Genomic DNA, 65,818 nt, shown 5'->3' with positions numbered 1-65,818 from the left:
TAATGCGAGAACTTGGCACATTGAATAAGCAATGTCTTAAATTGACTGAAAGGGGCAAAAATCGACAGGAGCAATTGGAAGCCACGCTGGGTAGAATTGAGGACTTCAACATGAAACAGAGAGAATTGAAGCACCAAATTTTGACCGCAGAGGGCAGCAATGCGTTGCAGGAGGTTGTTAGTACTGAAGTTGAAGCTATTAAGCAGCAGTTGGGAGATTTTAAGGTACAGATTACTTTTCTGATTTTTGCCTTAAATGTATACTTTTTATTGCGTTCCTTTAGCTCACACAGTGAATGCTTAGGGCTAGTTCACACGTGGGCAAAGGGGAGGTTTTTGACAGCGGAATTCGCTTCAAAAACCTCTCCTTTAACATGGTGGTCTATGTAGACCACTAGCTTTTTTTTTCCTCCTAGCGTTTTCCGCCTGAAGAAGGGACATGACCTTTCTTCAGGCGGAAAACGCCTGAAGAATTGCATAGAAGTGAATGGGAGGCGAAAACCGCGTGGTAAAAAACCGCGCGGTTTTTTGCACACAAAACCGCGCGGTTTTTTGCAAAAAACCGCGCGGTTTTCGCCTGCAGTTTCTATAGCACATATAGGAAAAAAAAACCCTAGCGAAAACCGCTAGCGAAAACCGCGTCAAAAACCTCGTCAAAAACCGCGTGGAATGCAAAAAACAGCGTCAAAAAAACTCCTCGAGGTTTTTTACCTCGCACAAATAAGCTAGGCGGTTTTCACGTGTGAACTGACCCTTATTTTTGTCATATTGTGATCATCTCCATTCTGACCTCTGAAGCATCAGTTATTCATGTAATTTATTCCCTTATGTTTTCTATTGCCTGCGGGTTGTGACTAGCTCAGATAGATGGCAGTATTCTAATGAATAAAGAGCTTGCCTTAAGGGAAGTATTGCACATTCATGTAAGCAGAAATGTTTTCTCCGCTGCAAATTTTAAAGAATTTTACTTAAAAAAACATATCAGAAAGTTACAAAGAGCAGATGGTTTACTGTTAGGTAAAATTGTTGTATATATACGTACTAGTTTATTCAAGATAATACGTTTTAACACAAAATCAACTAAGGGTTATATTCCTTTATCTTTAGGAGGTATCCACACTGCCCTCTGTGGATCAATTATATGTGACTGATCATAGTCCTGAGAGGTTACATTGAGGTTATTTATTTGAGACTGGGATACTTGACTTAGTAACATTAAGGCTAAGAAAATCCTCCACAGAAAATTAGCGGAGAGAAAAGTCCTGCACAGAGGAGTTGTGTCTCCACCGGTTTCAGTATAAAAATGCTGGACACCCAGCGGACCCCTTTAGGGTCTGGTCCGGCTCTACCTGAGAGCACAGATGTTAACCAGCTTTATGGGGTTATACAGAGAACAACGTTTTTTAAATAGAAAACAAATTGCTCTCTCCTGTTTATGCTGGCACGTTAGCAAGCATGTCACTGCAGTGGGCTGGTACGCCTCTCGTCCACAGGGGAGGTTAAGGGGATAGACAGAATCTTAGTTTATTAGCATAGTCCTGCCTCAAGTTAAAGATCAGACCAGTGTTGATATCAGGGTTTTGTGAGTAACCCTAAAGAGCAGTATTGTCATGTACAGTTGCATGTAAGAAGGAAGAGAAGGGCTTAAAGTACTTATTATATTTTTTTAGCATATCCTATAATGCAGCATTGTTTCAGTGCTTCTTTGAATCTAATAGTAGCTGTCATTCTTGGTAATTATTATAAATTAGCGAGAACATGATATATAATACCTGTGGGCCTCGCCACTTGAAGCTATTGAGGAGTTGATATTCTACACCATATCAAGCAGACAATGGGATAACCAAAGATACAAATACACTCCACAGGCTGAGTACAATAGTGATGCTTATAGATATGTGTGTGTGCACAGAGGACATAAATAAAGCGTTATCAGACTAGAAATTGAAAGACCTAAGCCCTGTTACTTTGCTGGGCCCTGGGAAAAATTGTACAAGAACTTGTTACAGGAAATTCTGTTGCTAATAGAGTCTGCGCACAACGTTTATAGCCTTTCAGCTTTCATGCACATTTCGTATACTGGTCAGTTGTGAGAGTGACCTGGACGGCGGGGAGTGATGCATTTCCAGTAACATGTCATTTAACCGTACTTGGCACTTAACAGTTTGCTGTCTGAGTTTGGATACTACAAAGGAAATGTCTGAGCTCATAGGAAGTGGAGACAATAGCAGGAAAAGAATGTGATTTTACATATATGGCACATAAGTCAAGTTGTACCAGAGAGGAGGCCAAGTTACCAATAGTTGTTTAGGTGGATCTCCATGGAAATAGGTGTTTACATGGTGCCAGGAAGTTGTGACCTCTCTGTCATTTGGAGGAAGTTATAGTGTCCCCTGACAGGCTGTCAAATATGTCATACATCTCACTTGTATTTCCAAACATCTTTCTGGCAAGTAGCCACCAATCTGAGGAGGGAAAGGATATAAAATCGAGAGCTGTCAGCCACTTATGGATGTTGTGTAGCTAAATACATAGGAGAGCATATAGATAGACACATTGCACCTAGCAAAGATAGTGTGTGTCACAGCCCAAGTGTTTTCTTACAGTTTGTATTAGACTGAATTCACATTTTGTGTTGTGGTGCAACATCCCTACCACTTGGGCTATAGCATACATGCACTGTGGAAACCTACAGGCAGTTCATCTAAATGACTGTCATATTCTAAGAAGGCAAGGCAAGGTGAACGGGAGACCTCATGATCGTCAGATGGGAGTTCCTTAGTATTTGTACTGGAAATGTATGGATAAATTGACAACTGGGTGTGTTAAATCATTGTTAGAGTAGTATGATGCTACTACAGCTCGCATAAGAAAATAAACTGTATCTCCTTTCAACGTGCAAAATATCACATTTGTCATTTTATCCATGAATTTCATAAAGAAATAACAGAGGAATGGCACAATGTACAAAGGATGCCCCAGAATACAATTATTTGCTCGCATAGGAAGGTGTCGGGTCCTCTCTGTCTGTCTGTCTCTCTCTATATATGTGTACCGGAGATAACATAGGCAAGTTCTGAGGTTTCCTGTTCTCTGTAAAAACACCTATGGCCAGATACGAGCATTGTTGGACTAGAATGAATGTCGTCACCGCTATTCAGAACAATGGAGTTCTTTGTGAGTGACATACTGTGAAATCTAACCCCTGGACACAGAGTGTATTCTCCTTTTAAGATGAAGTTTTACCTGTAGCTTAAACAAATAAATCCTTGGAAGCTGCTCCCAAGTAAGAAAGAACTTATTATAAATATAGCTATATATTAGAAATGCAGGTGATTGATATCATGTAAGCAGGCATACCTGTTTGTAGAAGGTGCTGAGGCGGCCACATGACTGCCATGCAGGTGTGCCCATTTTGGGGAGGTTATTTGCCACATAACTTATTCACTAACCTATTCAGATGGCACCATCTCTATGAATCCTACTGCATTGTACATCTCATTTACCATACAAGCAGTAACATTCACTCCCTCAAGGTCATAAGCTATAATCTCCAAGTGTGTGGGTGTACTCCAAGCGCTTTATTTCGGGTAAACACTGCCTGCTGATTCATCCCATGCCAGTAGGTCGCCTAGGTACCCAGGCAGTTTCACTGAAGAGCTGGGCTTTTTGCGGCTTTAGTTTCTCAGAGACACAGAGGAAGTTGTTCACTTTGTGAATGGGATTGAATTGTACCCAGGCTCTCTCTGGCTGCACGTGGTCATTAAATCTAGGTTGGATGATCTAATACAATTGTGCACTTCCCTGGGGATGCAGATAATGAGATTCTAATAAAACATGGCCTCGCTGGTAGCAAGTGTTATAGGGTTGGATTGTCACATAGTAATGTGTATGGTGGCTTGATTTTCCTCTCTTGTACTGGAGCAGAATCAGAACTTTTGTTAGGGACTAGATCTTGTGTTACTATGTAAAGTTGGATTCACGCGAACGTCCGTTTTGCACTCGAGATGAGAAAGTTTTTGTAGATTTCTCAAACATTTGAGTGTATTAAAGTATTCATGAAAACGGACAAAAATAGAACATGGCCTGTTTTGGTTTTTTGATGGTTCAATTAAATGGACCATCAAAAAATCGGTCATATGAATATCCCCTATTCACGTTATTGGATATTAATGCAGTCAGGTGACGAACATATAAAAAACAGCCATTTCTAACATTCATGTGAATGTGAGCTAAACCAAATCTATCTGTTGTATAGTGAATGATACAATGTTGCAGCGTTTTACCTGTTTTCTTCCCATGGTGGTGTTAAAGGGGCTCTATCATTGGGAACAGCCATTTTTAACTAATCACATCCTTGCATAGCCTTTAGAAATTTCTATTGCACATTTACCTTTAGTATGTAGATTGCCTCAGTGGTTTTTGAATAAGTCTGTTTTTATTCATATGCTAATTAGACTGGGTGCACAATGCATTGTGCACCCTCTATGCCTTTGTTTCCTATGGGTGTATACAGCACAGGCTGCTGCTGTTGATGACTCAGCTTCCTGTTTCACACACACATAGGAACTTCCTGGGAACTTCCTGTGTTGGCTGGAAGCTCATTGGCATATGAATATGGACTTATTCAGAAACCACTGAGGCAATTTACATACTAAAGGCTATGCAGGGATGTGTTTAGTTAAAAATGACTTTTCCCAATGATGGAGCCCCTTTAATATGTATTCTTAACAATGACTGGTCTATGCCTGGCATTCCCAGTCTTTTTGCTATGGAGGAGCCCCTAAAAAAAGTCTCTTAACTGGGAAACCACCTAAGCTTGTTTTAAGAGTGGGAAAAGAATGGCATTATTCTGAGACAGAGCTATTTTCTAGTTGTCTGCTTAGCCTAGCCTTTTCCAACCATCTCCCAGAATACTTAGAATGCCGTCCTAAATATTAAGAGGAATAGGGCAGGACGGCGCTCACAGGTCCAATAGATTTTATTAATAAGAAGAATTGCACTTCTTCTTATTAATAAAATCTATTGGACCTGTGAGCGCCGTCCTGCCCTATTCCTCTGCTGTTTCCCCGGTTGACACAACTGGTGCCTTAGAGACGTGCTGCTCCCCATACCTGGTATCATATACACCTTAGTACGGAGTTGTGAACGCTGTCACAACCAAACCAGGTGAGAGGCCACCAGGTCTGATACATTCATTACAATTATCTAAAAAGGTGAATAGACTATCTACACTATAAAGTGTGCTCTGTGTTTTTCTATCTTTTACAATTCTAGTCCTAAATATTAAGGCTAGGCTATACAGCAACTTACGTTTGTGTGTCACAAATTCGCACTATCCTGCTACTACAGCTCACTTAAGAGAATCTCCTTTCAACATGCAACGTACCACAACTTGATCCAACCCCTCCAAATTTCTACAAGACCAAATTCACTGTCAATATGTATGAATGGTAGAGCAACATTTTCAGTCGTAGGCAACTTCCAAACTACCATTGTTACGATCTGATGCCGTGATCCATCGTGGGATCAGAGCAATAGACTGAAATGGCCACAGAAAAACTGACACAGATGGAGCATCATCTGTCGGCGACCATGTCCTTTCACTGTAAGGTGAAAAAAAACTAGACGTATGCTTACTTTTGTCTTGTTTGTATACTTCTCTAATGGAAGAAAAAGTCCTGCAGACACCACTTTCTCTTCTGCATCAATCATACTGTCGGCCTTTCTGATCAGGGCAAACGACTCTAATGTCTCTAGTGGAAATGTACCCTTAATGTTTCCCTAGCCTGAAAGTGACTGTGTTAACTGCCACAATCTTTTGGGAATTCTCATCAGATTCCTAAGTTCACTAGGGTTATAATACCCCTGACTGGGGAAAAACTGGTTGTATTAGTCAGCATTGTACTTTGAGTCAGAAGGGGGGCCAGTTTTTTAAGAGTGCTCGATAAACCAAATGTCTTTTGGAAATTAATGATCTGCCTTTTCATTGTAATGAGATGTTTTTATTTGTTGCAAAGTAAACTAACGTAAAAGCGGCACTCCTGTTGAGATTTTTGTTAGATGTTGCTATAAAACTGAAGATAAAGGGATATGAAAAACGAAGACCTCTTTGACATTGCATGCATTTAGTGTCTTTATTTGAAGAGGACCTTTCACCACTTCCACCAATTCTAGTTTTTACCATCTGTTAATAGCCAATGCTCCACTAATTCCAACAAAATACCAACCGCGCCAGAATTACTGGAGCATTATCTACTGAAGGATGGAATTAGATGAAGCTGGTAGAGATGGTGAAAGGTACTCTTTATGCTAGGTTCACACTAGCTTTTGGGTCCGCTTGGGGACCCAAAAAAACAGAAATCCTATGGGCTTAAAAATTGGATACCTGCAGACTCATCTGTACTATACATTTATACAAAGTAAATAACTGGAGGTATGCTTTAAAGTAGACACATTGGCATGTAATGTTATCGCAAAATTGGTAGCCAGGTCCATCAGTGCACCTACACATTTAGGTAGATTTTCTCTTGATGCCTATGAATATTCCTGCGCTACCACCTAAAGCCTATGATTCATCCTTGCAGTATCCGCACTGCTGGCACCTGTGTATAGGAGTCCATGCTGTTGTATGGCAGTTGGGGTATATAAATATAGCTTGTTGTATCAGTGAGTCCAGGAAGCTTGTTGTGTATTGGGTGTGTTCATGCTTGTGTATCCTAATGTGGATTCCTGACGCACCCAGATCCGCACAGCTGTCAGTGTGGGGTTCGGCTGCATAGAGTAAAGCAGCTGAACTAAAGCTGTTTATAACTTGCCATGTGCGCCAGGGGTATGAATGACACTGTATAGACTCAAAAGTCCCTAAAGGCTTGAATTCAGTTATCCAAGGAATTTGGCGAGAGGGAAAGCATGCACTGACAAAATAGGAATCAATAGGACATTCGTGGCACCTGAGAATTCCCTCCATGTGCCCAGCACTGCACCATTATGTCTCTGGACTGGAACTGGTTACTTTATAAAATGGCTGTCACTTTACTCTCATATGAATGTCTGTTACAGCTAAGTCATCGTCAGAGGTGTTTTGTTTTTTTTTCTGACAATGTGCCTTATATCTGTATTAGGTTACCATATATTTGTTCTGTTTACAGAGAATTTTTTTTAAATTGCCATTTTTGTAAATCCCCCTCCCCCCCTTTCATAGTTTTCTCTGCACCATGTCACTCCTAGATCCTGACTGTGTAGGGGGTTGTAGCATTGAGAGAGCCCTTGTGCTGAGCTGTGCTTAAGTGTCCAGTGGGCGGGTCTGTTTAGTGATCTGTGGCTATCTCTGTGTAGTGTCATACAGGGGAGACTGTCAATCACTGAGCTGGACGCCCACATGACTAAGCCCAGAATGAGATGAATAAAATGAATCTTTCTCCCACAAACCTATATATGGATCTTAATTCCATCTGCGCTACACCATGCTGCCTGCAGAATTTGCTGCATTTTCATGGGCAAGGTTCTGTGCATGCTGTGCGATGTGACCCACGGTGGCGGTTTTCAGGCAGTCACACAATGTGGGGCCCAATCCATCTAGTCTCTATAGTGGCACCAGTTGCTTTCTAAAACATTGGAAGTGCTGGCACTCAGTAGGATGTGCCTGACTGGCACTAGGGGGTGCTTATGGTTTTACTAGAAATCTCATATGACGGGATGTCTGCTTGGAATAAGAAAATAAAGCCCTGTCAGACAGACACCCCTCCTATTCAGAGGAATGTAGGAAACACTCTGCCAAAACCTGTTGTGAGACAATGCTTTCCTATAATAGGAGTGGGTGTCTGTCACCACATTGGATCCTATTATGTCCATGTGTCTGTCACGGAAAAGCAATGCTCTGTGTGTGTTACTAGCGAGCTCTGATCTCTTTCTATGAGGCTGTTTTGGGGTGAGGTGGCAGTGCCCCCCATACCCTGGCATGTGTTGGTGTGTGGGCTCCTGCAGCATTCCAGGCATTCCGTGCCCTGCTCCTGGACTCTGTCATGTCTCCCCTCCCGCCCTTCCCACTGTTGATCCATTTTTGGAAAGTGTTCGCAGCAGCCTGAGGAACTTGTACTAGCTAGACTGTGTGCGACCACAAAGGAGCAGTGACGGGCAATGGCAGCCACCAGAGACACCTGCTGCTCCTGTGCCACCACGTCTGGCAGCCCGGGATGCGCTCACACAGGCGGAGGCGCCGCTGCCCGTTATTTGAGGCGGTGCCAGTCCGGTAGGCGGTACTCGGCGGTGGAGGCGGCGCCCTGGCGGGAGGCGCTTCTTCTCCAGTCCGTTTCCCCGCAGACTTTATTCTCACGGCTCGGTGTATGGATCCAGGGGAGAAGCACGGCGGGACCGGGAGTGACGGCAGGAACCGGCTGACCCTGAGCGGATCCCATCCTGCATGTGGAGCGCGGCTCTGAGCTCCGCCACCAGCAGCCCTTTGTTCGGGGAAGTTTTTTTTCCACTCTTATTGTGAGGCGGCTGTGACTACGAGGAGGCGGGAGCCCGGTCATCCTGATCCAGTGCACCGGGGAGCAGCACAGACAAAGCCCTGTCAGCGGGATGTAGGCGCAGGCTGGGACTGGCAGCGGGCACCGCACACAATGCCATGAAGATGTGCCTCTCACAGGAAGCCGCCGCACACTGTGCCCCTACTAAAGAACTTCCTGTGTGTGAACTTCCAGGAATATCCGCTCCCATTTCAAATCATAACAGCACATCTGTGATGTGGCCGGAGCCGAGCAGGATGCCACCCCGAAGATGCATCCTCCATCAGCTTCTGTGCCAGGGCTTACTATGTGAGGAGCACAGCATGCGGGCCTTCTAGTCCTCACCACCCACAGCCTGGTGTCCTGCCTGTACTTGGGATCATCGCTCATTGCCATGTCCAGTATGATGTGATCCCTCACAGGATTGTGAATGTACTTATGGATACAATTGTAAGACGGATCCTGTCATAAAGCCTGGCTGTATAAGATGGGGAAGCCACTTAGCCGTCCGGATTGTTTGCGCCAAAACCCAGCATGTCTGGGAAAGGGGGAAGAGGAGGATGGTTACATTGAGGATTGCTATGTTCCTCAAAGGTCCATTTATGATACCATGAGGATTAATGAACAGATTGACCAGGGATGCAAACTTAGTCAGCCCTCAAAGAGTACTATGGACCGAGCGGAAATAGCTACCTTATCGAGCAATGGTACCCTGGGGACATCTAATGTCAGTGATGCCAAGGCACAGGAAACCAAAAAGCTTGATGAACGTGTAATATTTGATGCCCTCAAGTTGAGTAATGATACTCTGAAATCTGCCCCTGTGCCACCTCGCCGCAGGCCAAATGCTGACCGCAAAGAAAATGTCAACCGGAGGTCATGGAAAGCGTTTATTCCTCCCAATTTCCCAGACTTTGCGGAGCGACTAGAGGCCTCGTTGAGTGAGGTATCGGAGGCTGGCACCTCTAGTCATTCCCTTCATGATAAGACAGAGTTCAGTCAGCTTTTGCCTGATAGCACCAAGCTCTCTTCTTGTGAGCAAACGGAGTCCATGTCATCCACATCAAGTCAGATAAGGACTCCTGCTCCCTCTTCTGCAGTATCCCGAAACCAGAGTCTTGAACACAGTGCAGACTCTCGATGTCACCATGTGCAGAGCTTTGACTACTACAATGACAGTGAGTATGAGCAGGATCCTTTGATAGCACAGGAAAATACAAGTTTAGTCACATGCTCTAAACCTGGGCACAACTTCCCTAGTGCCACATGGCCAAGGGCACTAAAGAACTTTATCAAGGGAAGTCTAAGTGATGGTAACCATAAGGCTGCTGAAATGGCTTATGAGGAATGTGTGATTGAGACTTTGCCCTTATCGCCATGTCTAAGTGATGAGGTGCTAGATGAATCTTCAAATGTTCTTATTGTGCCAAATTTGAGAGAGAAGACTGAGTCAGAGCTGAGGTTTGAGGAGGATGAACTGAAAATACTAATGGAAGCAGAAGAGGAGTGGGAAGACATTGGCTCTGGAGGTGCCTGTCACTCGGTGACAGTATGTGACAGAATTATGTTGCCTTGTAAAATGGAGGAAATCGGGGTCATTGCATCTAATGAAGGGTCACCAGATAAAATAGGCTCTGTTAGTAATCTAGACAGTCTTATTTCTCCTTCTGGTGATGCAGTTAAACCTGAGACTAGCCTCTGGCCGGAAACAAGTAAAGACTACATCTGCTCCTCAGCTGTTAGTGCAGGACAAGTCACAAGGAGAAGATACCAGAAATTGGGAAGCTATAGTGATTCAGAGTCAGACACAGATTCTGACCAGTTGTTCCTGGAACTGGAGCAGCAATGTCTATCGGGAGCAGGGGATGAGACCTCCAAGCTTCATGAGTCAGGCCCAGAGCCTGAAGACGAGAAAGTGAATGTAGAGACTATATCAGATGTAGAGCCGGGTAATAGTCACAGAACATCATCGGAGGTCAGTAAAGGTCCACAGCTAGACACGATGCAAGACCACACTTACTCTAAAGTTAACTGTATAGACCTGCTCACTCCTGAAACAATAAATCTGGAGCAGACAGATATAGCATGTCATAGTGACCAACCCTCCCCTGTGCCTGATGAATTAACGCCAGAGCAGGCAAGTAACCCTTCCAAGGACATTGATACAAAAGCCTGCTCCATTGCAGAACCAGATATTTGTCATTTAAGTAATTCAGAGGAAGTAGTTACCATTGCTAGTACTAATATCAATGAGACAAGAACCTGTGTAGACTTACCAGAAGAAGAAAGGTCTCCGTGCTTAACACCTAGTGGTAGTGAAGAGTCATCAGAACAGCCTGACCTAGCAGTAGAACATGATACTACTAGTGTTCCCCTTCTGGAAGGAGTGGAGGGGGCACCTGCATTCATTCCTGTTCCCCATACTGAGTTCTACTCCTCTGTGTGTGACTTGGAGAGGGATTCATGTTTGGGTAGCTCAGAGCAACCAGATGAATCTTGGACTTGTGAAGCCTCATTTCAGAGTACAGATATTATCTCTGCAGACTCTTGTGACGAAGTTTCAGATGGGGGGGAGTTGACAGCCTCAACAACTACACATGGTTGCAGTAGCCTTCCAGATGACAGCCTGCAGAGTTCCACATCTGCGAGTGAGTTGCAGGAATTACCAGATGACAGTGGTGACAAAGTCGAGGAAATGGTCAGTGGAAACGAGATCAAGAACATTTTAATTGATTTAGTGATGGACAACAGTATTGCAAATACATTTAATGAGTCTACAACACTTGGGGTCATTGATTATAGTGTGACCTCCCCTCAATCTATAGAGATTGGGGAAAGTTTAGGGGTGGTCAAGCCCTGTGACGTTACAAACGAGTCCAGTGTTGTAGTATCGATCTCTACGTGTTCAGAAGACATAAATGGCTTACATGAAAAAACTGCCACATTGGAGCCTGAATTGCGGGATATCAGTACAGACAGTTTTGTGGCTGCAGATACACAGGACAATGTAACATGTGACAGGTCACCTCCTAGCACACATGAACCTGAAAATGAGGTCTCTGCAGCTCTGACATCTTCCCTGTCCTTTGAAGATTTAGTAGACGAGCACTACTTCAGTGGCCTTAATAGCTTAGAAGCTAATATCTCAAAAGATGACTGCACTGGCTCTTTAAGTGCTCAGGACTTGGACGGTGCACAGAATTTCTTCACTCCAGGTGAAATTGCTGAAGAACATTATGGTCTTTTATCTAGTGAAGTCAATTCCCTTGCAGTTCTGCAGGAGGTCACTTTGTCCTACAGTGAGATTGACACTTTCCCAGAAGCCAACATTGAATACAGCAAATCATCAAAAAGTGTACCAGACTCCTCATCCTCTGAACATCATTTTAGTGCAAAAAGTATAATACAGTCATCTGAAAATCACTACAAGGACACGGTGTCTTCACAGCAAGCTCAGGAAGAAGAGTGTGAGTCTCCTAAGGCGTCCTCTTGTAGGGAGGGCACTGAATTGGAGCATGTATCTAATGGGTCTGACGCACGTGTTCACTTGTCAGATCTGAGTGACAGCTGTTCTCTGTCTGTAAACACAAGGGACAATAGTCTGGCAGTCAGGGAAGAAGGTGGGGCTTGTGTGCTATTACAGTCTGCTGCTGACACGTCTGACATCTGTACAGGACAATTTGACGGTGACCACGCTGCTTTGTCTTCAAGCACAGAGGTAACAAATAAAGTGCTGTAAGTCTTATATTCCACATTTTCTAGAACTGTACAGACTGTTCCTCATACTATTGTATAACCATTGTAATCTTTTAGTCTGGGCTTTAGTACATTGGTAAATGTGTCCTTATAAAGAAAAGATGAGACCTGATGATTACATAACTCCAGTGATGACTACATTGCTGCTTTGCATACAGTTTGTTCACCCAATGGTTAATTATAGATCACTAGTGCACCGCGCTTTTCATAGCATGATGTAGGCGGAGAGCTCCAGCACATCAAGTACAGAAAAATCTGCTGCTCAGGAATTTCTAGGATCACAATGTTTGAGATTTCTGTAGATGGGGATATTCATTAATAAATGGAAATTCCAGATTGACCTCTTTAACTGTCGTATTTCCTGCTTTCTCTCACTCCTCACGTCCCGTCGTGTGTCTGCAGCTGCAACGTGAACTAACGTCTTTCCAAACTTTGGATTTTACTAACACATCTCTTCTGTTAGACGGTTGAGGCCTAGGTAATTGTAATGCAGAGATCTGGTGAATGGAAACAATTTCTCCTCCTGTGGTTGCTATGCTACTGCCATTGTCACTTGCTCTCCATAGTTAAACAATATTGTTCCTTTGCTAGGCATAAATGCCAACATACCCTGTAACCAGCATCACAGATTGACACGCTTTAGAAAACACAATTCGCTTTGCCACAATGTAGAACATTTCACCCCACATGTTCAGAAAGATCTGGCCTGCTGCAGGTTTAGCTCCACAGAGTGTCAATTTCTACACAGATTTTTTTTATTTTTTCCCTGCCTGGTGTCAATGAGATTTGCAGCTACTGTACACTGCAGGTTTCCCACCTACAAATCTGGACAGAACGTCTTTTATCGCTTATAATAGTCAGACTCTCCACATTATCTATGTAGGTCTTGCGGGTGAAGATAAGAAACTTGTCAGTGCCCATACTAACCAAAGTCATAATCCAGGTTGTAGACAATATGGTCAGATGTAACGTTACCTCAGTAATGTTAAGCAGTGAAGGGGCTGTAATGTGGGCTGGGGTCATGAGATAGTGTAAGGGAGAGAGATGTGTCCTGCGCACCCAATAAGTTGACCTATTTTCATAATTTATGCGCAAAAGAGCTAATTACATAGGCATAGGATTAATCAGAAATGGCCTTGTTGCCCGTAGTAACCAATCACAATGGAACTTAGTCTTTTCCTGAATAGTTAACTATTAGTAACTGCACGTCGATTGGTTGCTGTGGGCAACTAGGCCAGTAGTTATGTTAAAAGCAACGTTCCAGTACATATGTCCATATTTCCCCAATGTTAATCTAATCACCCAGTGTTACCTTTTGCTTAGTTATTCCTTTTTATCAGAATTATTTTCTTCATTAGGGCCATGTGACTCTCATGTTTAGCGGATAAAATGTACATGGAGTTAGTACACAGCTACCTGACTTACTGAATGATAAACTGTTGCACACATACTCCGACCCCCCCACTGAGGAGAGGCTGACACATCTGTCACATAGGGAGGCTGAGCTCTGAGCTCCTTAAAGGGGTTGTCCCATCTGAAGGATCCCATCTATACCAGTAGCTTATATAAATTGAAGACTTTTTCCTAAAAATATTGCTTTAGAAATGCGGCTTTGCCTGCTATGTAAACTGATTCCTCCCATTTTTTACACTGCGTTGCTATAACCAGGGACCTGTGAGATAGGACAAGTGAGGTCACTTACTTAGTGCTGGCAGGGCAATCAGCTCAGCTAATTGCAGTTTGCTGATAAAGCCGAGTCTGTTATGTATCTATGAAAACACACAGAGTACACAGAGTCTGTTCTGTACAAGCATCTTCATATTATCTGATCAGCATAAGTATTGTGATACCTCCGTGTCCCCTTCTGCAAGGGAGGGAGGGTGAGGAGAAATACAGAGAGTGAGAAGAAGAGACTGCAGGCATAATGCTGAAACGATGAGATGGGAAAACCCCTATAAAGGGAGTCTATCACCTTCCTTAACCCCTTCAGCGCTGTAGGCACTGTGATACGAATTCATATCATACCTTCATTATTTGTGACAGTGCAGTAGATGCCAAGAAATTATGCCAATTATGTGCTTACAGGGGGCGTTCCCAGAGGCCTCAGAGCACAGCTCTCTCCGTTGAAAACCTGCCCCTGTATGCTGGGTGTCACCCCCTGTTCAGTGGGAAACAATAGTCCTGCTTCTGCGACATCATCATCTGTGAAATCTCGCACATGTGCATTATGCGTCACAAATCTCAGTTCTTAAGTACAGATGAGCTGTATGCTCATATATGCCGAACACTACAAGTGCATAGTGCGCATGAATGAGATTTAACTGAGCAGGCAATGACATCACAGAGGAATAATGTTTCCCACTGGCCAAGGGATGGAATGAAGCAATACATGGCATGTTTTAAACAGGGAGAGTTGTGCTCTGGGAACTCCCCCTATACTTCGGGCACTTAGTTTGCATAATAAACTTCTTTTTCTTGACATCCACAGGACTTACACACATAATGAAGGCATGATATGGAAGCTTGTCACAGTGCTATGGTGGCAGCTTGAAGGGGTTAAGGAAGGTGATAGACTCCCTTTAAATATATACTTATAGTCTTAAAAGGTTTCTCAATATTTTCAGACCAAGCATGCCCTGTGGGTACTGTGGTGTCCATCATAAATTATGGGGACACCTGTGGCTGCGCACATTAAAAGTTCTGACAATCTTTTAGCTTCTAAGCAGCTTTACACTCATCAGATCATAGGTCAGAAGCCGTCTGTTCAGCACACACTACTTGCTGCTGTAGAAGAGACCCATCCCCTTAACCCTGACCTGATGTCTTCTGACACTTGCCACTGCTTGGCAGTTACTATGCCTTAGCATTTGAAGATGATGGGTGGTTTGGGCGCCACTTGTTCCCCAAGAGCCTCAGAACTTGAGTACATGCTGTTTCTAGTGCTCTGGGTCACAGTTATAGCGCATACCCCCTCAGACTACATGGAATATTCCCTGGGGTATGCATGCCACAGGTATATTATATTATTTAGGGAAATATAGAGAGAGTGGTAATTGTATTCTTCCACAGCATGTATATATAGTACAGGCAGAACAAAGGGAAATATAAAAGCCAAAATGGAGTCTGAGAAACTGAATTGCAGGGAAATGACTGCAGTATATATGAACAACTACCCCATATCCACAGAGCAAACTTGGGAACTGGGGTCCTCAAAGCAAATGAGGCTAATCCCATGGCAGTGAATGGAGTGATTCTCACCCTCGTTCCTTCATTCATAGCCCTATGAGACCCTGGTTTTCTTGGTCATTGGGGGTACAAACAGTTGCACTCCAAAAACCAGACATCTGTCCCCAAGAACTGACCTTGTGGCCTATAGCAACTACCAAGTTTATCTTTTATATTACATTTTATTATTTTAATGATTTGTCCCTATTTTTTTTTCTCTGGAAACACAACAGTACAGTATAAAGGCCCTTAATGACTTTTATAAAGCCATATTTGCAGTTATTAAGGGGTTAAAAGACAGGCTCTCTAGTTTTGACTATATGGACTTATTGCTGCAAAAATGGGGATAGAAGTGCTTGAATGCACAATGAACACTTTCTGTTTTTCACCTCCAGCCCAGGTATGAGTCTGTTCTGCCTATATGTGGCATTCTGGATGATGAATTCATCATCTGCTCTTTGTCAAGCATATAATCCCATTACATCATAGACTTTCTGCTTTTTGCAGAAGGGAAATTAAATATTATTCAGACATTTAGTTGGCAAGGCGTTCAAGCTGTAATTTTTCCAAAAGGTAGATTTGTGAAATATTTTTTCAGTGGATCATAAATTGTTACGTTTTGAATTTAGTCTGTTAGTTGTTGTCTTTCATTGTTAGATGTTTGTTTTTGTTTTTTTGGTTTGTTTTTGTTTTATAATTCTTCCCTAATTTATACTTAGTCTATTTTTACAATTGCATGCAATTAAGCTTCATAGAAAGACCTGGCATTGCTGTCTTCAGCAGAATACAGGCACCGTTCACATTACATAGGGTTGCAAGGGAATAATACATCTATTGATATTTTCCTCTGCAGAATACAGCTGATCACTGGTGGTCCTAGCAGGAAGACAGACGACTGGCATTCAGTTTATAGTCTGAGGACCCTACCAATCAAAAGGGTATTGCCCAAAGGCAAACTCTTAAAGGCAAAGGCTTCATATTACAAAACACGGAAGCACAATCCTAAATAACGTTTGTGTTTTTCACTGCTTTTTTTTTTTTTTTTTTTTTTGCTGCATTTCATTTAAATTAACTAATGATGACTGTCTCACAGGCTAGGTTAGAATTAGGCCTCGTTCACAATAGAGGTCTATGTAGACCGCTAACGTTCTTTTTTCCGTGAGTGGCTTGTTCCCACTCACGGAAGAAAGAAGCGAGCTGCACTTTCTTCAGGCGGATTCCGCGGCTGATTCATCTGCGGCGTCCACCTCACGACACCATTCATTTGGGCCTAATCCGGAGTGGAAAGCCGTGATGGAATGTGTTCACGCGGAGCCCCGTGTGAACTAGCCCTTAGCATATTGGTGAGGGGGTAGACTGTGTAGTGCCTTTGTTTGGTTACTACAGGTCTTTCTTTTTTACTAGAATGGCACTGAGCTGTATTATCCAGCTACAGTTTTTCTTCTCGTTGGTACACTGTGTGGCAGACCTTGCTGATCAGTGGCGGTACTGTGATTCAGACCTCTACCACTGATGATTGATCCTACGGATAGGCTATTTAATAGTAACATTCGAATAATGATATAGACTATGTTCACATCACAGGGTTTTTTTTTGTGCGCTGAAACTTGTTGGGATATTGGTTAAACTGATCCATAGGGTTTCACTTGGTAGAGGCCTAAACTGTGTCATTTTCAAATGCTTGCACAATGAATGCCCTTCTATAGTATACGTACGTTCATTAAATATGGGCCTAACAAAGACAGTGCAGATCACTGTGACATCTTATTTTTTTTAAGTAATATTTATCTCCTTTGGGACACTGAAGCCATAAATTCTGTTCTGGAAACAGGTTTCCTGTTCATTCCCTGTATGATGTCAGCTTGGCTGATGGCTGTGTCCTGATCCTATTTCTGTTACTCAGTCTACTGAAATGATACCATCCTTGATTCCAGATCTGTTACTACACAGCTCTCTCCCTTCGTACCCCACACTGATCTGTCAGATCAGGGCAATATATATAGAAAGCTTCCCCCTCCATAGTGCAGGGATATGCCAATGTCCAGGCTCCTGCCTCCTTGCACATTAATAATGGCAGCAGTTAAGAGAAGCCCTCATCTCCAAACCACTGTCCCTTTATCCCTGATAGATTACAGATGCTGCAGCATAGATCAGTAATTGTCCCTAACCAGCATGGGATGACGGATGATCCTGGCTGTAGCTGTTGTAATGTATTAGTACTAAGGAGGCAGTGGCCACGAGGTCAATCTTCATTCTGACTGCTGTTGGTGCTATTGTAATGTACACTGTCTACCAATAAGTGTTTGAACACCCAGTTCTGCGAAGGTGGAGTTATGGTCTGGGGGGTTTTACCTGGTATGGACTGGAACCCTTGGTCCCAGTGCGTGGTAGAATCAACGCCGACGCCTATTGCACTGTTTTAGATAAGTGTGCTTCTTACATTATGGCGGTTCTGTGGGTGAGACCAATGTTACTTCCAGGATGACAACGCCAGCTGTCATGTAGCGAGGTCTACCATGGCTTGGTACAGTGACAATCATGTTAACCAGTTGGACTGGCCTGCCCAGACTTGAACCCTATCAAGCACCTCTGGGACGAGTTGGATCGCCGAACTAAGGGGTGCAGCAGCCGACCAAAATAGGTGAAAGAACTTACCTGTCTTATCCAAGCCAAATGGAATAAAATACCACTAGCCGTCATACAAGTACTTGTGGAAAGCATGCCTCGTAGGGTTGAGGCTGTAATTGCCACTTGTGCCGCTCGGACCACAGGTGTCCAAATACTTATTGGTAGACCGTGTATGAAGGTACTAAAGGAGGTTGTGCTGTGAGGATGTGTAATGCCCCATTGGTGCACCCTACACAATATAATGCCCCATTAGTGTTTTTCCACAGTATAATGCTTTCCTGTTCCCCATATAGTATAATGCTCTCCGCGGCGAAACCGTGTTTTGTTTTTTTTGTTTTTTTTTTAAAGTCGGACATGCAGTACTCTGTGTCCGGTTTAAAAAAAACTGTTTCACCGTGGAGAACCTAAAATGCTCACCGGCGCTCACGGCTGGACACTTTTCTAACCCATTCAAATGAATGGGTTTGAAAAGATGCCTACAGGTTTCCATCTCCTGCCCAGTTTTGTGCAGGAAACGGAAACCTGCAGACCGGACTCCCAGGTGGAGATGTGAACGAGCCCTAATGGGGCTTCCTTTGTCTTCCCCTCTATCTCCCCTTTGGAGCATATTATACTGTGCGGGCCCACTGTGGAGTATTATATTGTTTATGTATGTGTGTGTATATGTATAGCCAAGAATGGCTACAAAAGCATATGGGAGAACTATATGAAGTACTTGTACGTCTACCTTTTGCCCAAGCCGCTTTTGGCTTGGGCTAAAAAATCCGCAACAGAAAAGCTGATTCCACAACGTGGGGGCCTTAGCCTTAAAGGGGTTGTCCACTTTCAGACCAATATTTTTTTTTTTTTTTATGTAGATTGTGAGCCCCACATAGAGCTCACAATGTACATTTTTCCCTATCAGTATGTCTTTTTTTGGAATATGGGATGGAAATCCATGCAAACATGGGGAGAACATACAAACTCCTTGCAGATGTTTTTTTTGCCCTTGGTGGGATTTGAACACCAGGATTCCAGTGCTAACCACTGAGCCACCGTGTGGCCCCCTTTCAGACCAATATTGACAAACAAATGTACAATAAAAAGATATACAATTTTCCAATATACTTTCTGTATCAATTCCTCACGGTTTTCTAGATTTCGGCTTGCTGTCATTCATTCTGTTACTTCTTGAGGATAAAACTCTGAGCATGGTCATGTGATTTACAGTCCATAGTCATGTGATTTACGGTCCATGGTCATGTGATTTACGGTCCATGGTCATGTGATGAGCACACAGGTGCATAGCTAATTACCAGGCAGATGTCTGATTATTGTGCTGTGACTATAACGAGCGGCACCTGTGTACATCACATGACCATGGACCGTAAATCACATGACCATGGTCAGCGTTTTATCCACTAGAAGTAACAGAATGAATGACAACAAGCAGAGATCTAGAAAACCGTGAGGAATTGATACAGAAAGTATATTGGGAAATTATATATCTTTTTATTGTACATTTGTTTGTCAATATTGGTCTGAAAGTGGCCAACCCCTTTAAGAGCATTTCATCCTTTGCCTGGTTCCCCTTTCCTTTACAGTAGCCTTGAGTATAGGCTGCATTTTTACTATGCTCCCATTTATAGTTGTGATTTAGTAACCTACACTACTTTTCTGTCTGTACTTATTGCAATAATAGCCAGTTTGTAACATATCTGGCATGTATTGCAAAATGAAGATTAAACGGTCTACTGCATGTAACAAACAGTTGCAGTTTTCTTTGGTGTCCATCTAATTTTTTTATTTTTCCCTTAAGGTTTTTCAAAAGGAGCAGGTAGACTCTCTGCAGGTGAAGCTGCAGCAAGTAAATGGCCTGGGTCAGGGTCTGATTCAGAGTGCAGACAAGAATTGTGATGTGCATGGACTAGAACATGATATAGAGGAACTGAATGCCAAATGGAACACACTAAACAAGAAGGTGAGATGCTTGTACTGTTGAAATTGTGTTTCTCTGCAAGAAGAAGACTTAACATGGATGCAGCATACTTTTTCCCTGATTTCTGACAGCTTGTCTTAGAGTCGACACCTTATATTGCACAGAGATGTGGTGGGAGGATTTAGATTTAATTTCCAGTGAGATAGACTGCGTGTGGGTGGTGGAGATGAGACCATCTGACTTGTACAGCTTGGATCTGTTTCTCAGAGCCTGCTGTGAAATCACATTCTTGTTTGAATGATGCCAGACCCTTCCTCTCCCCCAGCGCCTTGTCACCTAAGATTGCTATCTTGCAGTGAGTGATGAGAAATTGTTTGCTACACAGGTGGCAGAGCGAGTGACGCAGCTACAAGAGGCTCTGCTGCATTGTGGGAAGTTCCAGGATGCTCTGGAACCGCTGCTCAGCTGGCTCACCGACACAGAAGACCTGATCGCAAACCAAAAGCCACCCTCTGCCGAATACAAAGTGGTGAAGGCTCAAATTCAGGAGCAAAAGGTACAAGTTTGAAAGAGTCACTGGCATATATTTAAAGAAAAACTAAGTCAAAAACATAATGTAAAAAAGTTTCCTAAGCTAAATCATTCAGAAGGTTTCACTGTAGGAGGTGGTTCTGTCACCAGACTGCTATATGTAAAGGGAGGCATAGTAAGGTGACAGGTCTGTTGTCCTATTAGGCAAGATGCCACAAAAATGTGTATTGTTTATGTAATAGGAGTGGTTGATGACTGGCTGATGTGCTTATGTTTACAGATCTGTGGTCACAAATATATGTGCATTAAGTAATGTTCCATCACCATGGTTTTTTGTTTTTGTTTTTTTATCATTTATTTAAAGGGAGTTTACCACCTCCCCAAGTATATTCAGCTGTCAATATAGTGTTAGAACACTTTATCTTGATAAAAACATAATTCTGTTTGTCACTTTCTCAGATTTGGAGAAAAAACACCGTACTTTGAACTATTATGTAAAATAGTTGGTGTATTGGGGCGGGCCTTCAGCTCCCTTATGCTCTTTCTTCTCAAGTGGATGTGGTGACGCAGGTATGAGATGGTAGTGGTCCGAGCAGCGCATCTAGACCTGCATCCCACCCCCAGTGCACCTACTTTCTTACTGGCAAAAGACGCAAAAGTTGTTTGTTTTTTTCAAAATCTACAAAAGTGACACTTTAACAAAATATTGTTTATCAAGTTATCCATATGCTAGTCTGATTGAGAAGTATTAGTTGACCAAGATGAGATGAATTTTTGTCTTTGGCGTAGAAAAAAAATCTTCCTGTAACTGATATTCTCACTTTTCATTGCCACGTGTAGCTCCTACAACGCCTCCTGGATGATCGTAGATCAACTGTGGATATGATTCAAGCCGAAGGTACAAGAATTGCAGATGGTGCTGATCCTGCTGATAAAGAGAAAATAAACCGCCATTTGGAGACTCTCAAGGAGAGGTGGTCATCCCTGCTGCAGAAGGCACAGTCAAGGTCTGCCTTACACTTCTCACTATCATCTTGTGGAAATTCTAGTATTATCGCTGGTCAGGTGTAAAAAGGTTGTGGAGTAAAAATGCCGATATTGGTTGCCTCGGTTATGTACAGGGCAAATAGTGCTGGGAACTCTTTAAAATCATCTGGATATAACATTGTGGTTGTAATGGAAAAACACAAATGTGCTGCAGGGGAGGGTGGAATGAAGGAGGTTCCTGAGGCAGATGTCTGTTCACATAATGTCAGAAGTCCATTATTATTATCTGTCGTAGGATCAGAACAATGGACATGAAAACTAATATAATGAAGGATGCAGATTGGGCACATTCTGTCTAGATCTGTAATTATGCGCTGCTGGGTAAAAAAAAAAAGACAAACTTCACTCCTTATTGTTTATATTTCAAGCTAAAGATTAAATCACACATGCAGGACTTTATTTTTCACAATATACAAACCTGATGGAAGAAAGCTTCTTTATACGGCAGTGAATGATGACTGATGTTTTTTTTAATTTAGTTTCTTTAGTTCATTCTCTTGATCCTACGATGGATCGGAACAACGGTCCTAAAAGATGATATAGCCTAATTTAGCCAATGAGTAAGGCCTAGTAATGTGTCACTCATCTACAGCCTAAAATTCTCCTTAACAGGAAGCAGATAACTTGAAGATGGTTGGCTAATCCTGTTAATATTTGCAGAGGGGTTGTTGATTTTGGTTTCTGAAAAATAGAAACCAAATAGAAGCTTTAGGTTTACCAAAATGCTTCTACTTGAGCTTTGTATGTAAATTGTAAATTAGAAATATCACAGTTTAGTTTGTCAAGTGGGTGCATTGGTCAGCCATTGCTATCCGTGTAGGCTTGACTATGGAGTAGAGCAATATTGATATTTTTATTGCTTTGCAGCATATTTTTGTTAGGCTTTAGCTTAATACCACTCAAATTGTGTTATTTTTTTTATGCAGGCAAAAACAACTTGATGACATATTAGTTTTAGCCAAGCAGTTTCATGAAACAACAGAGCCCATATTTGACTGGCTTTCGGCCACAGAGAAGAAGTTGGCAAACTCTGAGCCAATTGGCACTCAGACAGGAAAAATTCAACAACAGATCCTGCGCCACAAGGTATCCTGGGATGACGGGGTTAAATTAAGGAAACTGGGCTAATCTATAATCCTATATGTACAATATATGACTATTCAGGAATCCTGTTTTATGTAATAGTATGTTCTTTACCTGTTGTCTTTCATTATTACATATTTATTTATCATTTATCTTTTGTTTATCATGTTACTTGTCCTGTTTTATTAATTTTGTTCATCTTTTTATTTCTTTGCATATTATTTATTTTCTGGTGTGTTCCTTCTGGACAATTTCCAGAGTCTAGAGGATGATGTTGCAATACATGAGACTGATGTATGCCAAGCTGGCAGGCTAGTGGACAGTCTTTTTGCCCTGTGCTGTGCCGCTGAGCGTGATAGGCTGGCACAGACATTAGACTTCTTGCATGCTCGGTACAAAGAGGTTCTGGATCTCTGCAACAGAAAGAGCGCCTTACTGGGGCAAGCCCTGAGCAATGCCAGGCTGTTTGGGGAGGACGAAGTGGAAGTCCTGAACTGGCTGGCAGAAGTAGAGGATAAATTAAACTCTGTGTCTGTAAAGGATTACAAGCTGGAGGTTCTACAGAATCAACACAAAAGCCAAATGGTACATTTATTTTACCTTCATCTTTTATTTGCTTTCTATCATTCTTATTTCATTTGTTGCTTTCCTTTATTGTATATTATTACAATTTTTTTGTTCATTCTTATATTTCAGTTGGTTCACTACATAAAAATCCTATTTATTATAGTTGTAATGACCATGAGTCAAGCCTTTTAATCCTTTTCTCAGCTGACCCCAGGTCTCCCTTGCCGCAATGCGGTTACATCATTGTTTTAAGTTACTTTTCTTTTGACAAATTGTTAAATCATCTATTAAAAAAATCTTTTGGCGCCAGCGATGACCTGTTTGTAAGGATAATTCTTCATAAATCTGCTGTTACTATAACCTGGAAGTTAGAGCAAGAGCTGATAATCCCCGGATGTGCTAGTAAACTGGCAATGACTGGCTTATTACTTATGTATTAGTCATAAAGCATGTAACAGATGGTAAAACATGGCAGGAGAAAATAAGGAAGAGTTCACTAGACCTTTCTTACATTGTTAGAGAAATGAAATCTATAGCAACAAAGCAGCAGAGATATGAAATCTAATTCTATACTAAGTTATCAGCCTGACATAGACCACCATTCTTTTTTCAACATTTCTCTGGCCCATGGGCACCGATTTTTCAGGATATTACTCCTTTTCTCCTATTTGTTTTATATTTGTGCTTTTTGCTCTTGACTACATCATTGTCTACTTTTTACTGCAAATGTCATCTCTTGAGTTAACATACTGTAATAGTAATCAGAATAAAATAATGGTTTTTTTATACTTTTACAACATGAATTTATATTGAAGAAAAAACAAAATGTCCCCAACCTATATTAACCCATAAGCTCCTGTAACTGTGATAGGTTGGCTGCTCCTGTTATGAAGAGTTTTCTTGGGGGAGAATTGTCCACAAATGATTTCTTATATGTTAAAATAAATTAACAGAAACCTGTGTCTGCTCCCTGCTGGTCCTGGCACATCAGACACATTTAGAAAATGCCATGAGATGACCCGTTAAACCTATTTAATATGTTGCCACGTCATCCTGCTCCCAACTGGGGCATATGAATATAATGTAGAGAGCCCCCATATACACATTTATACAATGACTGCTTGCTTTTAGGAAGGTGGAGTACCACAGGGAAAATTAACTTGATTACACACTTTGTGTTATATTAGGAGGTTGCCATTGCTAACTCATTGCTGCTGCCTTCACAGAAAGCCCACTTTCTTATGCAAAGTCAGATTATTTCACAGCTCAGACATCTTCATCTTTTTGTCTTCATACAGTGCTTACTATTTGCCTCTATCTTTTTCCTTCTAAGCTTCTACCAACCTGCCATACGTTATCCGTATTTCCACTACTCTAGAGTAATTGGCATATTGTGAGAATCCATAGTCTATATCCTACTATAACCGTTCCATATATTAAAACCTGTGGATTTTTAGGTAATAAAACAGATTTGGATGGCCATTACATTTTAACAATTTTTCATCCACGGTCTTCTTTTATCAATGCGCTAGTGGCCCTGCAGTTGCAGGGATTTATACATGCTAGTTTTACAAGATTCTTTATTCATTTGCACTGCAATTTGCATTATTAAAACCAGTATGGCTGCTTTTCTCCAAAAACAGCACCATACCTGCTCACAGCTTGTGTGATATGGAAGATCAACTCTAGTCATGTCAGAGGAGCAGGATTGCCATACTGAAAGCAACCTGCGGTCCGTTGTGGTGTGGTTTTTGGAACAAAGTAGTTATAACGTCAATCTGGCCGGCCCCTTTTTTTGCCATGGTTAGACACTACCATTTACAATTGCTAATTGTTTTTCATACATTTATTGTAACAGCCAGTGGCTGCATTTGTGTGACATAACCATGAAGACGTGCAGTTTTCACCTTGTCAATGGCCAATCTCTTTCTCTGCTCAAAGAAGGATAAATAAATTCTCGGTGATTTATTTGTACTTGGGATTTTTTTGCTCTAATTATGTTTCCTCCTTTACCAAGGCACTAAGTGAAGAAATAGTCAATAGGAAGAGAAATGTGGATCAAGCTGTTAAAAATGGACAGGCTCTATTGAAACAGACAACAGGTACCGTCTTTATGATTTATGCACATACTTTCTTGCTGAATTTATGCTACCATTTAATTTTATATATAATTATTCTATAGGAGAGGAGGTACTGCTGATCCAAGAGAAGTTGGATGGCATCAAGACTCGGTACGCTGAGATCACAGCATCTAGTGGGAAGGCTCTCAGGACATTAGAGCAGGCCTTACAACTAGCCAACAAATTCCAGACCACCCATGAGGAATTGACTAACTGGCTTGGAAGAGTTGAGGATGAACTCGCTCGTACTAGTGGTCAATCACCTGCAGGGGATCATATTCCTCAGTTCCAACAGAGACAAAAGGTATGAGTAAGTAAAATGTTGTGCAGGTGAAGGATTGGGATTTGTTACAACAGATATGCCTTCAGTTTCCCTTATTAAGCCGTAAACCTTGTTTTGGTAATTAGAAAATACCTGCTTGTTCGCACATATACAATAGTTATCTGTTTCTGTTCTATGCAGGAATTAAAGAAGGAGGCCATGGAGTACCGCATAGTCCTTGATACCATTAATGAGGTGGGCAGTGCCCTGCTGGAACTAGTGCCTTGGAGAGCTCGGGAGGGTCTAGACAAACTTGTCTCAGACGCCAATGAGCAGTATAGATCAGTCAGTGCAACTATTGGACACAGAGTTGATCAGATAGATGCCGCCATTCAAAGATCACAACAGGTATGGAAACTTAATGGTAAATGTGTAGATGTAAAGAGGTGTTTTGCTTAAAAAAAAATAAAAAAAAAGTTGAACTGTTTTTCTAAGCTTCTTTTAGGGTTTAATATAGCTGACAGACTCCCTTTAACTTCCATGTTAATGGGCATCCACACCCTTTAGTATAGCAGTGGGTCTAACTATGCACTGTTGTCACATGGGAAATCATTGCAAGGGGATATTTAGTATTTTGTGACGCCCTTTGAAGACTTTTAATGACCCTGTAACGCACTCCTCTTCATCCACTCCGCACTCTGAGTAAAAGATATAAGGTCCTCATCAGCAGAAGACCCTTTTAATTGGACCATCCTTATGCCCTAATAATGCATATGGATAGAAATTGTCCTGATAGGTTTTTCTAGGTTTATTCAACTTGTGTTTCTTATGTGATTCCTTGTAGTGTTCAAGATCTTTGTTCTAAATAAATTGAAGCATTGTTATTTACCCTTTTAAAGCGGAAAACAAGTTCAGCTTATACAGCTGTGCAGCTCGTACCAGAAATGTTCCCAGAACAAATGATGGAACTGTTTTTTTTTTTTTTGTTTTTTTTTACTCCTTAATAGACAACACATCTTTGTAAAATAAGAAACGTTATCATCTGCTTCATTGCTAGCATCCCCTTGGTCCCCAGCTGGTCTCTGTTCCTCTTGATCCAGCGGGACTGCAGGCTGTAGTGGTGCTGTGTTGACACCAATTATATCTTCGTTACAACCAGTTGTTAGTTTCTGTGGTCACTTGTAAATTCATTGTTGCTGAATTAGGAAGTACTGATACTGGTGGGGCACAGGGCAAGCTTTGGGAATGAAGTGGTAAGGTGAGTGTAACTGCTCACAACTTGTAGTATATGATTGAGAGCATGGTGGTAGTAGGGAACATACTTGTTTAGTGGATTCACAGAGAAGCTTTGTGCACCTAGAGTTCTGTATATACATTTTTCATCCACAGATCCATTGTAAGTATACAAATAGAGCCTCAGAATTGCTGTATAATAACAGATTTTTCCCATAGCCACAGACTAAATAAATGTCTTCCACATGTGGGGGTCCCACTGCTGGCCCTCTCACTTACTATGCATTTCTTATATCACATATGGTTGAATGGATAGAACAGGACACATATACAGCCATCTCACCATTTAGTCTGCGTATGGCTATGGACCTCGGTTATTGGAAGTCCCATAAATATTTCTGCCGATATGATGATACCCTATTTATTAGCCTTATTTTCTGTGCACTAGAGCACTACTTTTATATAGACCCCTGGGGACCTGACATTCATACATTACTAATCGCTTCTTCAGATAAAGTGGTGCTGTTGAATAATAGTGATTTCGTATTAATTGATCCATTTCTGAAGTGCCTGGTGCGTCTAGTTCATTTACCCCCACTCGGCCCAGAGGATGTACACCTTAGTTTTGGACTTTTTTGCTTCTTGTGTAATTGCTTTTTGTTTTGCTGTTCCTGCAGGCTTCTGCAAATGTCAATGTCAGTAAATGTGACATGTTTTCATGGGACATGTGCTTTAGAGCAGCTTGTTTTCTGTTTCCAGTACTATGTTTGGTAGTCCTCGTTGCCTCCTCATTTGTGCTTGTGATTTGTGATCTGTGTAATTTGTGATCAGACTAGTTTAGTCAAACATATGGCGGCATATATAGAATGTGAGCTACTTATTAAAGATGACCTCTCAGCTCTCCTGACCTGTCTATATAAAGGGTTAAAAATGGCTTAGTGGGGAAAGTGATATAAAATAGTAAAATATGTTGTACTAGCCTGTGAAATCCCCCATTATTCCAGCACCACCTCTATGGTGCTCCTTGCTGGTCTCTGTTTACTAGGCTGCGGTGACTATTTTCCTACTACACAGATCCACTACAGTTAATTGCTGGCCCGAACAGGTAAATCAGAATGACATGAAGCAGCGGTGCTGGTATGACGGGATTTCAGCATCTTTTACTATTTTATACAATTCCTTTTTGCAACTCAAACCTCTGTCATTCAGTCAGAGATGTTGAATAAGTAATATACCAGGCAGAGCTGTTTTTTTTGCTCACATTTGCTAAAATATACAATTACCTGTATCAAATGATCTATGCAATTCAACAACAACAACAACAAAAAACTAATAAAATGTGTTTAGTAAAAGTTGCATCAGGGCTTATACAAGCCAGTAGCTAAAGGTGAATAGCCTCTTAATAACATTTATAACTATGGAGGTGCCACATTTAATTCAATGTTCAGTGTGTCTGCAATGTGTGTGCTTCATTGTCCTCCTTCGTCTTTGCTCCTTTCCTGCCAGTACGAGCAAGCTGCTGATGCAGAGCTAGCCTGGGTGGCTGAGACCAGAAGAAAACTTTTGGCACTCGGTCCAGTCTGTCTGGAGCAGGATCAGACTACAGCTCAGCTCCAGGTGCAAAAGGTACGAGTACTGTTCATTTACTACTGGTCATGTGAATCGTGCCGGACTCTTGATTTCTATTTATTTAGACCTCTGTTCCAGTTGTCTTGTGATACATAAAGAGGGCATTGTTATATTCCAGGCATTGTTTCAAACTCAAGTGTTGAGACTCAGTATTGAAGAACTGTCACTGATGTTCCTTCCTAGAAATAAGTGTAGGATTTGGTGGTTTTCAATTGACAATGAAGCTTGAATGAATGTCCTTACATGCTAACTTCTGACTGCTTCAAGGATAATTGTGTTGTGTTACTGTGCAGGCTTTCTCTGTAGACATCATCCGCCACAAAGATTCTATTGATGAGCTGATAGGTACACAGGAAGACATTCTGAGTACATGTGGAGATGAACAAAAGGCCGCCTTACAAGTAAGTGCAGAATTACTGCTTGACCTGCTGCTTAATAGCAAGGAATACTCTACTTTGTATTGGTCTTATATCTCTATTTATTGCAGGAAAAAACAAAATTATTGCTGCGGCAGTATGAGGATGTCAGCCACATAAACTCAGAGCGCTCTGCCCGTCTGGAACGTGCTCAGGTTCTTGTGGGTCAGTTCTGGGAAACTTATGAAGAGTTAAACCCTTGGATTGAAGAAATGAAGACCACAATTTCTCAGCTGCCACCTCCTGCTGTCGATCATGACATGCTTAAACAGCAGCAGGAAGAAATTAGGGTAGGGCATCTTGCAGGTTACTCATTTTTTTCCTTATCACCAGCAGTCTTTACGCTATAATAGAAGTTATTTATATATTGTCTGAAGTCTGAAGCTCCGTTTGATTTCCCAAGAGACAAGCCAGAAATTAAACTAGTAAAATGTCTCCCATCTAGCTGTCTCAAATGATGATGTCCTCTGCTGACCCAGTATTACTTTCCACTTGATCAGCTTCTCCCTTTTGATTAAAAAAGTCTTTTGACAGGCCCAAAAGTTTTACATTTCATGTTTTCCCTGAAATTGCAGCAATTAAGAGAATCGGTTGCTGAACACAAACCTCATATTGACAAGCTTCTAAAGATTGGTCCACACTTATTTGACCTGAATCCTGAGGAAGGGGTGGCTGTACAGGAAAAGTACAGGAAAGCAGAACAGCTCTATCTGGGAATTAAGGAAGATGTTCGCAAAATGGCTATGGCATTGGACGACGCTCTTGCACAAGCTGCTCAGGTATGTTTTCTGTAATTGCGTTTTAATTTTCTTACTGTGGCAGGATCTGTTGGCATATTATGCAGCCGTAGTGTATCACAAAACTTTAGCACTAATGAAAAATGCTAGAGAATGAAGTCCAACGTGTAAACGCCATACCAAGCCCTGTACTATGTATGTATGTATGTATGTATGTATGTTTGCATTTCTTAATATTCTCAATATTTTTTGCAAAGTTTTTTTTTTTTTTTGGTCAGAGTAAGAACTATACTATAAGTTTTGTGCTGCACATTATCTGTGTCCTGCATCCTCTGTAGTCTCCATATTGTCCCGCTTCATAGTCCAAGCATAAGTGTGCTTTATTGGTTGCCCCATGTGTTATTGTGTTTGCATTGTTGAGTTGCTGTGGTTCATGTTCCACTAACCCCCCATCTCTCCTCTCATATCACGTCACCTCCCTTTCCTTGTGGAATGTGTTAACTTTCTGTTGTGCTGCCCTGGTAACATGTCCCTGTCGGCCTGACTATTCCGCATTACAGATTGTGGAGGTAAGTGTCATCCAGCTTGATTAGTTTCTAACCTCAACCTTTTGCTTCCTTTTATGTCCTGCTTCTTTCATGTTTCTTTCTTTTTCTTTTTTTTTTAATGGGAATTCATAAATGTTATGTTCATATACTTTTATTGCTCTATCAGTTCCATGATAAGGTGGGACCTATGTTGGAGACTCTGGAGAGCATGGCATCTCGTCTGCATATGCCTCCTCCAATACCTGCAGAAGTGGAAAAGATCCGTGATTGTATCAGTGACAACAAAAACACACTTATGGAACTTGAAAAATTATTACCTTCCTTTGAGGCCTTAAAACATCGTGGGGAGGAGCTACTCAGTCGTTCACAAGGAGCAGACATGGATCCCGCAGCAAAAGGTTAGTAAGATGGATCAAATCTGAATTTATAGATGGTATCTAAAAGTTAGTAAATAAAACTGGTAGCAGAAAATGTTACAAAATGCAAAAACAAACCAACATTCCTCACCCAGTAAGTTCCTTGCAACGCCTGTGCAGTTTCCTGGAGTAATAGCATTTATGCCAGATGCAGCCAGTCACTGATCACACACCGTCCTATGGCGCACAAGCTAGCATCACTACTGAAACCAGGGATTGACACGCACTGGCATCTCATCGCTCCAGGAAAATAAAGGTGGCCTTCAGTTCTGCAGATACAAAGGATTTAACAAGTCATTGTCCGTTTTTTATTTTGTAACATTTCCCGCAGCAACTTGTAATCTTTTGCACTTTTCGATAACCTGTTTTGTTACAGCTTTGTGTCTCTACTGTTAGACACAAAGCTAGGTATCCACGGTAACATGTTCTCAGCTCTCCTTTTGGATTGTTAAGATATTACGTTATAAGCCATTTGTTGTGAATATGTGTACTTAAATAGAAATTATATTTACATGACTTTATGCTTGTTTCTTGCTTCAGCCATTCAGAATAAACTGGATCGGCTCACATTCTTTTGGGAAGATATCAAAACCAAAGCAGACGAGCGTGAAATGAAATTGTTGGATGTTCTTGAGCTAGCAGAGAAGTTCTGGTTGGACATGAATGCACTACTGACAACTATTAAAGACACACACGAGATTGTACATGATCTAGAGAGTCCTGGAATTGACCCATCAATGATCAAACAACAGATTGAAGCTGCAGATGTAAGACCCCATATACAAATTGTCTGTGTCTAAAATGCCTGATCAGATTGCCATAGATTCCTGAAAATATACTTTATTTCCTTTAGTCCATTAAAGAGGAAACTGATGGACTTCACGAAGAACTGGAGTTTATTAGGATCCTTGGAGCAGATCTCATCTTTGCTTGTGGAGAGACTGAAAAACCAGAAGTAAAGAAAAGTATTGATGAGGTACTGTATGCGGATTTCCCCATCTGAGAATAACTGGACAGGATTAAAGAATCTGGACTTTATTCCAGGGTAGTGGAGTCAGTAGGCCAAACTACTGATGACTGTGTTTTACCATAGTCTGACTCAAGACTACTTCATAAATTGCTGTCAGCCATGGATAGTCAGTAGTAAAATCCTCTAATTCATTAAAAAGTTAGTGGCTGAATTCCTGTGACAATAAATATGCAACACACTATGCATTTAACTATATACTGTATATATTCGAGTATAAGCAGAGACCCCTAATTTTACCACAAAAAACTGGGAAAACTTATTGACTCAAGTATAACCCGAGAAGGGGAATCCACCATTGCAGATAAAAAGTACAGCCATGTGCATTACAGATTAGTATACCTAAAATAATCGGTGGTACCGCACACTAATAAGTAGTAATTTTGGTGCTAACAAAAAAGGGTCCTTCAACCCTGTAATTCAGTAGGGAATAATTTTGTTGCACACAATATTGGAATAAATGCAAATATTGTTTTTAATTTTTACATGGTGATTAACGCCATTGACACAATGCAAATAGTGATTAGACAAGAATAACTAGATCCGCAGTAAGTGACGTTTCGGTCCTTAGACCTTCCTCAGAACAGATCTGTGTAGTCAGACTAAGGGTGCAGACTGGAAGCAGTAAGTACAAAGTAGGATGCGGTCTAGTGTAGTGAAGCAGCATGTAAAGTGGTCAGGCTTAGTCCTAAGCCTTAGTCCTAAGCCTGACCACTTTACATGCTGCTTCACTACACTAGACCGCATCCTACTTTGTACTTACTGCTTCCAGTCTGCACCCTTAGTCTGACTACACAGATCTGTTCTGAGGAAGGTCTAAGGACCGAAACGTCACTTACTGCGGATCTAGTTATTCTTGTCTAATCACTATTTGCATTACAGATTAGTAACTCCAGGTGCCTCATACTAATAGTTAACCCCATCATGTCCCTCACATTAACCCCCTGTGTGCCTCACATAAGAGTTACTGATATGTGGGACATATGGAGGTAATAATTGGGTATCTTCATAATTAAGGTCCTTCATTAGTACCCTCATGTGTCTCACATATTAGTAACCCTTATATGGGGCACACGGGTTAATATGAGGGACTTGATGCGGTTAACTGCTATAAATGTGAGGCACATGGAGTTACTGAAACTAAATTAATAACCCCAAATGCCTGACATTAATAGGCAGAATAACTAAAGGAAGGTCCCTGTGTGTGTCACTTTACTGTAGCTTCCTCTCCTCCATACAACAGGCATCTTCCATAAGACACAATGAATCCTGGCCACTCATCTGCAGAGTAGATGCTAAATCCTAGTGTGCTAAAGGACATCTGATGACGTCATGACCATGTGGTCGGACTTAGGTGTGGGCGGAGCTACTAGGATTTAGCCTTAACCTTATCTGCAGATGTTACATACCAGTGGCTACAGGACCTTTGATGACATCACAGTCACGTGACCTCATGACAAGCCAATCACAGAGCAGTAGCACTAAAGGACCTCCCCCTTCCAGGTCCTTCCAGTTTTCTGTGCCCTGTGCACCCTGACTCGTGTATAAGCCGAGGAGAGCTTTTTCAGCATGAAAAATGTGCTGAAAAAGTCAGCTTATACTCGAGTATATACGGTAATAATATTTGTTTAATATAATCAAAATTAATCATTTTATTTTGAATTCAGTCAGTAATTATTATTTTTTTTTTACAATTGTGACCTAAAATTGCTCCATACTCTGACTTTACAGCCCTAGGAAAGGATTCTTCACATGTCAGTGCTTATAAATACAGATTGACCGATATGTCCATATCAAAAAGTTAGAATTTCGCTCTGGTTTAGTTTACAGAGAGCAGATATTTGAAACCTGTCATATTTTTACATACTTATGTTTTTTCTCTTGGTTAGATGAATTCAGCCTGGGAAACGCTGAAGAAAACTTGGTCAGAACGACTAGAGAAACTGAGAGATGCAATGTCCAATTCTGTGCAGTATCAGGACACCTTACAGGTAGACTCATAAAAGAGGCGGCACTAAATTGACTGAAAAACATAATATAAATTCTGCATAGTTTATGAGCACACTTTGACAATTGAAAGTTCTAGATGTTTTACATGATTCTGTGTTAGTCAACCTTCCTTGTATAAGAAAGTCACCTAAGATTATAGGTGGATCATTTTGTAAGCCACACAATGGCTGGCCATGAAAATATTGATCCCTTTAAACCACAGCTATTCTAAAGCTCCCAGTAGGTGCTTGGGGAGCCTTATTGATATATAAAGTTCCTATGGCTCATTGTGTATCTGCTGTGTGGAAAGCTTAATCCATAATAAATTTAAAAAAAAATTACAAATGATCTACTATTATGTATGTTGGAATAGCAAGTAGGTCAAAACATGGTTTCTTTGTATTTTAGGCAATGTTTGACTGGCTGGATAATACTGTTATTAAGCTGTGTGAAATGCCTCCTGTTGGAACAGATATAAATACAGTAAAGGAGCAGATCAATGAGATGAAGGTAAATGTCACTACTTAAACTATGTGTGCTATGTGTACAGTGTAGAAGAATGTATCCAATAATTTTGCTTTTGCACATTTTAATTTGGTTAATCCACCATTTTGCTAGGAGTTTAAGGTGGAGGTTTACCAGCAGCAGATTGAAATGGAGAAATTAAATCATCAAGGAGAACTGATGTTGAAGAAAGCCATCGATGACACTGATCGGGACATTATTCAGGGACCACTCACTGAACTGAAGCATTTGTGGGAGAATCTTGGAGAGAAAATCACACACAGACAGGTGAGGAGACTGAAATCTCATTATTGTTCTATTAGATGATACATAGAAGCTGGGACATACGTGGAAATCATAGGACCAATTGTTAAAACCCAGGGTCCTTGGATGTTCTCTTCATTTCAGAATGTACAATTGTGTATGGGGTTGTATACCTTAAAGGGGGTTTTCCAATTACTGAAATTTATCCCCTATTCACAGGATAGAAAAAAAAAAAACTGTCACAGCTCTCTGTTTCCAGCTTCTCGTTTCCCTAAGCCTGGAGAACAGGGGGCTGAAAGTTCCTGTGCATTCTCTCTATCAATGAAGTGCAATGATTTTGCATGATTAGCACTCCGTTCACTGGTATGGGACTGTGATTTCCGGCAGCCCCATAGAAGTGAATGGAATGTCAATCGTGCAAACATATTGGTACTTCATTCACTGGAAGGATACATGGTGAACTTTATGCCCCCCCATTCTCCTGGTCGCTGGTGGAACCAGCAGTTGAACCTCTACAAAGTGATACTTATTCCCCAGTATAGGGAAGCGTAATGGGACAACCCCTTTAATCTCCTTTTGATGGTGGTTGCATATAACCATTATATCAGTGTCACAGCAAGCAGAAGGAGCAGTCGAGAGTGTGTCTACCTCCCAATATATGCATCATAGTAGTTGTGTGGCCTGACACTATATAATTTGTGTCTCTTTTCTGTAGCATAAATTGGAGGCTGCTCTTCTGGCTCTTGGACAATTCCAGCATGCTTTAGCAGAAGTAATGTCGTGGCTGACACACACAGAAGAGTTACTGGATGCTCAGAAACCTATAAGTGGCGATCCTAAGGTTATTGAAGTGGAACTTGCAAAACATCATGTAAGTGTTGAAGCTGTGTACGGCATGTGCTATTTTGTGACTGGCACAGTAATACATGTTCTGTAATACATTTATGATCAACATAACTGCTTTGTGGTGTGAGACCATATGTTTTTTAGTTACCTTTACTTTAATTTTAAATTACATTTTTAGGTATTGAAGAACGATGTGCGAGCTCATGAGAGCACAGTGCAGACTGTCAACAAGGCCGGGAATGAACTTCTGGAGTCCAGTGCAGGCGATGATGCCAGCAGCCTAAGAAGTCGACTGCAAATGCTGAACCAGTTGTGGGAGTCTGTACTGCAGAAAACTGAGGAGAGAGAGCAGCAACTGGACATGGCTCTCCAGCAGGTTTGTCGTTTGAAGAAGTAGTTAGTGGGGTTGTTCCCACCTTACATGGTGATGAAGCATCAAGAGGGTAGGCATTTACGCATTACATATTTGGTTTGCCTTATAGGCTCAAGGCTATACTGGGGAAATTGAAGACTTCATCCAGTGGCAGAGCAGAATAGAAAGCCAACTTTCAGCCACCAAGCCTACTGGTGGACTTCCAGAGACTGCAAGGGAACAGCTTCAGGCTCATATGGTAAGAAATTCTTCTGTGAGCTCCAATGAAACTATCCTTAAAGAGGTGGAGGTATAGCAGAAGAAGGTTCTGAATCCTGTTTACAGTTACACCTCTTAGCAATAGCACTTAATGATAACGAAGTACTAACAATTATTATAACAATTCTTACGTGTCCAATTTTTGGTATGAATTGTTCAGTATAAGTGCACAAAAATATTAATAAAAATATATTTATTATCGTTGCCCAAAATGTGGCAATCCATACATGAGTGTTAAGTGTAGCGTATGCTTACATTGCACTATAGCGTTAATGAACTTTGTTACACATTGTAGAACATTAACAAGGCATGACCGTTACAGTTTTTATTTGGGTATTGATATTCTTGTGAACTTTGGCTACTCTAATAGTATATTATTATTTGTTTTTGTGCTTGGTTTTTTACAGTGATAATGTCTGTAAATGAGTAGATTAATTAAATGCATCAGAATTGTAAATGACAACACTGCCACTAGGGGGAGGAAACTGAGAAATGGATTTGTACAGCTGTTATTGAAACCAATGCCCTTGTATAATAATCTTTGTTTTGTTTTACTTTGTGATCTTCTTCTCCTAGAGAAATTGTATATACATATGAATGTAACAAAATGGTCTCTGTATCTGAACCAGATCCAAGATTTAAGAGGTTTCCTGTCAGACATTTGTTTCCATAAAGAGTACCGTATATACTAGAGTATAAGCCAAGTTTTTCAGTACAGTTTTTGTACTCGAATCAAAAAAACATTTTTATTTTTTTTTGGGAGGGGGGGGTCTATAAGCAGCCACAATAGTAATGTATAGAATCTCCCATAAAATAGTGAAGGAAAAAATAAAAAAATAAAGTAAATAAAAGTTCTAAATCCCTCCTTTCCCTAGAATACATGTAAAAGTAGAAAATTACAGTGATACACATACACATTAGGTATCCCTGTGTCTGAGAGTGTCCGGTCTTCTGATTATAGGATATCTGCATTGCTCCTGTTCAGTTGGGAAGGGGTTAATAGGAGCACTGCAGATACCCTATATTCAGCCAGGCTGAATTCCAAGTGGGGGGAAAAACCCAGTCCTCAGGGAAGGGGCAGACAGACAACCAAAACACCCCCTCCCCTTCCCCAGCAACTACTGTACCCAAAAACTCCGACCATTTTAATTTTTGAAATTTTCCAGTAGCTGCTGCATTTCCTCCCTCGGCTTATGCTCAAGTCAATAAGTTTTCCCAGTTTTTTGTGGTCTTCTTGTGGTTTTCGGGTCTGCTTATACTTGAGTATATACGGGTAAACATATTTCTAATCCCAGCTCTATTTTCTTTGAAGGAGTTGTATGGTGAAGTGAAAGCAAATGAAGAGCTATATAAACAGCTTCAAGACAAGGGGCAGTTAATGCTTCTGAGCCGAGATGACTCTGCAGGCTCTGTCACAGAACAGAACGTGGCTCTTCTGAAGAGAAAATGGCAAAATATTAACAACAAAGTAGAGGAGAGAAAGGTAAGTGTTTTGATGTGATCACTTGGCCATAGCTGTGGCAGTGCTCTGTATGCCATGCTCATGTCGTTTTTTGTTTTTTTTCTTTAATAACACTATTTGTGGGTGGTTTTATGATATTTTGTTAAATTACTGTTAATATGAGTACATTTTGGCTTTCACTTAGTCCTATAGAGAAAATATATTAATCTGTGGTTGATTTTTTTTCTTTTTCTTTTTTTTTTTTTGTCAACAGGCAAAATTAGAAGAAGCTCTCAGCCTAGCCACAGACTTCCAGAATTCATTGCAAGACTTTATCAACTGGTTGACCCAAGCTGAGCAGAGCCTGAATATTGCATCACCTCCTAGTCTCATCCTGGACACTGTTCTTTTCCAGATTGATGAACATAAGGTTATTTTATGCAAAACATCGCTCAGTTAATGCTAATTTTTTTTCTTTGACAATATAATTATATTCTTTTTCTATCTTAGGTTTTTGTAAATGAGGTTAATGTACATCGTGAGCAAATTATTGAGTTGGACAAAACTGGTAACCAGCTTAAGTTTCTCAGTCAGAAGCAGGATGTTGTCCTGATAAAGAATCTCTTGCTGAGTGTCCAGTCTAGATGGGAAAAGGTGGTGCAGAGATCTGTGGAGAGGGGGCGTTACTTGGATGATGCGCGGAAGAGAGCAAAGCAGGTTTGTAAAGACATTTGCAAAATGATGTATGTCTTGTCAGTTGCCTTAAAGGGGTTATACAGCAAAGCCTGTTTATTCTCTATCCATAGAGTATTCAGCCTTAATGCTTCCGGGGTGAATGTAGGTGTGACACTATTAGAGGGGACACATATGCTCTCTTATTCACTTCAGTACAGCATTCACAGGCACTGAAGGAGTAGGACTCCTACTTTCAGCCTGCCTGCATTCAGGCTGAATTCACAATGGTGATAAAACACCCTGTTCTCAAGGCTGGTGGGGTCTCAGTTGTCAGAACCCACAAATTAGATATTTATCTTCTATCCTATGGATAGAGAATAAATATGCCTCATGGCATAACCCCTTTAAAATATATACATAATATGTTAAATTTGCCTTTATCGGATTAAAAAGAAATAATTGCTAAGCCAAGCTGTTCCAGAGTTCTCGCTCACTTTGCTCCAAATAACTAGTACACTGCCATTCAGCAGGGTTTTTCTTCAAATCTGTTTTAGACTGTTTTTGCACCTCACAAAACAGGCTTGGAAAGTGTCTAGAAAACTGGCTTGGCTTGGAGTAAAAATAGCTCCAGAATTTTGGTGTAAAGTATTGGTCCAGAGTAAGCCAACTTGGTGCGAGAAAGGAAAGTGCCCAAAGCATGCCATATTGGCCAAACCTGACAATTTTGAAAGGTCTGGCCAACCTACTTTGTATGTGGACCCTTCAACCTGTCTCCTTATGTGGTTGCCCTGATAAATTCCATGCAGTGTGGGGTGCCCGGTGTTCCTTCCCTTTGTCGTATACTCTTCAGGGGGCTCCAAGGCTCACTCCAGGAAGCTCATTCAGTATTTGTAAGACTCTGTTTTCCTAAAGCCCTATTTATAATCTTGCTTTCTCTTTTACCTGCCTGGGGGAAAACGACAAATCCTTTAAAATCTAATGCTCTTTACTAAGGCTGTGTACTTAATGGGATTATTTTGATGAGTCCGATTTTCACTAAACATCATTCTTTGCCTTGCCCGAGTCTGATATATTCCATAAAATCCCTCCTGCAAACTATGATAAATTGTTTCTTCTCTTTATTCAGCAGTTGGGTAGTAGGATAAGGAAATCTGCATCTTATATACTGTATATACTGTATATCTGATGCCTCCCTGTGCCTGCTCACTGACCTTTTTAAGTAAAAAAAAAAACATAAAAATTCAAATGAAGAATCATATAAACTTTAGAAAAATTTATATTTTATACTGGCATAATCGCCCAGTCCTAGTCTGTACTGTATGTCACTGTGCATCCATTTAGTGTTGTTATTCACACTGGGTATTACTTGCTTTTTTTCTCATTCCATTTTAACAAAGTGAGTTTCAGGAAAAAAAAACAGGTTAAAAGAGATGACGTGCAAGTGTTAAAGACATGTCTGTGTGTTGTGTTTTAGTTCCATGAAGCCTGGAAGAAATTGGTTGACTGGTTGGAGGAAGCAGAGAATCACCTGGATTCTGAGCTGGAAATCTCCAATGATCCAGACAAGATTAAACTCCAGCTTTCTAAGCACAAGGTTAGATTGTCTATGACCGGTTATAGCTTCTGCACATGAATGGTATAGCTCATCCTAGTAAATTTTGTCACCATGAACAGGGATGATGGTAAACGAGACTGCAAATTTGCTTTTGATTCTGCTATATCTTTTTGCTTTGATTCCTAAATCGCATTTTTCTTACAATAGGAATTCCAAAAAACATTGGGCAGTAAGCAGCCAGTTTATGACACGACTGTCAGGACAGGGCGTGCATTAAAAGAAAAGGCCTCACTCAGTGATGATGTGCAGAAACTAGACCATCTTCTTGGTGAAGTGAGGGATAAATGGGATACAGTCTGTGGAAAATCAGTTGAAAGGTAATTTGATTTTACACATTGTAAGATTTTAGAGCTCTTGGTTGCTTAACCGCCTTTTTAAATATAGGATATTACCTGTCTAACTTTAGAGAACATAATGCCAGGTCCTCCTCCCATTACCAGGTTCATGAATGGGGGTATGCATACTTTTGATGAATCTTGTGCATGCTGCACTTGCCATCATATGGTGCCCAGTATTAAAGCATTGTCCAGAATTGGGAAAAAGGGTTTGTTTTTTCAGGGTGTGCTGATCATATGAATGACGTTCAGATCTCATAGCAGAAATAACCTATGGCCAGACATAGATGTGCATATGCTATAAATTGTTGTTCATTGGTTGATATGTTTAATTATCCTTTACTTCTTATTTACTTGCATGAAGAAAGTCGTATCCATTCTGAGGTTAGAAGATTGGCTCTTGAGCTTCTATTTTTACAATGTGTACTTTATTGTTTTTTACAGACAGCACAAGCTGGAGGAAGCTTTGCTGTTCTCTGGCCAGTTTATGGACGCTTTACAGGCACTGGTTGACTGGCTATACAAAGTAGAACCTCAGTTGGCAGAAGACCAGCCTGTGCATGGAGATTTGGACCTTGTAATGAACTTGATGGATGCCCATAAGGTAAAAATTTTTTTACCTTGTTATTCATATAATATTGCCATCATCATGGCACCATTATTTTCTGTTCAATCTTTTATTAATTTTTCCTTTAATTTGTGTGAAGGTTTTCCAGAAAGAGCTTGGGAAGCGAACCAGCAGTGTTCAGGCTCTAAAACGTTCTGCCCGGGAACTGCTGGATAGTAGTAGAGAGGATACTACCTGGGTAAAGGTTCAACTCCAAGAACTTAGCACACGTTGGGACACTGTCTGCGCACTGTCTGTATCTAAACAGACCCGTCTGGAGCAAGCTTTGAAACAGGTAAATCTCGTATGACTTACATGAGAATAAGCACAGCAAATGTACTGAAGTACAAAATCACAGATTAATGCCTAATAAAATGCCTTTATGTATATGTTTACTGTTTAGGCTGAGGAGTTCCGCAGTACTGTCCACATGCTTCTGGAGTGGCTGTCTGAGGCAGAACAGACATTGCGTTTTCGAGGTGCTCTTCCTGATGATGCAGAGGCTTTGCAGTCACTCATTGATGTTCATAAGGTGGGATGATGGCACTAATGTTATCACTGTTGGATCAAATATTGTTGTATTTTTTAATGGATCTGCCATAGAAGGATTGTGCATATGCATAGTTCAGTTATTTGTCTAGTACATTTGTTAATTTTATTTTTCTAGGAATTCATGAATAAAGTTGAAGAGAAGCAAGTAGATGTAAACACAGCCGTCAATATGGGAGAAAGGATACTAACTGTATGTCATCCAGACTGTATCACAACCGTCAAGCACTGGATCACTATCATCCGAGCACGATTTGAGGAGGCATGACCAAATATCTATTTTTCAGATTTCGTAGTGGCGATACAAGCCTTACTTAAATCAATGCACAGATACTGAATATTCCTCCTGAATCTTGTAACAAAACCTTGTGTTATTTTGTGACAGTTTAATACCAATCATGAGGTTGTAACAATTTCATTTTATTTCATTTTCTAAGGTTTTGACTTGGGGGAATCAACACCAACAGAGGTTACAAGCTGCTCTTGCTGAACTTATTGCCAACTCTGATTTACTTGATGAGTTGTTGTCTTGGATCCAGTGGGCCGAAACCACACTCATCCAAAGGGATCAGGAGCCCATGCCTCAAAACATTGAACAGGTCAAGGCACTTATCTCTGAGCATCAGGTAAGATGCATGCTGGTTATGTATCTAGTTTAAAGTTATTTGCAATGTATAAGGCAATATATTGTAATTCATATTAAAGGCGTTTTCCGGACAAATTTGTTACTTTTTTTTTTTTTTTTAATGGTCTGTTAGTTCTATTAATGGGTTAATAAGTGCACCCAAATACCTTTAGCAAGTGTTTTGAGTGATTTCTGGGTTTCTCTGAGAACGCCTACCATCTTTTGCATTTGTTTACAATGGTGTAGCTTCCTGCTGCCTTAGTTAATGCAATGCATTATGAAAATTGTAGACTCTCACACTATCTCCCTCTCACTCCTCCCTCCCCTCTTTGTAACACTCCCTCACTGTCTCCCTAGCTATCCTGTCCACTACTAGCCCTTCCCAACTAACTCAACACCCCCCCCCCACACACACCCCATAATACTTACCTGTCTTATTCCTGTCCAGACTTCCTTCTGCAGGGAATTGCTCTTCCTCCTCTTTGATTCTGCCTACGCAGCAGTCCCAGCACTGTGCTGTCGCCTTCACTCCATCTTTACTGCACAGGAGTGGGCGGCTCCTTTGGGCTCCCACGCTTGCCCAATAGAGGTGGAGTGTCAGCTACAGCAGAAAGCCGGGACTCAGGCTCTTTTGCGCATGTGCAGGCAGATGTCAAAGAAGGAGGATGAGCTGTTCTCTGCAGGAGGAAGTCTGGAAGGAAGAGAGGTAAGTATGATGGGGTGGTGTCAACAGATGGAAAAAAAATGTTCCTGGTTCCGATCATGGAGTGCTGAATTTGCCTCTAATGGAGCAATCGTGACCCTTCCCTTCTCTAGGGCGTACAGGGCAGAGCGTTTATTATTTGGCAGGGTCTTGAGAAGCAGCTGCAACTACATGCAAAAGAGCTTTCTTGTCCCTCAGCGGAATTCTGCATCAAGCTTTCTTTATCCAGCCGCTCCTTATGAGCGCCACCTCTCCTCTGGAGGGCATTCCCCCCAACTCTTCCACTCCAGGAAGCCCTCCTTTATTTCCAGGCCTGCCTGGCACTCTGTGTTATGTCCTCAAAACTTTCCTATTCTATTTCTAGAAGTCCCATTCTATTCTGCATGAAGGTCCTCAAGCAGGGGGAGGTTGGCTACTCTCTTTCAATGAGGACCCTGGTACCAAATGGTGGTGTCAATTGGCTACTCTGCTTCCTCGGGTTGACCACTTTCCTGCAAGCAGTCTCTGCTCTATAGCTACAGAGCGTCATTATTCCTGGTCTCAGGGTTTTTATTCCAGCTTTTCCCTCTGTCACATGGAGTGCCTGCAGTCAATGGTGGCATCTCTGGAGTCCAGCGGATCCCTGTCATTCATTCACATTATGTTCTTCCCTACTGTCCTGCGGTTACTCAGTGGGACCTCGTTCTTTTTGGGGGGAACACTCCAGGTCATCCTCCCCCTCCCCTCTTTATGCCTTTTCATAAGATCTCTCTTAGCCTTCTGTCATGTCAGGTGGCGTCTCTTCCTTCCGCAGGATCTTCACAAGGACTAGTCAACCATCTCCATCATCTTTTCTCCTTTCCAGTAACTTGAAGACATTGTTTTACCTTCTTTGCATGTCCTTTTCCCTGCCTGGATTTTGTCCTGGCAATCTGGGTCTATATTTTACAGACTCCTTCAGTCTGTCATTTTTACACCTTGTTATCCCTGAGCACTCTCACAAGAGCCTGTCTGCTTCTAGGGCTTCCATGTCCTGGTGGATTTCAGTCTGCAGGGTCAAAGGTAGGCTGCTGCCTCCCTGTGTGATGCCCTCCTGGCTATTAGGCAAGACTGCTACCTGGGCTTCTGTTTTCACTTTTACTTTTCACTTTTTAAGTTCTTCCAGATCCATTCTGTATATTTCCCACCCTTTGAGACTGCTTTAGGACATTCCATGTTGCTTTTCCCCAACAAAATAAGTGAGAAATCCATATTTTTTAAGAACTTATAATTGTAAATAATAAGCCTCATTCTTATTTTATAGGTGTTTATGGAGGAAATGACTCAAAAGCAACCAGATGTGGATAGAGTTACAAAGACATACAAGCGGAAAACAACAGACCCCAACCATGCTTCATTCAATGACAAGACCCGGAACAGTGAGTGGGCAGATTCTTCAGTTATTGCCTCTATCTATCTATCTATCCTTCCATCCATTCTTTCCATCCGTCCTTCCGGTGACTATCCAGAATCTTAACAACAGAAACTTTCCAAATTAGCATTATTGTTATTATGATTATTCATCATCATCATAAGGATTGTAAGAATTTGAGAGGTTTATGATGCATCCCATTGCTTCTTTTGCAGGAAAGCCTGCAGTGCAGTCCACTCCACCTGTCTTCCAGGTTCCCTCCCAGTCAGAGACCAAGAACCCAAGAGTCAATCAGCTTTCTGCCCGTTGGCAACAGGTGTGGTTATTAGCATTGGAGAGACAAAGGAAGCTCAATGATGCCCTAGACAGGTTGGAAGAGGTATGGTAACAAGTATTTTTGTGGATTTCTCTTCACATTTGCTAGCATAACTTAGTCTTGGTGGCTTTGAGGATTGATCATTTACATATAGATATGGTTTTGTTTTGTTTTTTTATAAAGTTAAAAGAATTCGCCAACTTTGATTTTGACATCTGGAGGAAGAAATACATGCGCTGGATGAATCACAAGAAATCTCGGGTCATGGATTTCTTCCGAAGAATAGACAAAGACCAGGATGGTAAAATTACCAGACAGGAATTCATTGATGGAATATTGGCATCCAGTAAGTAGCTGTGTGCAGGATTCTTTGTGTTTTCTGGCCTTCAATGCATATTTTATAATGTTGACCCATCCTGTATTTGATCTATAGGGTTCCAACACCCAGACCCCACAGATCTGTTAGTGCAACAGCCTCATTGTGCCAGAAGCTGCTCCAGTGGGGCGGGGAGTGTGGGCAGTGTGCTCCTATTCAAGTAATGGGATCAGAGCTGCAATTTCCTGAATCAACTGCTGCTTTACAGTGGACAACTCTGCTAGTATTACTCAATCAGGAGCAGATTGCATACGCACCCAATCCAGTGCAGCAGTTTCCAACACCTGGAGACTGCTGAAGCAGTTTATCTGTGTGTGGTCCAGGTGTCGGACCCCCACAGATCAGATACTGATGAATTCTCCTGTGGATAGGTCATCAATATTAAATATTTATTACGGTTGAGCAAACCTCTTTTTAAAGTTCATCCTCGTTATTCCTTTACTTAATTTCTAATGTCTTTTGTAGAATTTCCAACCACAAAACTTGAAATGACAGCTGTAGCTGATATCTTTGACCGAGATGGTGATGGATATATCGATTATTATGAATTTGTAGCTGCCCTTCATCCCAATAAAGATGCTTATCGACCAACTACTGATGCAGATAAAATTGAGGATGAGGTAGGCCATTCTTTTCCCTTGTCAAGGAAACAGTAGCTTTCTAGTAGCCTTATTTGCCAGTACTCATATCCATGACTTACTCCTTTAAAGGTCACCCGGCAAGTGGCACAATGCAAATGTGCAAAGAGATTCCAGGTGGAACAGATTGGGGAGAATAAATACAGGGTGAGCAAAGTTTGTTTCTTTGTGAATACTGTGAATTCTTCAACATTTTTTGTAACACTTATTATCTTATGTCTTTCAGTCTAATTGTAACTAAAATTAAAGGGGTCATCCAGTTTGTTTGTTGTTTTTTTATTGGGGGGGGCGGTGGGGTTCTGTTTTGTTTTGGGTTTCTTTTTGGGTTTTTTAAAATATGGTCCAAATAACAGGATGCATCAACACAAAAGACTTCCTAACATATATGCTATTGCTTCGTTTATCTGATTTATTTTCACGTCAGGGAGAGTAGAGAAGCGAGGGGTACAAACAAAGTGAGAACAGGCAGATGAATCATGGAGAATGTAGTTTGTCCACAGATTTACTACATGTAAATAACAATGCCACAAGGAGCAAAGTAAAATAAAGCAAAGGTTGCACAAGGGAACAGTGACTAGTTAGCACTGCTGTGGATGTATTTGCAGATAAAGGGGTAATCCAGCTTCCAAAAATTAACAAAATGATTTCCAATTGGTAATGTGAACCACAATTTAAAGTGGTTACCCAATGTGCGATTGAATGTAATATTCTTCTGTTAGATCACAAGAAATAATGCTACTGTATCTAGATTTTGCTGTTGCGTGCTTGTTATGACGCACCCTGGTGTTTTTATTTTCTTTGCAGAATGTTCACCTCGTGTGTCCATTGCTTATAAAGACGTTTCTATTGTGCAAATTGTTATTGTCTGTTCTGTGCACTAGGAAATAGGAATCACTCTGCCACGGATGGGACTGAACTGCTAGGCATGTGTGTCTACCAGTATCAGACATAATAGGTAGAATAGGTAGACATTTTAATAGGGAATGAATGAACAAATGGGGCTGCCATAACAATTGCACTATCTAGACAAAAGTGCATTTTTTTTTGTTGTAATGATTTTTACTGAAAAACTATTTTTGTACGATCTCAATTTGTGTTTAATCATGGACCAAGCCTAAGAAGGCAATGCTCTAGTCTGTAGTATTTACACTTTATGCTAGGTTCACACCTGAGTATGTCCTGCTGTTCTTCTGGTCTGTCAGAGGATCAGAAGAATGGAAAAACAGACACTACTGGATCCATTCTATTATGGACATGAACAGAGCCCAAGAGACCCCATTGACTATGTTGGCGTCCATCACATCTGTTGCATGTCCATCTTTTGTTTTTTGTTTTGTTTTGGGGGTTTTTTAAACTGAAACTAGTAAACGAAAAAGTCGGACTTGCGGGACTTTTTTTTTTTTTTTGTCCAGCAATTTCCAGCAGACACCGACGGAGGCTCTAAACATAGATTCTGATGCAAATGGGAACCCAATCTTAGCTAGTGCAGTATCTTTTTTATGTCACTAATATGCAGTTCTGTTATTGCTGTCAATGTTTCACTAAAGATTTTTCTTTCTTTCTTTCTCCTTGTGCTTTCTCACATAGTTCTTCCTAGGGAATCAGGTACAGTGCATACTGATGCTGCTGCTTTTCTGCCCAATAATCACATGCTTCCATACTAAATTGATTCATTTTTTTCTCTTGTCGTGATAATGTAACTATAGATTTATCTAAGCTGTTTAGGAGATGTATACAGACCTACCTGTCACGCAAATAAACCCACAGTGCTTAATGTGGATGCTCTTTGATGTGTGAATGGGTCTGCATGTCAGAATGAACAGCTGTATTATTTCTGAGGTGTTTGCATAGCTACATGCTATTCATGATCTTCATCACAGCTAAAGGTGATTGGAACCTTCTTGTGAGATGTCCCATAAAGCTCTAATCCTGGGAACTTTTTACTGCAAAAAGTGATAAAGTCATAGTAAAAGTTCCCCCTGAAGTTATAAACTACCACTGGGACATAGATCTTACAGGAGCCCACTAGCCGGACAGCTGCATAAGCATGTAATCGGGTCTCAACTTACCATAATTTAGTAATGTTACTAAATTCCTTTTTGGGACTATGTCTGATTGGGACAACTAACTCCATTTCCATAACTAATCATACAAATTAAGGATGGAGGGTTGTGGATGCTTTATACTCACACCCTAGTAGATCATGGGAGAATGGCAAGCTTCTTGTAATTTATAGCCAGATTTTCCTGGATATCATTGGTGATTAAACTGCTGTTGCTGAATATAAAGCTTTGAGGGCTGAGGCTTATTCTAATTCCAAAAAGGGGGCACCCCCACTAAGTAGGATAAAACGTAACCTTTATTTATAATATATTTTTTTTTAATTAAAATACCCCAACACAGTATTCGGCCCCTATAATTCTTGCAAAGGGCAAGCCTCTATGAAGGATCAGGACCCACCATCAGGGTCCTGAGAACTGCGGTTTTGACCGCACACCACTACATTGTTTAGGGTGTTAGGTAGCCATAGCCTGTTATCATAGGCAGGGTGTTTGAGAATGTCTCCTGATGATTTAGAACAAAAGAAACGCGTTGAGACAATGTAGATTAGACACACTATAGGTGTGAAAAACTTGCTGTGATCCTGAACAAAAGTCAGCAGTGAACACTGAGGCTCTGGGTTATCAATGAGCTTTAGCTTCAGCCTGAGATTAGGGATCACAGATTAGTGACTACCTATCAGTTTAAATGAACTGCTAGATTGTGGGCTGTGTTTGTGTGTTAATGGGATTTGCTCCACGTTGTAAATATCTACAGACAATAGGGAAGTCTTGTTTATTCAATATCAAGCTGCAGCTATCACACTCAAATCCTTATTCACCAGTGTACAGCTTCAAATAGTATTGTGGGGTTAATGCAAACGACACATTGTAATCAGTGTTAACACTCTATAGACTGTCCTCTGGTTTGCTGGATGAGAGGTATATAGTGTGCAGCAAGTGTAATCTCAGTCACAGGGAGACGTGTGAAGCATTTGTTAGAAACACACCCTGTGAGTCTGGGAGGAATTTAATTCACTCTTATTCAATCTGTAGAGTGGATAGACACACTTACACATATGCCCTTTGCAAGAATTATAGGGGCCGAATACTGTGTTGGGGTATTTTAATTTTTTAAAAAAAATATTATAAATAAAGGTTACGTTTTATCCTACTTAGTGGGGGTGCCCCCTTTTTGGAATTATTGTAAAATTGGCAACCCTTGATCCAGTGTGTTCTAAGGCTGAGGCTTATTCCCCAGATCTGCAGCAAAATTCATTGGTAATATGTGCCTGTGCACACTCAGATTCATTTTATACTATGAATCTATAAACAGACACATATTGACATATATATTTATCTATATATGTCTATACTGATAATTGGGTGACTTGTACCTGGATCTTGAGATTTTCTGCTTTAAATGACCAGTTTCTTGGTTTTCACAGTTTGGAGATTCTCAGCAGTTGCGCTTAGTACGTATATTGCGCAGCACGGTGATGGTACGAGTTGGAGGAGGCTGGATGGCTCTAGATGAATTTTTGGTGAAAAACGATCCTTGCCGAGGTAAAAAATTTCTGCTACTCACAATGTAACCCTATTTATTTATGCAATATGTTTTTTTATTTTAGCAAGTAGTTAAAACTTTCAAAATAATATTTTTTTAGGCAGATTGGTCATGCAGTGTGTACATTTGTAAAGGTTTTCTGTATGGTATTTCTTCAACATTGATATACAGTTGTGTTCTCCATCTAGCAAGCTTGCATCCAGTTCTACCAAGGTGGTGTTAGTGTATCACTGGCCTAAAATCAGCTACGTGCTTACAAAAGAATGAGGATTTCTGGTACACAGGAAAGCAAATAAGCGTATTAACCAATTCATCTAGACTAGATACGGAAATAGTCCAATAATGGGTGACGTATCATGGTTGGAATTCTGCGTGTAGTAGTCTTATTTTCATGGTACCAAACAAATGGTCTCTTCTTTACATTTCCATTGTCCAGCAGGGTTCCAAACATGGCATGTCTACATTCTCAACCCAATGGATTTCTACAGAATCTTGGCTTAAAAGTCATTTAAACCAGCCATGCACACTATATATTTGTTAAAATTCTGATATGAACAGTGTCAACTGTTGCCTGACTCATAGTAGTGGTTTTGGGTTTATGGGTAGGGGCAGGTGTTCCAGTTGCTAGTCACACAGTCTTCCAGATGTAATAAGTAAGTTACTGCTCCCGCCATCTTCAAGTACTGTACCAATAGGTGATCTTTACTGTGTCAAACATCACCCATCGTATTGCTGCTTGGACACAGTTAGACAGAATTATGAAACTGTCTAAATGAAAAAAAAAAAAAAAAATTTTGTCATGGCAACCAATTATCATTACGAAGCAGCACTACAAGGAATTAAAGCAGTGCTGTGATTGGTTGCTTATGGTTTTCTTTTAGACACTTTCATAAATCTGCCCCAATCTATTATTGCGCAGATCTGTGCAACAATCGTGGTTAAAAGGAAACTTAAGTCTACCTACTGCCATCCCGCCACCAGGGCGCAGTATGGTATCATTTTGGACACTTGGGGAGTTGGTTTGGTTCCTGTTTGGTTTGTTAATTTGCCTGCTGCATGGAGCGTACCGTATCTGAAGAGGGTTTATCTGTTATTGTAATAGTGCATGTACTGCATGTATTCACTGACCTAATCTAGGATCTGGTGTTTTATGGCCTCTGCTTCTCTTCATAACATATTTCTGTTCCTTCAGGATATGATTTGTCTGCACATTGACCCCATTTAAACCTTAATCTTGATAGAGAATCTTGGTTTGGCTGTACATTTTGCATGCCTTACATCATGTCCATTTCTTTCCTCTGCACCTCTTTATCCTGCTTAGTTCATCAAGGGACTAAATTAAAGAGAACCGATTCCGTCTCATCCATAGGTTTGGGTAACCGCACCTTTTTATTTGTAGATGTGCTTATTGTTATATCGAGCAATATGTTTTACCTGTTCTAGCAAGGAACTATATATTCTGGGGAGCCCCCACTCCATATCTCCACTTGGAATTAGTATTTTGGGATCACGTTACAAAGAGTCTCTAAATCTGATTACAAGGAAGCAAAGTAAGAGCCCATTTACATGGGCCAAGTATTAGCATTTAATAAGTGCCAGTTGACAGCATACAGGATGTCGTTCAGCATCAAGTTACAGCAATTATTGGGTCTGTGTTTACCCGATCGATCAATAGTCTGATCTTTTCTCCCCCATATAGTTCCAGTATTGTCTGCAGCACATCCTTGTTTACTCCCAGCAATGTGCTTGTGACTTTTGAGCATCTTCTATGCTGCAAAAATGTAATCCACCAAAAAACTAGTGTAGGACCAGTGACAGGGCCTTAAAGATATTAAGAGAGTGTCTGTCATGAAAGCACAAGCTTTAAGCTCCAGACATTTTTGCACCAGCTATCGCACTTGACATTGTGCTTGAGCATGAGGCATAAATTCTGTGTAGGATTGAGCTCCAGAGTGAAGAGGTACAGACTGCATTGTTACTGCAACTTTGTTACATCGCTGCCATGTTCTCTTGTCCTGCTAAGTTGACTTGCCCTTTCTCTTCCCTCAAGTTCAGTGACAATTCTCTCTTGTGCTAAAGGCTTAAAGGGGTATTCCCATCTCCAGGATCATATTTCAACTTTTATCTTCAGCTGACTAAAGTGTTTTAGCCAATGCATTGCTTTATCTATCTTGCTCTGTTTGTCAGACACTACAGTGGTCAGCCGACTCCCTGTTCCCGGCCAGCTCTGTTCTCTTCTCTTTACTTTGATTGACAGCTTATGGCTCTGGAAAGTGCCTTTACCTGCTGAGCCCTGGTAAGGGCTAGAAGAGGGGTGACTGTTATCTCTGTATGTAAATTTCAAGCTAGGAGCACACTGCTGGCCTGAGCTGTACATACACAGAGGAGACAGGAGAGAAGGAGAAACACTAAGATGGGAAAACCCCTTTAAATAATGTACGACTACCTATGTGGAAACCTTTTTCTATTTTTCTTCGTCCCTGGCAACCAGTCTCTAACATGACTCTGCTCTGTTTGCCAAAACTTAAGGTGGCATCAGCTGAGAAAGTGAGAGCAGCATGGCACCATGGATGGCAAAACACGCAAAATGTTAGCTAACATTTATCCCCTAGGCACAGAACAGGAGATTAGCCTCCAATCGCTGGGGTATCCATCACCAGCGATGTTGCTTTGCCGTATAGTTGATGTATATATGGTATAGATATGAATGATTCTATACCTTTACATGAATAAGGTGTAAGATCCAAATAACTATGCTTGCCCTGAACTCATGCAAGAGTTACATAACAAAGCGTGTCGCTTCTCAGATATTTGACTCTTAACAACCCAACTAAACCTATGTTTGCTGGCTATATATGGACTTGTTTTACTAACCTTAATTTGCGTGTTGCTTTTTTATAATCTTTTTGCGTCTTGCTTGCAAGTGACAAGGTTATTATAGATGTAACCTATAATGTTCTTATTTTAATCAGCAAGGGGAAGGACTAATCTCGAGCTACGAGAGAAGTTTATACTACCCGAGGGGGTTTCCCAGGGAATGACCCCCTTCAGGTCAAGAGGGCGAAGGTCAAAACCGTCTTCCAGGACTGCCTCTCCTACTAGGTCCAGCTCCAGTGCCAGCCAGAGTAATCATAGCTGTACATCCGTCCCGTCCTCACCTGCTACTCCTGCGAGTGGTTCAAAAGTAAGTTATGTGCATATTTGGTATTCTGACATTAGCATATGTGTTGTGGGATGCCACACAAAGTACAAAGGGCAGCGTCTTCTACTTTGCTGTGTTCTCATTTGTCAGTGTGTATATGCAATACAACTTCCCCAGCTTTGCCTTTTATGCATGAAGTACTAGATTCAAAATGTTAAAGCCCTCTAGATATTTCTGTTTTTGATTTGGGATGAGGAGTGGGATCTTGAATTTAAGGGTCATGCAAGAATCCATGTGTTGAACTAAACAGACTAAGATTTACGTGCAACTTTTTAAAAAGAGTTTGTTAGTGTTGTACTGACATGTTTGGGTCTCTATGGGTACAGACTGCAAACAAACTTAGGTGTAGTCTGATTTTAAAGTTGTTACTTGACTCACTGCCCCTTTTCTTTCTTAACCTATGACCTGAGAAGAAGATGATGAGAGAGAAGAGAATAACATGAGGCACATAAACATTGTCACTGAGACAGATAAAAACAATAAGAACATATAAAAAACACTGGAGAGTGGAATTCTTAAACAGCAGAAAGTTTGGGGGTTAAGTCAAGAAATGTATCTGAGCCTCAAAGAGAAAGTTAGGTTTTAAAAGGGTTAACTTCTGATAGGTGCAAACACACCATGACTAACACCTGTCTAGATAACAAGGGTCCTGCCTGCTTTGACCACTGTGTAGATGTCTCCATTCATTTCTATGTGAGTCCAGAATATAGGTCTGTTGCTGATACGACTTCATTCAAGACATTGTGCCAGAGTAGGCCCATTAAATGGAAAATAAAGGGTCCAAGGGCTGGGATCTAACATCTATTAGACCTTTATGACATATGCTTGAATACACAATACATATTTACACTGAGAATATCCCTTTAATTGAATGTTTTCTGTCATTAAATGTTGTCTTATATGATATGAGTGTCTGTTTTAGTCCTTTTGTTCAGATTTTGTTTTAGATGTATTTTTTTGTTTGCATTTTTGTGACAACTCATCACCCTTCTTCATCTTCGCTCGCTTCCCTCATTCGTCCTGTGTGCCCTTGCCCCTGTTGCAGACTCCACAGCAGCCATCTCGCTGTTACGAGAAGCCCTGGCTTGTAAACAGCAAGGCTGGCACGCCCCCTAGGGGCTCCGAATACCCAGACTACCAGATCCCATCATGTGAGGTAGAGTATGGTCCTCTGCAGTAGAGCCTCCACCCTTTCCAAGAGCCATCTTCCTGCTAACATCTTCCTCGTCATGTTTTCCAGAATTAAACTAACTATTGTCTTTGGAATGGATGAGAATTACTTGTGTCATTATCCTAATAAATCTTTCCCATTTTTGATTGATTTTCTTCTAATACGTGAGGATTAAGGCATGATGACACTGGTTGAAAAACTAAAAAAAAAAAAAAAAAGTCTCTACTAAAGTTACCATGCAGTTTTTGTCCTCCAGTATTAATGCATGACTTAATTACACTAAGATTTCTGCAAATTCTTAATCTTAATTCTTTCAGATTGGTGCTGACTCAAAATATCATTAGAAAATGATTAAATGTATGTTAAGATTGCATGCCTGCTCATGAATGTCACTTTAACAGCACAGTTTGATGGTAAACGTTCACAGGACATGGTCATTTATTTGTATGGACTGTGATAAACACACTTCTTATTTTAGTAATCTGGAATGTTTGCTTATACACACCACTACAGAATTAAGATTTCCGGTACTCACATATGATAAATCATTTGCAGTATGCATTTATGGTACAACAGCCAAGAAATTCCTAGATGGATTAGAGAAGCCAAAATACCAGTAACCAGAAGTTAAGAAGCCAGTAAGATGGCAGATAGCTGGCATCCAGTCTGGTAACATTTATATGGACGAGATCTATACTAAAATCTTCTATAGACTTTCCCTCTTCTCCGACCGTAGAAGTTGGGAGAGAAGTGGGTTGGACATGTTGTAATTCACCATGCCATATCCATATGTTCTGCCAGAGTTGTCCAGCAGCAGCTTACTCCCCTACTCCTATTGAGAGCTGAGCATCGATTCCTTAGGGAAAATAGGAAGAGCGGTATCTGTTGTGTATGGCCAGCCCTGATGTTAGTCTTCAGGATGTACATAGACCTAACTAGTGTAACTAATAATATGAGTATGTATAAGAGAGAGCTATACACAGCAAAACTTCTATTCATGTTGCAATCTATAGAAGAACATCTCAAGTAGTTTGACAACAAACTAGGGTAAAATAGACTAGCACAGTGAAGCTTTACTCTTAGCTGGCTAGTAAAAGGTGCCAGGTAGAGATGAGCGAGTACTGTTCGGATCAGCCGATCCGAACAGCATGCACGCATTGAAATGAATGGAAGCACCTGGTACTTCCGCTTTGACGCCGGCCGGCTGCTTAAAGAGGACCTTTCACCACTTTTGGGCCCATGCAGTGTTATACACTGCTGGAAAGCTGACAGTGCGCTGAATTCAGCGCACTGTCGGCTTTCCCGATCTGTGCCCGGTGTAAAGAGCTTACGGCGCCGGTACCGTAGTGCTCTATGGTCAGAAGGGCGTTTCTGACAGTTAGCCAGGAACGTCCTTCTGCCTCGCGGCGCCAATCACGCTGTGCTGTGGAGCGGGGAGGAACTCCCCCCTCCCGCTCCTGATAATGCTCGTCTATGGACGAGCTGTGTGAGCAGAGGGAGGGTCGTTCCTCACCGCTCCACAGCACAGCGCGATAGGCGCCGTGAGGCAGAAGGATGTCTCTGGCTAATGGTCAGAAACGCCCTTCTGACCATAGAACACTACGGTACCGGCACCGTAAGCTCTTTACACCGGGCACAGATCGGGAAAGCCGACAGTGCGCTGAATTCAGCGCACTGTCAGCTTTCCAGCAGTATATAACACTGCATGTGCCCAAAAGTGGTGAAAGGTCCTCTTTAACCCCCCGCGTGCCGTCTACGTCCATTCATTTCAATGCGTGCGTGCTGTTCGGATCGGCTGATCCGAACAGTACTCGCTCATCTCTAGTGCCAGGTTATCTGAACTTGTACATATGTATAAATCTTACCCTAAAGCCTATTTATATGTTCCAAGTTTCACATATATTAGTGTCCCTTTAAGTTGTGCCAAGTGATGATGTAGTTGAAGATAGATCATTCCTAGAGAATATGAAGTGACTTAGAGTGTATAGTTCTGTAGATTGTAGTAAAGCGGCATACACTTTTATTCAACAAGCATGCCAAATACCTAGAAGTGCTGGCAGGCTTGTTTATTGCAGTAATTACATCTCATTCATTATTTGTCACCATTTTTAAGGTAACGCCAGCACAAAGCAGTAAAATGAAGAAAGCTGCTATCCATACAAGCCGCTCTTCCCTGACAGGGGACATATCTGGATCCACCCCTTCTGGTGCCAAAACAGGTCGACCTGGTAAGTCATTTTCTAGAATACTATTGCATGTTGAATAGTGTATGCGCCTTAAATGTGAATTTTTTTTTTTTTTCTTTCAATGTTGCAGTAAGTTTCCATTTCCATAAATCATGCATGTTCAGTGAGAATGGATATGGTTAACCCCTGAGCTACTGTGAAGGTTATATACACAGGATGCCTTGACTACTCTTTCCAATGCAGTTGTAACAAAATAAACTGGCACAACATACCAGCCAGATAAATGTCAAAAGGGCACCTTTGTGGTATTTGTCCAGTTTATAGTAGGATATATGCCCTTACCTGTTACCAGAAGATAACATAGTTGGATTTGGAGCTGGGGGGAGGTGGTATTTATTGAGACTCTTATAGATTTCCGGTATAACGTGCAACAGTTTTCTGGCATGCGTTATAGTAAATTTATCCCCCCACTTTCATATATAAAGAGTGGAGTCCATTGAGTCACTGGGCAATGTCAGAAATTGGAGCCAAAATATCTGCAGGAAATCTGAACGTTCTGTTATGTCATTCTACACTTTTCTTTCCTTTGTTAGACAACCCCTTTAACCAGTCAAGTTAATGAAGATATATAGCAAATGTTTAGCATGAATACTGTATGCAAATTGATTGATTATATACTGCTCACAATTACCATTCACACCTTCTTATTGTAGACCCTAAGAAAAGTGGCAGCCGTGCTGGGAGTCGTGCAGGAAGCCGTGCCAGCAGCCGCAGGGGGAGTGATGCGTCTGACTTCGACCTTCTGGAAACACAGTCCGCCTGTTCAGACACTTCAGAAAGTAGTGCTGCTGGCGGACCCTCCCGCAGAGGACTGTCTAAACCTTCTAAAATCCCCACCATGTCCAAGAAAACTGCCAGCACTCCTAAAACTTCAGGCACCAAAAGATAGTCCTAACTGAAGCAAATCTCTGGCACAAGAGCAAATAGCCTATAAACATGGCAGACCATGACATTTTCTATCATGCACTGTACATCTGGATGTACGCTGATTCTCTGTGGAGAAATTTCTATCGTCTATACATGTATACGGGAAAAATGTTTATAACTGCCTTATCTGTTTCTTTTGTTTTTGTATGTTACTACTTCCATGTGAATATTTCTGTAGATACAAAGCCTTGTGTGAATTCCTGGTAAGATTCAGGGACTCTAGTAGAACGAAGGAGTGTAAAACAGGAGAGTAGGTGGATAAAGGTCTGATTTTGTGGGGTATGAGACCCTTTTTGTTAGGGTTATCATCCTGAGGCAACACTACTAAACTTTAATATGGAAATCCTCTGTTTTGTATATGAACTATCCTTTATTAAATTGCAGAGGGATCAGAGACTGACATGAGATTTTAATAAGATTTAGTCTTTCTGAATTGACAGCACTTGCACATCCTGCTTTGACCATGTGATAAAGAGATGGTCTCTTGCAGCGACTGCCGCTGAGAAGGACAGTGCGGGATCAGCCACACGTGACAATAAATTCCAAGCCTGGTGCAGCATAGATTAGCGTATGCTTCTCCACAGCCATTTTGCACTCATGCCAGATTCAGCTGACTTTCTAATTGTAAACTACATTGTTTTATTTATCTGCTTAGGATTTTTCTTATTTATTATTTAATGGTCATTCCACTTAGAATTTGTGTGACATGTTCATTTTTGTAACAAACACTCACAGTTGTGTGTCCATTAAGTGGGACTCACCAGCACAATTCCCTCCTCACGTTTGTATGCTGGCTTCCTCTGACAGACCGACCCTGTAGGGTGGAAGTGTTAGAGCTCGGATGGATCCCTCCTGTTATCGGTCATTACATCCAGTTCTAACCAGGCTGCTGTGTGATTTTTCTCAATTAGTTTGCTACAGAAATTGATGCTGTACCAATGAACTGTTAAACAACAACACTTTTGTATTAAAATTGCTTGCAGTAACAACATATTCCCTATGCCTTTCTCATTTGTCCTAGCCTTGTTTTTTATTACATAGACACATAAGTTGTATGTAATATATTTTCTGATCTTGTAGGATTATATTGTACCTGTGCCTAAACAACAGGCTGGGTTCACACTTTCATAATACTACCGCAAATCCCACCCTGGCAATGGGTCTGATGACCCAAACTAGCAGCATTATAAGTCTATCTGATGCTGTAAGTGCAGACATTAATCCTTTAGTCATGGAGGGATTTTCAACTTTAATATGGGCTACATAATATGTTCATATACGAAAGTGTAAATTCAACCTTCTCATATAAAGTGACTTCCTTCAGATCTGCCAGTTTGCTCCAGTACATATATGAGCGGGCTACATCTAGTCACGCCTGCATACTTTATGCATAGTTATGATGTGTCTTTACAAAAGAGGAAGTCAAACGAGTTTCTTCCTCATTAGAGAGCGGAAGTGTCCTCTGAGATATAGATGAGGCTGCTTGTGTCTCTGAGGTGTCTGCTCTGGTATCATATCTTGCCAGTCTCCTCCACACAGAAGTTTCTGCTGTCTTTTGTACCTCTTCTCACTTCTGCATTTGGAATCTTTTAATAAGGGGGTTTGCTCTGTTATCGCCGGTTACCTTTTTTTTCTTTTTATAAATCTTACTACCCATCCCACCTGCTTGGGCACCAGGGTGGCGATGGAGCCGTGGAGGCACTGTGCTCGATGGCTTATTGACTGCCGTGTTCTCCCTCCTAATCATCGGGTAACTCTGGAAACCTCTCAAGTATGTGACCTAGCTCAAGCACTTCGAGATGGAGTCCTCCTTTGCCAACTGCTTAATAACCTGATGCCTCATAGTGTCAATTTGAGCGAAATCAATGTCCGACCGCAAATGTCACAGGTATGGACTAGTGTTATACTCTCTTATATGTTACCATTATATACCTATAATGTTTTTAAATATGCATCATTGTACAGTCTGCAGTATCCACTCCATGTTATTTACTACAGCTAGTATTACTTATTGTACCAGCATCTTCTTTTACTCAGCATGTACATTTTCTAGCACAATGGAGAATTGTCTCAGCATTCAACCCCATCATTTTTCTCCACATACTTGAGAACTAATCTGTCCAGTTAAGAAAGGACGGCATCTGTAAAGGATCTTACCATGGGATGTGTGGGTTTGTTAATTCGTTTTTCTTTCTACCACATATAATGACTTGGGTGGTTCAGAGGTCAGCTCCTAGTTGTCGGCATATATGAGTTTCTTTCACTTTAGCAAGTATAGAAAGGTCTGTGAAAAATTCTAATGCTTTGTCAGATTTCCAAAAGAAACTGAATGTATGATAACCAGTTTACAACCACAATTCTCAGAGTATACCTCCAACTTAAAAGTAATGCTCAGGTAATGTCACACCCCCCCATACTTTTTCCTAATTTTCCCTGCTCCCGCGATTCCTCAGCTCCCTAGGTCTTTACTGATGGGTTGCACTTTTGCTACCTCTGAATTACATTTTTCCTAAGTTTACTTGCACTGGCTGCCCCAAATCTTGCCTAAACTGCAGAAGTCACATCTCCTTATAAAAAAGTAGTTGGATTTTGTCTGTGTATTGAGAAAGTGTACTTGTAGTTAGAAAGTTAATAGATTCAGCTTCTTTTTTTCCAAGGAAAACCTGGGGAATTATGTTTCTTGCAACAGAATTCCTATCTCTGTACAGCACATAAAACCCCCTACTAAATAAACACAATGTAGCGTATAAGTATTTAAAGGAAAATCAAAGCTTGATACTATATTAATAATTTATACACATAAATTCACAATAAAGTTGTCAGTAAGGGGGCGTTCACACTACCACCGCTGTCCCCCCTGGGGTCCTAAACCCCGGGGAAACTGGACAGGGAACGGCTTGCCGGTGGTCATCTCTAAAACGCATTCATTTGGAAACCTTTTTTTTTTTTTTTTGCACAGGCACAAACTCCTGCATGTCCGACTTTGTGTCCGTGCCAAAAAAAAAAAAAAAAAAAAACAGTTTCCAGGTTTACACATTCACAATGGGTAAGAGAAGAAAATACATTCCACAATCTGTTATGCAATTTCTCCTGAGTGTGAAATGATCTCACAAGTAATGTGATGTATGGAAACTGATGTATGGACACAATTGGGTAAAGAACAGTAGGAGGGCTGTTGGGATTTTGGAGGGTAGATTTTGCTGGAATCTCTTTCAGGCACCATGTTGCATTTGCAGAGCCATAACAGAGGAAATCCCTTTCCTCCCTATAACCCCTCCTCAAATAATTAACCCTATTTTGGAAAATAGATCCCGCAAGTAATTTATCAAGGTATATAGCTAGCACTTTGACCCTACAGGTTTCACAGAATTTTGTAAGTGAGATTGGAATTTTTTTTTTCTTTTTTTTACAATAAAATGTCACTTTAACCCCATATTTTTTATCTTAAAAAAGGGGTTAAAGGAAAAATTGCAACCCACATTTTGTTTACACAATTACACAATTTCTGACTACGACAATCCCCCAGATTTATTGGTACTGATGTTAGGGCATGTGAAAGCGCTCGGAGCGGAAGCAGCGCTGATTGGCTTTTAGAGGACAGATTTTGCTGGAATTTGTTTCAGGCACCATGGTGCATTTTCAGAGACCCCAAGGTGCCTAAATAGTGGAAATCTTAAAAATGTGACCCCATTTTCTAAACTAGACCCCTCAATGAATTTATCACTGGGCATGGTGAGTACTTTGACCCTACAGGAGTTTCACAGAATTTGTAACCATTGAGATGTGAAAATGAAAAGTTTTTCTGCAATAAAATGTCACTTTAGCCCCAAAATTTTCATTTTCACAAGGGGATAAAGGAGAAAAAACATCCATTATTTAAGCAATTTCTCCTGACGCCCTGAAGTGCCCGAACAGTGGAAACAAATGACCTCAGTTTGGAAATTACACCCCCAGAAAGCTGACAGTCTGCTGAATTCAGCGCACCATCGGCTTTCCCGTAATGTGCCCCGGGACAGTGAGGAAAGCCCCACCCCAACAGATGAATTCAGCGCAATGTTTGCTTTCCAGCAGTGAATAACCGCAGGTACATGGGGATATGAAAGATCCTCTTTAAAAACTTTATCAATGGGTATAGCAAACATTTGGACCCCACTGGCATGACATGAATTTATTTTACAGAAATGACTGCAAAACAAACGTTAAAAGCTAAGTCTGTGCAGAGTAGATAACGGTATAAGGAGGTGATATACCAGGGAAAATAAATTATAAAATTAATAATCCATGGATATGTGTAACAATGTGAAGCAATCCTTTATGTACAAGTCAGGTATCACACTAATAAATGGAGTCTTTCCTTATTCACCCTTTTGAAGTATACTCTGCACCTTTTTTTTGGGTCTTCCCCTTCTTTGCAGTTTGTGGAATTTCACTAGGAAAGTGTTGTCCAGGTCCCCAAATTATAGTGTCGTCATAATGTCCTGAAGCTCAAGGAAAGTTCCTTCCCTGTCTGCACATTATAATAGCACGTAAGCATTATAAAGTGCAATGTGCACGACCTGCTTTTTGTACCACACCCTTATTTTTCCCCAGGGTTCTGTATGGCTTCAGGACTAGATCAACCCCTCCCATGTACCTATTATATGCCAGGATGCAGCTCGGCTTGGGGGTAAGGGTACTGGTACAACATAGATGGTCAAGGGTGCTGCTATTGCCATGAATAATGTTCAGTACAAGGGCCTACTTCTTGTCCTTATACTTAACCAACAACATATTTCATTGCAGACAGCCCTACTCTCACCCCTTCTGAAGAGCTGCACAATATGTGTCCTAGGGAGACCTCTGATTGTTGCGCACTGTCTCACAAGCTGCAGTTCCTTTGGCGCTCACGCACCTAAAGAGTGGGATGCTGGTGTAGAAGTTATCCATATATAAGTGATAACCCTGGTCCAGCAATGGGTATAGGAAATCCCTCACTATTTTCTCACTAACTTCTAGGATTAGGGGACATTCTGGGGGCTCAATTCTTGTACCTTCCTTCATAACCTCTAAGCTTATAAGGGTCTGTTAACACAGAGGAATTTGCTGCAGATTTTGCCTCCGAATCCAGAGCGGATTCCTCCCAGAATCCACCTCCAATTGTTTTCAATGGGAGGTAAAGATCACAGCAGGACATGGAAAAATGAAGCCTCCTGCTCGATCGTGCCGTGGATTCCGTGACAGATTCAGCCTCGGGGGTCAACGGCTCGAGACTTCCTCCTGATTAAGCCCATTCATCTGGGCCTGATCAGGAGTTGGATGCTGTGATGGAATTCTGATGCACTGCAGTGTCCTCCTATTGCAGTTAGACATACCCTAAATATATCCTGAATTGCCCTTGCACAGTTGGTACATTTTATTGCCATACCGCGCCCTTTTAGTAGACAGCTATTGGTAGAATTTAAGCCTCCCTTTGAAACTCATCAAATTCTCGTCTATAGAAATGTTCTGATCAGGGATGTATGATGCTGTAAACTTGGCATTAAAGTGGTCAATGAGTGGCCTGACTTTGAACAGGTGGTCAAAGTTGGGGTATCATGGGGTGGGCACTGTGCATTATCATTATAGTGTAAAAATTTCAGGATCATTTCAAAACGTGACCAGGTCATAGCCATTCTACGGATAGGAGTGTTATGCAAGGCATCTGTACTGCAATACTGTCAAATTTGTGGTTTATTCACTATGCCCATATGCAGAACAAGAACCCAGAAAATCATCTTCTCTGCTGCATTTACTGGGGTCCACCTATGGGGCCTAGCATATGAAGAGGTGACATTTTGTTCTATGAATTGTTGGCCATATAAATTTGTTTGGGCCACCATAAAATCTATTACCCTGCAAAGAGGTAAGGAACTATTGGCCTGTCTTATTCTGATCTGGCCAATAGCAGCGATCCACGTTATAGGGGGAAAGGATATCAAATTCCCCTGTGTGCATGCAAAGATTGCCTGCTGCCATGGACAGCAGCAATTTTTTATTTATTTTTTTATTAAGATCCCCATGTCGCATGACACGGAGACCCCTTAATGTCCAGACATACTATTGCGTCTATTTGCATTAAGTACCAGGCGGCCAGGATGTAATAGTACATCTGTGGTCATTAAAGAGTTAAAGAACAGATGTAGCAAACGTGAACTCTCCGCTTTTTTAGCACCACCAGCGTCAACTTCTGTTTGCTAAAATTGTACAGTTGGTAAAAAACAGAACCTCTGTTGAGCATATATGTACGTCTATGTGAAAGCTGCACTTTCAGACCCCTACCCTGTTACATGATGGAGGGAAAGCTGCTCAGCAGTAAATCATGGGGATATTCACATGATGTAGTTGCTAATAACATTGCAGAGCAAGCGTCTGAAAAATCGATATTGTTAGTGGAAATTGAGGAAACGTAAAACAGGGAAGTAAATCACTTCTAAGTTTTACGAGAAGGATCATTTTGCATGTATTCTGAATTTCCTTGTCACATGATGTGCTGTCAATGCGTTCTACAAGACAACGTGCAATACTCTGAAAATACAGACTGAACTTTAAGTAGGGGTGAAAAAATCTAGAAAGACATGTTTTGTGAAAAATGTTGCTATACGTCTAGTGATGGCAATATATACGTTCCATACGATTTCTTATTACATGGACGCAAAATGTAACAACTCCTTCCAATGAGTACTGGCTTTATAGTCACAAATGTTTGTTCATGTAATGAATGGAGGGGATGGGGGGAGCACAGTTTTCACCTATCCTTTAAGGGATCCTATCATTGGATACCCTTTTTTCTGACTAACATGTAGGAATAGCCTTAAGGAAGGCTATTCTTCTCCTACCTTTAGAAGTCTTCTCCGCACCACCATTCGGTAGATATCCTGGTTTTCTTCAGTATGCAAATGAGTTCTCTCGCAACATTGGGGGTGTCCTGAGTGCTGCAAGAGAAATCTCCAGTGCCGCCTCTATCTTCTTCTGGAACGGCCTCTCCCTGTGCCTTCTTCTGTCCTGGGTTTCAGTCCGCTAGGCATGCAAAGTTGGCTCTGCCATTGTGTCTAAGGCAGAACCGACTGCGCATGCCCCATGGCCACAAGAAAATGGCCGCTTACACTAGCTTACTGTGTAGGTGGCCACAAGAAAATGGCAGCTTACAGTTTACTGTGTTGTAAGCGGCCATTTTCTTGTGGTCATGGGGCATGCACAGTCAGTTCTGCCTGAGGCCCGGTGGCAGACCCAACTACGCATGCCTAGAAGACTGAAACCCCTCTAATAACCCCTTGTGTTATGTACCGTAGATAAGTTTCAAGCAAAAATGATCGCTCTACAATAGATCGTGTAGACCTGATGGAAATGTGTGCGACTCTCTCTCAAGCAGATTGCTACTAAAAATGCTGCTCTCATATTCTCTAGATTGTAAATTATGGCTATAAAATCAATTGTTACTAGGCATAAAATAGAAATCATCACAATATGCCCATAAAAAATAGTATGATAGAAATGCCCCATGAGATAGAGTTCCAGATTTCACCCAGATGTACAGACCCATTCTGAAAAGAATGATACTCTATCACCTCAAAAAGGTAATTCCCAGTAAGAGATATTGGGCCAGGAAAATGTTCCTTAAACTCTATTATGCCCACAAATAAATTAAGAAAAGCCCCATGAGATGGAGTTTTAGATTCACCCGTGTGTATGTGTGCGCTTTGAAAAGGACAATACTGTAATCTCAGGAGGTAATTCCCATTAGACAAGGAAATAAAAAGTAAAATTTGAGTAACCAAATAACAAGGACGGTTAGCAGGAGCCAAATGTCTAAGAAAACCATACCCGACGCGTTTCCCTATGGTTAAAGGTTTATCGGGACAAAAAAATCAAGGTGTATTCTGGTCTATGCTCAGAACGGCCGTGGAGCCAATTTCCTGGAGTGCTCAACATTATATAGCCTGAAGCCATCCCTTTGTAAGGTCCAGACCACCCTATGGCCAATCATAAGAGCAATGGGCAGGGCGGTGCATCATCAATTCAATGATGAGTATAAATATGCTGACCCAAAAGGGGTGATAGTTGGAGGCAAAATGGGATCCACCATGTGGATGTTGGTTACAGAGTAGAAAAATGGGAATTACTAATACAGATGTGAATTCAGGGGGTCTCACCTAGTCTCTCTGGAGGACCCCACTTTGTCTTTGTTTGATTTACCTTACATTGTATAATGTTTCAGTTCCCCAAACAGCCCTCCCCCTGCCACTAAAAGCAGCCAGACCCATAATGATCAACTTATTGTTCCAAGACCTCTCACATGGAAATATTAAAATACTAGTAAAATGTGAAATGAAAAGTGAATCATTAATCCCAGATAAGGTGCAGGGAAGACCTCAGTTATGAGGAGACATTAAGGGAGAGAACGCTGTTTAGTCTGGAGAAGAGGGGGTTAAGGGGAGATATGATAAACCTATATAAATACAAAAATGGCCCATACAAGAAATATGGGGAAAAGCTGGGCCGTGTAAAATCCTCACAAGAGACAAGGGGATAATTCCCTCCTTCTGTAGGAAAAAGGGTTACTCTTTAGAAGCAACAAGACTTCTTCACTGTAAGACTTCATTCACACTAACATCTGCATTTTGTCTGCGCTAGCTGAATTTTACATGGCTATTACAATGACCCATTATATTGTAATGGCCCCAAACACCCCTTGTATTATCACAGGTTGCTGTATGGCACTGTGAACATGGGGCAACACTCTGGACAGGTCATGTTCTGTTTTATGGCACAAGTTCACTGAAATAAATTAATGGGTCCATACATGCCAATGAACTACTGTACAAACCCGGCACATGCACATGGTCTTGTACATGCATCCCAAGGCCTGTGAATCTGTGGAATAGCCTACCCCAGGAGCTGGTCATAGCTGACCGCTTCAAAAGTGGCTCTTATGCTTATGAAAGTTTATAGAATTCTTATTTCCTTCACTTGTCCCTTCAGTCATGCTCTTTCCCATCCATTTCTTCTAACTATATAACGGTTTGTGTTAAATCTGAGGGGTGGGCTGCCGTTATTACACCCACTGTTCTTAAACATACACCGTTAGATTTCTTTGTTTAACATACAGAATTATCTCAAGGATTCCCAATCAAACCGTAAAACCACAACAGAAATGAATTGCTTCTTGTTACGGGGGACTAGCTATGTAAGGCTCTGTGAAGGAACCATATTTTTGGAGTTTTTTAAAGTTTTACGAAATACTTGCCTGATTTGCCAGGACAGGATCCAAACCCCCCTTTAGCAGTAAATGAGGAGCTCTTGTATGGATCCATAGTGCGTTCATGTCCGTGAGCCCTAATAGTCATAGTTACAGTAGACCAGGAGAAGAGGTTTTAGATTCCAGATACAATCCTGAACGCTACAAATATTCTGGGGCATTATTGTGTTAAACGAGAAGCTGCATACAGCACAGCACTCAAGGCTGAGGCCACTTTATTTACTATATATATATAT

The 65,818-nt window shown here is 41.1% G+C and overlaps 1 protein-coding gene across 1 annotated transcript; it reads left to right on the top strand.

Moving 5' to 3' along the window:
• Window positions 1–8,953: 8,953 nt before the first annotated feature.
• Window positions 8,954–57,301, top strand: LOC142188734 (microtubule-actin cross-linking factor 1, isoforms 6/7-like). The gene is made up of 40 exons (XM_075261972.1): window positions 8,954–12,227; window positions 19,917–20,078; window positions 20,422–20,592; window positions 21,408–21,574; window positions 22,541–22,700; window positions 25,282–25,366; window positions 25,447–25,688; window positions 25,848–26,054; window positions 28,386–28,505; window positions 28,802–28,909; window positions 28,996–29,214; window positions 29,500–29,703; window positions 30,376–30,607; window positions 31,166–31,392; window positions 31,479–31,601; window positions 33,542–33,643; window positions 34,050–34,151; window positions 34,260–34,433; window positions 35,125–35,280; window positions 35,434–35,631; window positions 35,738–35,866; window positions 37,199–37,369; window positions 37,602–37,757; window positions 37,838–38,044; window positions 39,477–39,596; window positions 39,765–39,934; window positions 40,397–40,556; window positions 40,660–40,854; window positions 40,963–41,091; window positions 41,227–41,370; window positions 41,546–41,734; window positions 43,719–43,833; window positions 44,042–44,205; window positions 44,326–44,488; window positions 44,984–45,138; window positions 45,229–45,303; window positions 48,644–48,761; window positions 51,735–51,946; window positions 55,249–55,363; window positions 56,035–57,301. Exons 1-40 carry the CDS (start codon window positions 8,997–8,999, stop codon window positions 56,268–56,270), a joined length of 9,513 nt encoding a protein of 3,170 aa, XP_075118073.1. The 5' UTR covers window positions 8,954–8,996; the 3' UTR covers window positions 56,271–57,301.
• Window positions 57,302–65,818: the final 8,517 nt, after the last annotated feature.

Source organism: Leptodactylus fuscus, unplaced genomic scaffold (genome assembly GCF_031893055.1).
Source record: "Leptodactylus fuscus isolate aLepFus1 unplaced genomic scaffold, aLepFus1.hap2 HAP2_SCAFFOLD_706, whole genome shotgun sequence".
Lineage (NCBI taxonomy): Eukaryota > Metazoa > Chordata > Amphibia > Anura > Leptodactylidae > Leptodactylus > Leptodactylus fuscus.
The sequence above is the reverse complement of the archived record's forward strand: the minus strand, read 5'-3'. Positions and strand labels throughout refer to the sequence as shown.

What these genes read in the sequence shown, in the direction of transcription:
- LOC142188734 (XM_075261972.1), top strand. Translation starts at nt 8,997, where the DNA reads ATGGGGAAGCCACTTAGCCGTCCGGATTGTTTGCGCCAAAACCCAGCA. An exon ending in TCCAGATTGATGAACATAAG is followed by an intron (nt 37,758 to 37,837) that starts GTTATTTTATGC and finishes TTTCTATCTTAG; the next exon opens with GTTTTTGTAAATGAGGTTAA. An exon ending in TGGAGCAAGCTTTGAAACAG is followed by an intron (nt 40,855 to 40,962) that starts GTAAATCTCGTA and finishes TTTACTGTTTAG; the next exon opens with GCTGAGGAGTTCCGCAGTAC.